Below are 72,089 nucleotides of genomic sequence, written 5' to 3'. Positions count from 1 at the left end.
TTTCCCTTTTCTTATTTTGATAGCAGGTAACAGATATGCAGAAATAAAGAGAAAGATAGAGGGACAAGGGGATAGAGAGGAGAGGCATCTGCAGCACTGCTTCACTACTTATGAAGTTTCCCCTTCAAGTGGGGACCAGGGGCTGTAACACTGAATTTTGTACACTCTTCTGGATGAGCCACCGTTCAGCTCCAGTTATACTTGCTTGTTAATCCAAGGATTTTTGGTATAATGTTTGTGATCTTCTATGTAGATACTGTTTTAACCCATGAAAACGACAGGTTTATGACTTTTTTTTTACCCAAATATGTTAAGCTTTTTTTTTTCTTATTGTACTACCCTAGAACTTCTAGTGTAATAAGTTTAGTTAAACAGGACTGGTGAGGTAGAGCGTAATTACTTTGTTCACAATTAGTTAGAAAATATCTAGTTTCTTGCTATTAAACATTATATTAGCTGTAGATTTCTTTTGTAGATGTTCTTTAGTTATCTGTCCTGAGACTTCAAAATTTTTTCTTTAAAATCCTGAATGGACGTTGAGGTTTATTCTATGTGTTTTCTTTATCTGTTAATATGAACATGTCATTTTTTTCTTTTTTTTAATCCTATGCATGTAATTGAGTTAAGTGATCTTTTCTCTGTAAGTGATTACTCCCCCATGTTTAAACAGCTTGGGATCAATTTCCACTTGGTTGCAATATATAACTTGTACATTGTTATATTCCCTTTGATAATATTTAACTGAATCTTTTTTCATAAGAAATTTTATTCTGTAGTTTTCCATTTTTTAGCTTTGCCACACTTTATTTATTTTTAATTAAAAATTATTTATAAAAAGGAAACACTGACAAAAACCATAGGAGAAGAGTGGTACAACTCCACACAATTCCCACCACCAGAACTCTGTATCCCATCCTTTTCTCTGATAGCTTTTCTATTCTTTATCCTCTGGGAGTATGGACCCAGGGTCATTATGCGGTGCAGGTGGAAGGTCTGGCTTCTGTAATTGCTTCCCACTGAACATAGGGGTTTAGGCAGGTCAATCCATACTCCCAGCCTGTCTCTCTCTTTCCCTAGTGGGTGGGGCTCTGGGGAAGCGCGGCTCCAGGACACATTGGTGGGGTCCTCTGTCAAAGGAAGTCTAGTTGACATCATGTTAGCATCTGGAACTTAGTGGATGAAAAAAGAGTTAACATATAGAGTCAAACAAATTGTTGACTAATCATGAACTTACAGGCTGGAATAGTTCAGATGAAGAGTTGGGGGGGTCTCCGTTTTGTAGGTAGTTAGTAGTCCTATTTTAGTTATATTCATAAGAGCCCATGACTATACTAGTTTTGGTATGAGGATTAATGCTGGCTTCATACAATGAAGTAGGGTGTGTTCTCTCTCTTTCTTTTTTTTAATTTAATTTTTTATTTATAAAAAGGAAACTGACAAAACCATAGGATAAGAGGGGTACAACTTCACACAATTCCCACCACCAGAACTCTGTATCCCCTCCCCTGACAGCTTTCCTATTCTTATTTATTTATTTATTTATTTATTTATTTATTTATTTATTCCTTTTGTTGCCCTTATTGTTTTATTGTTGTAGTTATTGTTGATGTCGTCATTGCTGGATAGGACAGAGGGAATTGGAGAGAGGAGGGGAAGACAGAGAGGAGGAGAGAAAGATAGACACCTGCAGACTTGCTTCACCTCTTGTGAAGTGACTCCCCTGCAGGTGGGGAGCCGGGGGCTCTAACCCCAATCCTTACGTGGGTCCTTGCACTTTGCACCACATCCGTTAAACCCGCTGTGCTACCATCCCACTCCCAGCTTTCCTGTTTAAAATTGTTTAGATTTATTTTCCCTTTTGTTGCCCTTGTTGTTTAGTGTTGTTGTTATTGCTGTCATTGTTGTTGGATAGGACAGAGAGAAATGGAGAAAGGAGGGGAAGACAGAGGGGGAGAAAAAGACAGACACCTGTAGATTAGCTTCACCACCTGTGAAGTGACTTCTCTGCAGGTGGGGAGCCCGGGCTTGAACCTGGATCCTTACGCTGGTCCTTGCGCTGTGCAGCCACCTGTGCTTAACCCGCTGCACTACGCTGGATTCCCAGCTTTCCTATTCTTTACTGTTGGATAGTATGCCAGCTCCCCCTGGCTTCTGCTTAACCATATACCTATATAGGGATAGATTTAATCCCATTCAACGATCTGGTCTATTTACATAAATCACTTTTACATTTACATAAAGCACTCCCTCCAGGGCATTGGTGGTTAAGTGATAGGATTCTCGCCTGCTCTGCCCCCTCCTTGTCACACTCTGATTTTCACCAGTCACTTTTCTCTCCACCCTCTATATCACATCCTGTTTCCACCCTACTTGGAGAGTATAAAAACAGCTGCTCTTATGATTAAAGACACTTGGAAATTGCTTTCCTGCTCCGAGAGTTCCAGAGTGTATCTCCTGCGAAGTTAGTGTGGCATGAGTTCCTGATCCCTCTCCCACGCAGCAGCCTAGATCGGCTCCAGTTGAGTTCTCTCCAACCCAGAGAGCACTAGCTCGGGAAGAAGTACCCTCAGGCTATCCCGGCACTTTACCCCTCTGGGAGTATGGGCCCAAGGTCATTGTGGGATGCAGAGGGTGGAAGGCTTCTGTAATTGCTTCCCCGCTGAACCTGGGCATTGACAGGTCGATCCATACTCTCAGCCTGTCTCTCTTTTTCCCTAGTGGGGAAGAGCTCTGGACTCATTGGTGGGGTTGTCTGTCCAGGGAAGTCTGGTTGGCATCCTTCTAGCATCTGGACCCTGGTGGTTGAAAAGAGAGTTAACATACAAAGCCAAACAAATTGTTGACCAATCATGGACCTAAAGGCTGGAATAGTGCAGATGAAGAGTTGGGGGGCCCTGCATTTTGTAGATAGCTAGTAGGCATATTTTAGTTATATTCCAAAGGGCCGGTGGCTATACTAGTGCTTTTTTTTTTTTTTTTGCCTGAGCCTGAAATATGATATGCAGCTGGATCCTAATTATTGTCTGGGGATATGATCTCATGGTTGGCAGAAGGACCAGAAAGCTGGATCAGGAAAGAGAAAAGCTCCCAAATATGGGAAAGGTGTATAAATATTGTTGACTGCAAACCCCATCTGATCTGGGGCCCATATTCAGCTTAGGAGCCTATGTGACCTGCATCCCTGTAGATCTGAGCTCACATTCTGTGGTCATTAATAGGAATGTTCCAAGCTGCCCCAGTATCAGGACCCATCTTCCTCAGGTGTACCATAGAGTATGTTGTCCAGCCTCCCTTCAGAGGATGGAACATTCTCTACCATTGTTGATACACATTGAGGGCGAGGTCCTATGGGGGTCCACAAAGGGGTCTATTGTGTTGTTCCTGATAGAGATGACCAGTAAGAAAGGAGAGAGGGTTTTATTCGAGGTCTAGGCCCATCATGTCTGTTTGGGAATCTCAGGACTCCCTGATTAGGGCCAATTTTTAGTATTGTATTATTCTTTTAATATCTATACAATCAATGATAACTACTTTGTTTTCATTTCAGATTTTGTAAATTCCTGCCTTCTCTTTTCGTTCTTGATATACCTGGCTGTGGATAACCTATTTTGTTGGAATTTTTAGAGAACTAATATTAATTGTATTGATTCTAGAATTATTTTTTTATTTAAAGGGCAGATTGAGAACTTAGAACTTCGTAAGGTAAATCAAAGGCTTTTGAACTTTTTCCCTTTTATATGAACTAGTGAGATTACTATGTTAAAGTACTTTGCATATGGAAATTATATGTTCACCTGGAAAATATTTTTATGTTAGACAACATATATCATTAAGAGATCAAGAAAGACAGTAAAAGACAGAATGGGTGGTTGATGGCAAGCAAAAGGGAGAGGAGTAAATGAAGTGATATATTCGTGGGGCAACCAGTAGCAATAGGCATAAAAGACAGAATCATGTCCATCCATTTCCAGTTATGTTTTCAACAATAGATGGTGTCTTTGCAGCTTTTTAAAATTTATTAAAAATTATTTATGAAATAAAAAATAGAAAATATCAACAAAACAATTGGATAAGAGGGATCAAATTCCACACATTTCCCTCCACCAGAGTTCTATATCCCATCCCCTCCACTGGAACCTCTCCTATTCTTTATCTCTTTGGGAGCATGGAACCAGGATCATTATGGGGTGCAGAAGGTGGGAAGTCTGGCTTTTGTAATTGCTTCTCCACTGAACATGGACATTGGCAGTCCGATCCATACTCCCAGCCTGTTTCTATCTTTCCCTAGTAGAGCAGAGCTCTGGAGAGGTGGGATTCCAGGGTACACTGATGAGGTCGTCTGCCTGGGGAAGTCAGGTTAGAATCATGGTAACATCTGAAACTTGGTGTATAAATAAGCATTAAGATACAAAGCAGAAAAAACTGTTTAATAATCTGGAACCTAAAGGCAAGAATATAGCAGATGAAATTTGGGGTCACCATTTTTTAAAAAGTTAGTAGGTCTATTTTAGTTATATTCCAAGGGGTCCAAGACTTTACTCATTTTCACTAATGTTAGCATGGCAGCTAACATGCAGATGGAGCAAAGGTATTTTCTGGATAGATGGTGTCAGGGTAGGAATTAGGACTAGAAAGCTGGATCAGGGCAGAGAGTATCTCTCAAATCTGGGAAAAGTATATAAATACTGATAACTGTAAACTCCAACGATTTGATCTGAGGCCTATATTTAGTGCAGGAGCCTGTGTAACCTCTGAATCCCTGTAATTCTGAGCTTACATTCTGTGGTCATAGCTAGGAATGTTCTAGGCTGCACCCATTAATGGCCAGACCCATCTTCATAGAATGGTAGAGGCTTTTGGCCCAATCTCCCTTTTGAGATGGTGACTTTGCAGTTTTTGGACTTCTCTTTCAAATTTTCTTGCAGGGTAGTGGTGTTGGTGGTGTGATTTTACTACATTTTTTTTTTCTGAGAATATAGTTCTTTCTTCTTCATCTGTGAAGGATACTTTTCAGAGGACACAGAATCGCTACAGAGCTGTAAGTTAGTCACTGTTCACCTTATGAACTAGACAAGTAAAGTGAGAATAAACACTTTAAAAATAAAGGAAATACTTGTGCAATAAATTTAAAAAAATACTTTTTCTTTCTTCAGGTTTGTCCAATATACCGACATTTATTTGTGAGTTCTGTCATTTTAATATTTTTAGAATTTTCATTGTTCTTCTTACATTAGTTATCTGCTTGCATGATGTTTAGTTTTCCAATTTAAGCTCTTATGTGTTAAACACTGTTATTTTAAAATTCTTACCAACATCTATAACTTATGTTGTTTTATTCTGATGCTTACTTTGTCTCTTTAGTCAGTGGTTTTTCTTGTCCTTGTGAGTCTTTATATATATGACAGCTGTGAATATCTATCTGGTAATAGGAAGTGAGGTAAGTAAGGACATAGTCCCATATGTTAATATGGCCTGGAGCTGGGTTTTGTTTAATGTTTACTGTAACTATAGATGCCCCAAGTTTTCATGCTTTCAAGTGTCTTGTTTGTGTCTCCCTACTTATGATAGTACTTCCTTAAACACTCTTGAGAGAGCAACTGTTTTTTGCAACTCTATCACCTATAAGCCACTGCTGCCCTATGGCATCTTTTGGGATGTGCAGTGTTAATATTGGAGCAGCAGGGAGTATTTTATAATCTTCTGACAAATTCTGTCTTATAATGAACTTGTACCTCTGGACTGTGACCTTTACAAGTATTTCTCCAATGATAGAGATATTTTCTTTCCTGACTCATTTCTATTGCTTGTAGTTGGGTCCCCAATTTATTTCCTCAAAATGCTGTCACTTGCTGATTATTTTTCTTGAATGAGAGACAGGAATGCTAGGTTTTCTGGAACATGGGGGTACTCCCTCCCCTTAGGTGGTAATCAGCATTTTGCCATGGCAAACTGAATCTTGAAAGCTGGCCCTTATTGTAGAGCAGGTTTTACATTTGTATTAGAATGATTACTCTTTATCCTCACTTCTAGAAATGGGAAGATTCTACTTGATTTTCATATCATGATCATGGGAATCCAATGGCATTTCTGAAGGTAAATTAAATTAAGCACTGGAACTCCACTAAGTCTGTGATGTCTATGAGTTTCTTACTCTTATACTAGCCCACACTCAACTTCAAAATAGTTTTTTTTAATTTTTTATTTATAAAATGGAAACATTGACAGAAACCATAGGATAAAAGGGGTACAACTCCACACAATTATGCAGATGAAGATCTGGGGGTCTCCATTTTACAGATAGTTAGTAGGTTTATTTTAGTTATGTTCCACAGGGTTCATGACTATACTCGTGTTTTTGTTTTCTTTTTGAGCCTGATATCTGATATGCAGGTAGATCCAAGTTATTGTTTGGAGAGATGATGTCATGGCTGGAAAAGGATCAGAAATCTGGATCAGGAAAGAGAAAAGCTCCCAAATATGGGAAAGGTGTATAAATATTGTTGACTGTAAACCCCATCGATTTGATCTGATCTGGAGCCCATATTCAGCTTAGGAGCCTATGTGGCTTCTGCATCCCTGTAGATCTGAGCTCACATTCTGTAGTCATGAGTAGGAATGTTCCAAGCGGCCCCAATATCAGGACCCATCTTCCTCAGGTGTAACATTGAGTATGTTGTCCAGCCTCCCTTTTGAGATAGAACATTCTCTACCATTGTTGATCCACACTGAGGTCAAGGTCCTATGGGGACCCACAAAGGTGTCTATTGTGTTGTTACTGGTAGAGATGACTAGTAACAATGGAGAGAAGGATTTATTTGAGGTCTAGGCCCATCATGTCTGCTTGAGACTCTCAGGATTCCCCAAATCGGGCCTCAGCTGACTGGAGTGGCCTGATAGTGACTAAAGAGTCATTAAAGTGTGCCAGTCTCTTACCCTTATTCAGCTTTTGTAGTCTTTACTTTGATAAGATTAACTTTGGAGTGACTGAGGAAAGTGTAATAAGAAGTGGGTGAGGAGGGTATCTAAGTCTAAGTAGAAACAATTTCATTAGGAACTTTATGGTGTCTTTTTAGGTCTTTCTATTTGCTTGCTGCATATATTTACTTACTGCAGACTATTGTGCATTTTTGTTTACAGGTATATATTTTGCCCTAATTTATGGATACATGTGCACATATGCCCTATCTCATGGGACCTGGTCTATATCTATGTTATGAAACTTTGTTAAGAAGTGAACCACCCAAAATGGAATTAGAGAATCTTATGAGAAAGGAAAGGTCTCACGTAAGTAATGAGGCTGAAAGATAGATATTCCATGCCTGAAGTTTCTGAACACAGTCTGAAGTGAAGCATGCTGAGGTGGTACTTCTTGTGTTGATTAGGTTGGCATCGGCGGATGGAATATCATTTGGTATGAACTGAAAGTTGCATGCAGAAAAGTGAGCCCAATCCTAGAGGTTCCAGGACTGGGGGTGGGGGTGGAATATAGGCTCTAAAAAGGAAGTGGGAAGTTCCTGCTGTCTTAGTGTTTAAGAAGACAATAGATACTTATTGCTATAATCATATTATTTGGCAATTGAGTTAACTTTGAAAATCCCATTGTTAGCATTTGCTGTATCATACATGACATCACCATAATTTATGTGTTTTGACATTATTTGTGTATAGCTGTGTCTTATAGAGTAATGCCAACGGTTGCTTCTGTCTAACCTTTTAGGAGAGTCAACATTTCAAAGACTCAGTCTGTGCATTAAAAAGTTTGAGACAGTCAATCAATTTTTCTCCTCTCATAATAATTAGTTATTTATATGACTACAAGTTAATAGGGGTGTACATAAACATCATTCCCACCACCAAAAGACTGTCCCATCCCATCCCTCCCACCAGTGATGCTGAACACCCACCCTTACCCTCCACCCAGAGATTCTTACTTTGGTGCCCTACTCCAAACTCAGATCCTGCTTTGAGTTTCCCTTTCTGTTCTTCTTTCCCAACTTCTGTTTACGAGTGGGATCATCCCATTTTCTTCTTTGTCTTTCTGACTTAACTCACTTAACATAATTTCTTCTAGCTCCATCCAAGATAGGTTCTAGAAGGTGGGTTCACTGTTCTTAATAGCTAAGTAGTGTTCCATTGTGTAAATATACCACAGCTTTCTCAGCCTTTCATCTGTTGTTGGGCACCTGGGTTGCTTCCAGGTTTTCACTATTATGAATTTTGCTGCTATGAATATAGGTGTACACATATCTTTTTGGTTGGGTGTTATGGAGTCCTTGGGGTATATCCCCAGGAGAAGAATTATTGGGCCATATGGAAGGTCCATGTCTAGCCTGTGAGAGTTCTCCAGACTGCTCTCCACAGAGGCTGAACCAATTTACATTCCCACTAGCAGTGCAGCAGGTTTCTTCTGTCCCCAGAGCCTCTTCAGCATTTGTTGCTGCTGTCCTTTTTGATGTATGCCATTCTCACAGGGGTGAGGTGGTCAGAACTGTTATTTAAATGTTCTTACTGCCTTCTGAATCCTGTGACTTCTGCCCTAGTTATGCAGATTTCAGCTGTTGTAACTTTTAAAATTATTTTTTAAACTTTTTATTTATTTATTTATTTTGCTTCCAGGGTTATCGCTGGGGCTCAGTGCCTACACTACAAATCCACTGCTCCTGGAGGCCATTTTCCCCATTATTGTTGCTCTATTGTTGTTATTGTTGGATAGAACAGAGAGAAATTGAGAGAGGAGAGCAAAACAGAGAGGGGGAGAGAAAGATAGACACATGCAGACCTGCGTCACCACCCGTGAAGCAACCTCCCCAGCAGGTGGGGAGCCAGGGGCTCAAACCAGGATCCTTAAGCAGGTCCTTTCACTTTGTGCCATTGTGCTTAATCTGATGCACTACTGCTCAGCTCCCTGTTGCAACTTTCAATGGGTCTGTCTCTTCAGCTTTTGGGATGGTAGTAGCCTATGGCCCCAGTTTTATAATGCGTCAAAGATTTGTTGATTTTAGTGTGCCCAGTCTTCCCCCTTGTTTTAAGTAATCTCTTTACATCTTGAAACTGTGCACCTTGTGTTTCACAATGAACTAGCATTTTCCTTTTCTTCTCTAAGTGCAACATCTGGATTTTCCAATACTATGCTGAATAAGAGTAATAGGAGATTCTTGCATTTCCCTCAATCTTTAAGGGTACCATGATTTAACATTATCTCTAGGTGTGTCTGTTTCCTATGCAATTAGCATTTGAGCTCACAGACTAGTAGATTGCTCTCTCCAATGCATTTGGGTAGCACTGAGTACCAGTGCAGAACAAAATGTGGAGGAAGGAGGAAGTCAATCCTGTTTCATTTCCTTCCTCACCGCCGAAATGGGCACATCATCTTATCTTCTTTTGCCCTCAGACTAGAATTCACATCATTGGCTTGACTTCCAGGCTTGTGATTTGGACTGAGCCATACTACTAGTTCTCCTGTGGTCTCTGCTTTGCAGAAAAAAGATCATGGAAATTCTCAGCTTCTCTAATAATGTGAGTCAATGTATTTATTTACATATTCATTCTCACAGGGGTAACGTGGTATCTCAGTGTTGTCTTTATTTGCATTTCTCTGACAATCAGTGACCTGGAGCAAATTTTCATGTGTTTGCTAGCCTTTTGGATCTCTTCTGTAGTGAATATTCTGTTCATATATTCTGCCCATTTTTGCTTTTTTGTTGCTAAGTTTGCTGAGCTCTTTATATATTTGGTTGTTTGTCTCTTGTCTGATGTATGGCATGTGAAGATCTTCTGCCATTCTGTGAAGGGCCTGTTTGTTTGTGTGATAGTTTCTTTGGCTGTGCAGAAGCTTTTCAATTTGATGCAGTACCATTGATTTGTTTTTGCTTTATTTTTTCTTGCAATTTGGTTTGAGTCATCAAAGATGTCCCTGAGGTTTAGGTGGGAAAGTGTTCCACCAATGTTTTCCTCTATGTATTTAATAGTTTCTGGTCTAACATCCAAGTCCTTCATCCATTTGGAGTTGGCTTTTGTTTCTGGTGAGATAAGGTGGTTCAGTTTCATTCTTCTGCATGTTTTGACCCAGTTTTCCCAGAACCATTTATTGAAAGAGCCTCCTTTCTCCATTTAATACTTTGGGCCCCCTTATCGAAGATTAGATGTTCATAGGTGTGTTCATTCTATTTCCGTGGAAACTTTGATTAATATATCAATGTAGACCTTTTATAGCTGTTTTTATTAAATTGAAGTAACTTCTTTGTATTCTTAATTTGTATAGAGATTTTATCATAAATAGGTGTTAGAGTTGGTCAAATGCTTTTTCCTCTTCTATTGACATGATCATATTATTTTGTCTTTTATTCCACTGGTATGATGTCCTTTTTTTTTTCCTCCAGGGTTATTTCTGGGGCTCAGTGCCTCCACTCAAATCCACTGCTCCTAGAGGCCATTTTTCCCTTTTGTTATCCTTGTTGTTTATTGTTGTTATTATTATTGTTATTCCTGTCATTGTTGTTGGATAGGACAGAGAGAAATTGAGAGAGGAAGAAAAGACAGAGATGGGGAGAGAAAGAGAGACACCTGCAGACCTGCTTCACTGCTTGTGAAGCGACAGCCCTGCAGGTGGGGAGCCAGGGACTTGAACCCGGATCCTTGTGCTGGTCATTGAACTTCATGTCCTGTGCACTTAACCCACGGTGCTACTGCCCAAGCTCCCTGATATGATGTCTTACATTGTTTCATTTATGAGTATTGAACTAGTTTATATACTTCGAGTAAATTGTACTTGGTTGCGATATGTAGGATTTTTTAAATACATTTATGTGATATTGGAGGCATATACTGTAGCAATGATGCAGGCATGTGTAAGAGGAAACAAAGGTTAAGGCAATAGTACCCCCAAATTAGTGACTGCTTTTCTACCAAGTGCCTCGCGACATGCGCTGGTGATTTATTAAATCCCCTAAACTGAGTGTTGGCTCATTTAAGGTATTTTTTGTAATTCAATGTGTTAGCACACTCATCAGGTATAAATATAGAATATTCTGTTTAGGTAATGACATAGGTACCTCTTTGACAGGCATTAAGAATGGCCAAGGCCATTCTATTTTGGACAGCATTTCTCATCAGAGATGTTTCAGCTTTCAGTAAGGACATACTTTGTTGATTATCATTTAAGCCTCATTGGATAAATTTAGTAAGTACTTCAATATATAAACAGAATGTACCCAACTTGGCCTTGAGGAGAGGTGATACATAATTTTTGGAACTTGACTTGAATGTACACACCATATATCTTGACTGTGGGTGGTGACATTTTTGGTTGTAGAGAGATAGAGTAGAGGTGGGTCACGCCAGCCTAGAGCCCCCATTTTCCTACTTTCCACGGTATTTTTTTTTTCTGTTTTAGACATAGTGCATTTTGACAGGAATGGCTTGCAGCAGGACAATACGTTCCCAGTGAATATGAGTAGTTTACCTGACCTACTGGTGAGAATTAGTTTGCCAATTTTTGTGGGGCATCTCATTGCAAATTCAGGTTGATGACATCTGTCCTAGGCCTGACTGAGTTTGGTAGTGTCCGTTGCATAGCATATTGATTTATAGTGAAAACTGAGGTAATGGCTGTTTCTTGTTATGTCTATGTTTTTGTGGCAATAGGTGTCCTAAAGCACCTATTGATTCATGAGGAAAATTGATTCATGGTTAGCTATTCACATGCATTAAAACTTGGGACAGTAGCAGAAAAAGCAATTAAAGAAGCCGTATCTTCCATCTTCTGCACCCTATAATGATCCCTGGTCCATATTCTCAGAGGGATAAAGAATAAGAAATATTCCATTGGAGTGGATGGAATAGGGAACTCTGGTGGTGGGAGTTGTGTGGAGTTGTACCCCTCTTATCCTACAGTCTTATCAGTCATTATTAAATCAATAAAATTAAATTAAGAAAAAAGGAAAAAAGAACTTGGGACAGTATTTTAGTCTGTGGTGGTTTTACCTGTTAGTAATTTAGTCTATAGTTTTAGTATTCTACTTTCCTGTCTGTCAATTGCATCCTTGTGAGTTATAGGAAAGCTAGAACTCCCATTAAATGCCATTTCTTTTTTCCAATCTAGCATCTTATGACCTTTGAGATGTGACCCCTGATCATTCTTTACTTGATGAGAGTATCTATGCTTGACACTCAATTTCTCTAACCCCCTTGTGGTAGTAGCATATTAATATTTTTATTTCTTTTTTAAAATTCATTTCTAAAATGGAAATATTGACAAGACCATAGGATAAAAGGGGCACAATTTCACACAATTCCCACCACCAGAGCTCCATATCCTATCCCCTTCCTTGAAAACTTTCCTATTCTTTATCCCTCTGGGAGCATGGACCTAGGATCATTATGGGGTGCAGAAGGTGGGAGGTCTGGCTTCTGTAATTGCTTCTCCACTGAACATGGACATTAGCAGGCTGATACTGATAATATCAGTATTAATAATAATACTGGTCCATACTTCCAACCTGTTTCTATCTTTCCCTAGTGGGACAGGGATTTGGAGAGGTGAGGTTCCAAGGTATATTGGTGAGGTCATCTGCTGGGGGAAATGAGATTGGCATCATGGTAGCATCTGCAACTTGGTGGCTGAAAAAGCATTAAGATATAAAGCTGAAAAAATTGTTCAATAATCAGTAACTTAAAAGCAAATGAGATTTAGGGTTTCCATTCCGGAAAAAACTAGTAGGTCTATTTTAGGTATATTCCAAGGGGCTCATGACTTTACTAATTTTTGCCTGAGCCCAGGTCTCATGACTGCTAATGTTTACCTGAGTCCAAGAGTTAACACGTATGTGGACCCAGGCTAGTATCTGAGGAGATGATGTTAGAGTTGGGAATAGGACTAGAAAACTGAATCAGGGCAGAGAGTTCACAAATATGGAAAAAGTATATAAATATTGTTAACTGTAGACCCCATTGATTAGGTCTGGGGCCCATATTCAGGGAAGGAGCCTGTGTAACCTTTGCATCCAGCAGACTGATTTGTGAGGTGACAGGAAAAGTTTTGTTTAGGCCAGTGAAGTGTCCACAAAAGTAGGGAATACTTAGAACCCTCACTTGGAAGATCAAGGCTAATACAGTCAACCGTTTACTTGTTAGAACTTTAGTGAATGCACACAAACCTTCTTAGTAGTTACCTTTTTTATTTTTTACAATATTTTTATTTATTTATTGTTGGGTAGAGACAGAGAGAAATTGAGAGGGGGAGGGGGAGATAGTGAGGGAAAGAGACAGAAAGACATCTGTATCCTTGCATCACCACTCAAGAAGCTTTCCCCCTGCAGGTGGAAGCAAGGGCTTAACCAGGTGTGTCACCACTTGACCCCTCTTTTTAAAACAGTATACAGGCTATGGTTGAGGAGGTGGCATATTGGATAAATCTTGTATTCTCAACCATGGGATGCTGAGTTTGCTTTCATAGCATCACATGTGATAGAGTGCTGCTCTGGCACTTTCCCCTTCTCTCACTGCTAAATAAACACATCTTTTTAAAAAAGCATGCAGGTTGTACTGTAATTGTATGAACTCTTTCACCTGGTCAATTATACATTCTGAAACATTGTATGCCTTACCTGAATATATTACACCTAAGAATAGTGTGAAGTTACTTGATCCCTGGATTTTCTGCAGTGTAGTGCTTGTAGTGTCCTGCAGTAAAGACAAGACTATGTGTGTTAACATTATGTCATCAATATAATGGATTCACTTACTACCAAAGAGGAAGACAGCCAACGATAGAATCCAGACTACCATCCCATGTCATATTGAGGGTCTATGCGGGAAGCTTTGAGGAAGCACTTGAAAGGCCCATCGTTTTTCCTATTATATGAAGGTAAACTGATTTGTTGTAAGAAATCTGTACTTCTCTGAGACTTTAACCTACAATGTGAAACACAGGAAATTATTGTGACAAAACATGATCTCTTTGCCCTCTAGGCAGATTATTTACAATGTAAAGAAATACTTTCATAATTTATTTTATTAAGAACAGATGAATAATCTAAGAGAAAGTTGTTCTTTTCCCCCATAATTTATTTTTAAATTAGTGATTTAATAATGATTGACAAGATTGTGGGATAAGAGAAGTACAATTCCATACAACTCCCACCATCAGTTTTGTATCCCATTTCCTCTATTGGAAGTTTCCCTATTCTTTACCTGTCTGGAAGTATGGACCAAAGATTTCTATGGGGTGTAGAAGGTGGGAGTTCTGGCTTCTGTAATTGCTTCTCTACTGGACATGGGCTGGTTGACAGGTTGATCCATACTCCCATCCTGTTTCTATCTTTCCTTTGTGGGGTAAGGCTCTGGGCAGATGGGATTCCAGGACACATAGGTGAGGTCATCTGCCCATGGAAGTCAGGTTGGCATCATGGTTTCATCTGCAATTTGCACACATTCCTGTTCTAAATATAAATAGACATGGACACTATGTGTGATCAATGAAGTTTACAGTTAATGGTATTTATATACTTTTCCCATATTTTGGAGCTACTGTCTACCCTGATCCAGCTTTCTAGTCCTATTCTCAACTCTGACACCATCTTCTCAGACAATACTTTTAGCCCACGTGCATATTAGCTGTGGGGCTCAGGTAAAAATTAGTAAAGTCATGGGTTCCTTGGAATATGCCTAAGATATGCTTCCTAGATTCTTCCAACATGAAGACCCCAAATTTCATCTGCTATATTCTTCAGTAACTTTAGGTTTCTGATTATTAAACAATTTGTTATGCTTTGCATATTAGAAGTTGTCCTTTTAGAAGACGAAATAAAATTAAGTTTCAGTTTTACATAAATACACTCTTTTTACACTTTGTTTTTAAAAATATTTTTATTACTTGTTTGAATAGTGTCAGATAATACTACTATGTAGAGTTCTACACCACTCCCATCACCAAAGTTCTGTACTCCCACGCCTTCAAGTGTAACCACCATAGTTCTCCCAAAATCTTAGTGATGGGTTTGCTACTTTTTGGTATTGTTGTTGCAAGTTCATGTGTTTAAGTTCTCTATATCCTACATATAAGTAAAACCATCAGGTTTACCTTTCACTTCCTTACTTAGTTCACTAAGAATAATCACCACCAGTCCCATTCATTTTTGTCCCAAATAAAACATTAGTGTCTTTTTAAATTGCAGAGTGATATGCCATGGAGTATATATCTGTAACTCCTTTTCCAAGTCATCTATTGATGGGTAATTAGGTTGTTCCTTCCTTCCTTCCTTTCCTCCCCTACCCACCCCTCCCCTCCCTTCCTTCCTGCCTTCCCTTCCTTCCTTCCCTTCTTTCCTTTCTACTTTCCTTCCTTCCTTCCTTTTTTCCTTCCTTCCTCCTTCCTTCCCTACCCTTCCTTCTTTTCTTCTTTCCTTCCTTCCTTCCTTCCTTCCTTCCTTCCTTCCTTCCTTCCTTCCTTCCTGCCTTTCCTTCCTTCCTGCCTTTCCTTCCTTCCTTCTTTCCTTCCTTCCTTCCTTCCTGCCTTTCCTTCCTTCCTTCTTTCCTTCCTTCCTTCCTTTCTTCCTTCCTGCCTTTGCTTCCTTCTTTCCTTCCTTCCTGCCTGCCTGCCTGCCTTTCCTTCCTTCCTTCTTTCCTTCCTGCCCTTCCTTCCTTCTTTCCTGCCTTTCTTTCCTTCTTTCTTTCTTGCCTTTCCTTCCTTCCTTCCTGCATTCCTTTCCTTCCTTCCTTCCTTCCTTCCTTCCTTCCTTCCTTCCTTCCTTCCTTCCTTCCTTCTTTCCTTCCTTCCTTCCTTCCTGCCCTTCCTTCCTTCCTGCCCTTCCTTCCTTCCTAACTTTCCTTCCTTCTTTCTTTATTGCCTTTCCTTCCTTCCTTCCTGCATTCCTTCCTTCCTTCCTCCCTCCCTCCCTCCCTTCCTTCCTTCCTTCCTTCCTTCCTTCTTTTTTGCCTACGTGCTTTCTTTTCTTTTCTTTTCTTTTCTTTTCTTTTCTTTTCTTTTCTTTTCTCTTCTTTCTTCCTTCTTTTGAAATCAGAGTACTGATCAGTTTGATGCTGGGGACTGAATCTGGGATTCCTGATACCTCAGGTATGAAAGTCTGTTGTATAAACTGCTGCACTATTTTCCTAGTCTTTAACTTATTTTGTATGAGTGTATGAATAAAATATAGATTAGATTCTGGCACTTTAAAACCCCTTTTTTTATAGAAAATATCAGCACTAAGAACATATGCTTTTAAAAATACAACTTCACACTTTTAATTCTCTGGCAAGACTTGATATTATACATACTGAGCTAACAACAGATCTTTTATCTTGTTTCATTTTTTATTTGTGATTAATAGTAGGTTACACGATTGTAAGGTTACAGTGTATAGTTCTGCATTACACCCACCATCAATGTTCAAAAACATATCTTTTAGTAACTATGCAATTACTTGAGGATTTGAATTCTGTACTAACACCTTAACTTCTTTTTTTGGCTTTGTTAATAAACCACTAAATATTGGGTAAACATCACCCCTGATGCTTCTTCTTTTCAAAATTCAGCAGGGTCTAAGTATAAGGTATTCAATTTATTCCTTTTTCTTTTTTATTACTATTATTATTATTATTATTTTTACCAGAACACTGCTCAGCTCTGGCTTATGGTGGTGCGAGGGGTTGAAGCTGGGACTTTGGAGCCTCAGGCATGAAAGTCCCTTTGCATATTATGCTATCTACCCCTGCCCTATATTCAATTTATTCTATCCTACCTTCTCTGTAAATCTCAGAGCTAGCTGGGTAGTAAACAAATTGTCTTTTTTTCTTTCTTTTTTATTGGGAGGTTAAAGGTTTATAGTACATTTGTTGGCACACAGGTACAGTTTCTCGTATCACTAAGATAGGTGTCTGCAAAACACTCTTACCCCAAATTAAGTCTATCATCTTGTACCAGGTCCTGAAAGCATGCCCTCTCCTCCAAACCCCAGCATCCTCTCTGCCATTCTTCCCCAGAGTTATTTGCTTTGGTGCAATGCAGCAAACCAATTCAAGTTTTAATTTGATTTCTCCCTTTCTGTTCTTGATTCTTAAGCTCAGCCCTTGAATGAGGTCATCACATATTCATTTTTCTCTTTTTAGCTTATCTCACTTATCATGATTCATGATTTCTTCAACCACCATCCAAGTTGAGGTGAAGAAGGTGACATCATCATTCTTAATAGCTGAGTAGTATTCTGTTGTGCATACACATACAAAATATAATATAGTGTATAATATATAAAATAATATAATATATAAATATATATATAAAATTTCTTAGACCCTCATCTGTTTTTAAACCTCTTTTTAAATTATCATTATTTGATAGAGACAGCCAGATATTAAGAGGGAGATAGAAAGGGAGAGAGACAGAGAGATACCTGCAGCATTGCTTCACCAATTGTGAAGACTTCCCCTTGCAGGTGGGGACTAATGCCTTAAACTTGTGTCCTTGCACATTGTAACATATGCATTCAACCAGATGCACCACCACCCGGCCCCAGGACTCATCTGTTGTTGGACTTCCAGGTTTTGTCTATTACAAATAGTGCTACTATGAACACATGCATATACAGATTTATTTGGATGGATATGTATGTTTCCTTAAAACATAGCCCCAGAAGAGGAATTGACAGGTCATAGGGTAGGTCCATTTCTAGCCTTCTCAGAATTGTCTGGATTGCTTTTCACAGACCAATTTACATTCCCACCAGCAGTGTAGGAGGGGTCCTTTTTTCCTGCAACTTCTCCAACATTTATTGTTACTGTTCTTTCTGATGTATGACATTCTCACAGGAGTGAAATCTTATTGTTTTTATTTGCATGTCTATGTTTATCAGTGACTTGGGACATTTTTTTTCAGATAAAGCTTGGCCCTTGGGTCTCTTCTTTGGTGAATATTGTGTACAGATCCTCTACCCAATTTTGGATGTTTTGTTGCTATCATTGTTAATGAATTTAATGAGCTCTGTGTATATTTTGGCTATTAACCTTTTGTTGGATGTATGGCATAAAAAAAAAATCTAGTATGTAAGGAGTCTCTCTATTTGGGTGGGAGTTTCTTTTCCTGTGCTGTTTCAATTCCATGCAGTTGCACGGGTCAATTTTTGTTTTTGTTTTCCTTGCAAATAAATGTATTTGAGTCAATAATGATAGCTATCAAAATTAGACTGACCAAAAAGAGCTTTATCAATGTTTTCCTCTAAATACTAGATGGTTTTTGGTTTAACATCCAAATCCTTGATCCATTTGGAGTTTACTTTTGTTCATGGTGAGATGAGGTGGTTCAGTTTTGATCTTCTGCATGTTTCAGTATGATTTTCCCAACACCATTTTTTGAAGAGACTCTACTTTTTATATTTTCTATTTGGGTCTCCTTGTCAAAAATTAGACCTTTATAGGTATAGGGGCTGATTTTTCAGCTCTCAATTCTATTTCACTGGTCACTGTGTCTATTTTTGTTCCAATATGAGGAAGTTTTTACTACAAAACTCTTTCTGAGACAGGTTTATGGGATCAGATAAAACAAACAGAAAGCACATTCCAAGAACAGAGTGAGGATCAAGGTGACTCCATCCACCAGAGTCTAGTTTACTTAGTTGGTGATCACATTGTCTGGAATGTTTTACCCCAACAACTTCTTAACAGTATTAACTCTTATGGCCATGAATAGAAAATACCTTCTTTTCCTTGGTTTCTTTAATCAAAATCGTAGAGTGTACAGATTTTTCATTTCCTTCTTTAAATTTCTTCCAAAATTCTTCATATTTTTTCATGGTTTCATTTTATTGAGAACAGCATCCTATTCATGCTCTTGTGAATAGTATTGCTTTTCTTTTTTTCATTTTGAATTATGTCTTCAGGAGTATATAGAAATGAGAGTAGTTTCTGTATGCTGACTTTCTACTCTGCTACTTTACTGAATTTATTGATTACTTTCAACAAATTTTTGGTGCAATCATGAGGATTTTCTTTAAATATTGTCATCTAAGTTGCAAATAAAGAAAATGTTCTTCTTATTTTCAAATTATGGATGTCTTTTATTTCTTTTTCTTGCCTGAATGCTCTAGGTAAGACTCCCAGTACTCTGCTGGATAAGAATAGAGTGATAACACATGTCTTTTTCCTCATCTTAGAGGCAAAATTTTCAACTTTCCACCATGGATCATGGAATTAGCTAATGGGTGGCTGGGCAGTGTGCACCCGATTCAGTACATGCTACCATGCACAAAGATCCAGGTTCAAGCACCTGGTCCTCGCCTGAGAAGGGGGAACCTCATAGGTGGTGATTTTTTTCCATTCAGTTTTTTTCATTTATAAAAAGGAAACATTGACTGAACCATAGGATAAGAGGGGTACAACTTCACACAATTCCCACCACCAGAACTCTGTAACCCTTCCCCTCCCCTGGTAGCTTTCCTATTCTTTAACCCTCTGGAAGTATGGGCCCAAGGTCATTGTGGGATGCAGAAGGTGGAAGGCTTCTGTAATCGCTTCTCCACTGAATATGGGCTTTGACAGGTCAATCCATATTCCCAGCCTGTCTTTCTCTTTCCCTAGTGGGGAAGGGCTCTGGAGAAGCAGAGCTCCAGGACACATTGGTGGGGTTGTCTGTCCAGGGAAGTCTGGTTGGCATCCTGCTAGCATCTGGAACCTGGAGGTTAAAAAGAGAGTTAATATACAAAGCCAAACAAATTGTTGACCAGTCATGGACCTAAAGGCTTGAATAGTGCAGATGAAGAGTTGGGGGGCCTGCATTTTGTACAGAGCTAGTAGGCATATTTTAGTTATATTCCAAAGGACTGGTGGCTATACTAGTGTTTTTTTGCCTGAGCCTGAAATCTGATATGCAGGTGGGTCCAAGTTATTATCTGGGAAGGTGATCTCATGGCTGGCAGAAGGACCAGAAAGCTGCATCAGGGAAGAGAGAGTAGCTCCCAAATATGGGAAAGGTGTATAAATATTGTTGACTGTTCCATTCAGTTTATATTTACATAGAAACATGGAAAGAGGGGAAAGAGTAGATATCATGGCGGTCCTGCTTCTCCACTCACAGAGCATCCCTGCTGTCCTCATTCTCTTATGTGGTGCAAGTGCTCAAGCCTAGGGTCTCATGAATGACATAGTATACATTCTACTGACTAAATTACCTCCCAGCTCCATGATTTACTTTTTTTTTGTTACACTGCCAAATTTATTCTTTTTTTAACTTCTCAGTTCCTTGGATTTTAATGTTTTGGAATAACAATTTAATAATAATTAATAATAATTTTAGTAACTCATGCAAGACAGCTCAATATTACTTTGATTGGGGTTGCCTTGGACATGTAAATCACTTTTGAAAACTTTAAATCACTAACAGGATCAATATTTATTTAGGGTTTTCTTTATTTTTCTGCTGCCAACATTATCTTCTTTAAAATATTAATTTATTGGATATAAACAGTCAGAAATCTAGAAGAAAGTGGTACGATAGGGACAGAGACAGAGAGATACCTGCAGCACTGCTTCACCACTTGCAAAGCTTCCCCCTACAGGTGGGGGACTTGAACCAGGGTCCTCTTGCATTGTAACACATATGTTCAACCAGGTGCACCACCACCCGGCTCCACATTATCTTTTTTTTTTTTTCACTTCAGTAATTTAGCAGTTCCTTTGTCATGTTGACCTGCATTTTGCAATTTTGGTGACATTGCAAGTGTTATTTCAAAATTTAGTTTCCTATTAATAGTATACCTAAATGAAATTAAATTTTATAAAATGAACATGCATATTATAAGTTATAATAGTTTGTTTCACAGATATAACTGGATTTTATTTTTCCTTTTGGTAATTATTTATTTATTGGCTAGAAAGAGAGAAATTGAGAGGGAATGGGATGATACAGAAAGGGAGAGAAAGAGAGTCATGTGCAGAACTGTTTCACCACTAGTGAAGATTTCCCCTTGCAGGTAGGGACCAGGGCTTGAACCTTGGTACTTGTGTAGTATAATATGTGCATTCTACTGGGTGGGTCTTGCCAATGGATTTTCTTTTCTTTTTTTTCTTTTAATTTTTATATTACAGAATTACATGTCAACAGGGGTTTGAATCCACACCATTCCCACTACCAGAGTTCTGAATCTTCACTGTCCCCATTGCAATCCACCACTGTTAGCTAAAGTTTTAGACATGGGCCAACCACCTTCTCTACAATTATCTGTCCACATTTATACATAGTTGCCCCTTCTTTTTCTAATTTACTCCTCTCTTTCCCTCTAAGCCACTTATAATATCATAACTACCTCCAGATGTCCCTCTCCTTTTTGTTCTCTCTCTCTCTGGGTGCTGATGGACCTGGAGTTCAGAGTCCTCTTACCTCCATCCTATCACTTCTCCCCCACTGGGTGTATGGATCAAGGTTGTTTATGGGGAGTAGAAGATAGGAGTTCTGGCTTCTGTAGCTGCTTCTCCACTGAGCATGGGTGTTGACATGTCAATCCATAACCCCATCCTGTTTCTATCTTTCCCTAGTACACCAGGGCTCTGGAGATGCCAGGGTCCAGGATAAACTGGTGAGGTCATCTGCCCAGAGAAGTTGGGATGAAGTCATGGTAGCATCTGTAACTTGGTGTCTGGGAGGTTGCATGACCTAAGCTGAGACAAGATGATTAATGAACAGGATCCTAAAACTAGGATCAGAGCAGATGAGATTAGGGATTTGAGGGTAGAAGATAGCTAGGAGAACCATTTTAGGAGTGTTCCTGGGGGCATACAACTATAGTAATTTTGTTTGAGTTTGGAAGCTAGCTTGAGGATGGATAAAAATATTGTCTAAGAGAATGGTATCAGAGTAGAGAAAAGGGCTAGAAAATTGGATTAGGGCAGGGAGTAGCTTCCATTCTTAAAAAAAATTATATGGATAAGATTAACTATCTGTATCGACCTGCTCCAGGGTCCATATATAAATACATGTTTATATTTAGCACCAGGTCCTGTATAACCTCTAAGTCCCTATTGATCTGAGCTTATACCTCATGGTCACATCTGAAGAACACTGCACTCTCACAGTTAGACAGATCAACAAAGCAGAGAACCAACAAAGATATAAGAGAATTGAATGAAGAGATTGACAGACTAGACCTCTTGGACATTTTCAGAGTCCTTCACCCCAAAAAACTGGAATACACCTTCTTTTCAAATCCACATAAAACATACTCAAGGATAGACCACATGTTAGGCCACAAAGACAGCATCAATAAATTCAAAAACATTGAAATCATCCCAAGTATCTTCTCAGACCACAGTGGAGTAAAACTAACATTTAACAACAGACAGACAATTATTAAAAGTCACAGAATTTGGAAACTAAACAACATACTCCTTAAGAACCACTGGGTCAGCGATTCACTCAAGCAGGAAATTCAAGTGTTCCTGGAAACAAATGAAAATGAAGACACAACCTATCAAAATATTTGGGACACAGCTAAAGCAGTACTGAGAGGGAAACTTACAGCCATACAATCACATATTAAACACCAAGAAGAAGCTCAAATGAATGACCTTAATGCACACCTCAAGGACTTAGAGGAAGAGGAACAAAGGAACCCTAAAGCATCCAGAAGGACAGAAATCACTAAAGTTCGAGCAGAAATAAACAACATCGAAAATAAAAGAACCATACAAAAGATTAGTGAAGGCAAATGTTGGTTCTTTGAAAGATTAAACAAATTGACAAACCCCTAGCCAGACTCACCAAACAAAAAAGAGAGAAGACTCAAATTAATAGAATTGTAAACGATGGAAGAGATATCACAACTGACACCACAGAAATCCAGAGAATCCTGCGAAACTTCTATAAAGAACTATACGCCACCAAGCTAGAGTATCTGGAAGAAATGGAACAATTTATAGAAGCATATGCCCTTCCAAAACTGAACCAAGAAGAACTACAAAATCTAAATGCACCAATCACAGACAAAGAAATTGAAACTGTTATTAAGAACCTCCCCAACAATGAAAGTCCTGGACCAGATGGATTCACAAATGAATTCTACAAAACTTTCAGGAAACAGTTAGTACCCATACTTCTTAAGCTATTCCATAAGATTGAAGAAACAGGAATACTTCCTTCCACCTTCTATGAAGCCAACATCACCCTGATAGCAAAAGCTGATAGGGACAGAACAAAAAAAGAAAACTACAGACCAATATCTCTGATGAACATAGATGCCAAAATATTAAACAAAATCTTGGCCAACCAGATACAGCAGCATATCAAAAAGATTGTCCATCATGACCAAGTGGGATTCATCCCAGGAATGCAAGGCTGGCTCAACATCCGTAAGTCAATCAATGTCATTCACCACATCAATAGAAGCATAGCCAAAAACCACATGATTATCTTAATAGATGCAGAGAAAGCCTTTGACAAAATCCAACACCCATCCATACTCAAAACTCTACAAAAAATGGAAATAGATGGGAAATTCCTCAAGATAGTCAGTCTATATATAGCAAACCTACAGCCAAAATCATACTCAATGGACAGAAGCTGAAAGCATTCCCCCTCAGATCGGGGACTAGACAGGGCTGTCCACTGTCATCGTTACTCTTCAACATAGTATTGGAAGTTCTTGCCATAGCAATCAGGCAAGAGAAAGAAATCAAAGGAATACAGATTGAAAGGGAAGAAGTCAAGCTCTCACTATTTGCAGATGATATGATAGTATACACAGAACAACCTAAAGAATCCATCAGAAAACTACTGGAAGTTATTAGGCAATATAGCAAGGTATCAGGCTACAAAATCAATGTACAAAAATCAGTGGCCTTTCTTTATGCAAACACTAAGTCTGAAGAAGACATCCAGAAATCACTCCCATTTACTGTTTCAGCAAAATCAATCAAATACCTAGGAATAAAGTTGACCAAAGAAGTGAAAGACTTGTATGCTGAAAGCTAAGAAATAGAAACTAAGGAAAATAGAAAACTAAGGAAATAGAAACTGATACCAAGAAATGGAAAGATATCCCATGCTCATGGATTGGAAGAATAAATATCATCAAAATGAATATTCTCCCCAGAGCCATATATAAATTTAATGCAATACCCATCAAAGTTCCACCAAGCTTCTTTAAGAGAATAGAAGAAATACTACAATCATTTATCTCGAAACTGAAAACACCTAGAATTGCCAAAACCATCTTGAGAAAAAGAAACAGAAATGGAGGCATCACACTCCCAGACCTTAAACTATATTATAGTTATATATTCTGCACATATATTCTGCACATATATATAGTTATATATTCTGCACATATATATTCTATATTCTGCACATCCAAAGAAACTATTAAACAAACAAAGAGACCCCTCACAGAATGGGAGAAGATCTTCACATGCCAGACATCAGACAAGAAACTAATCACCAAAATATATAAAGAGCTCAGCAAACTTAGCACCAAAAAGGCAAATGACCCCATCCAAAAATGGGCAGAGGATATGAACAAAACATTCACTACAGAGGAGATCCAAAAGGCTAACAAACATATGAAAAACTGCTCTAGGTCACTGATTGTCAGAGAAATGCAAATTAAGACAACACTAAGATACCACCTCACTCCTGTAATAATGGCATACATCAAAAAGGACAGCAGCAACAAATGCTGGAGAGGCTGTGGGGACAGAGGAACCCTTTTACATTGCTGGTGGGAATGTAAATTGGTACAGCCTCTGTGGAGAGCAGTCTGGAAAACTCTCAGAAGGCTAGAAATGGACCTTCCATATGATCCAGTAATTCCTCTTCTGGGGTTATACCCCAAGGACTCCATAACACCCAACTAAAAAGAGGTGTGTACTCCTATGTTCATAGCAGCACAATTCATAATAGCTAAAACCTGGAAGCAACCCAGGTGCCCCACACCAGATGAGTGGCTGAGAAAGTAGTGGTATATATAAACAATGGAATACTATGCAGCTATCAAGAACAATGAACCTACCTTCGCTGACCCATCTTGGACAGAGCTAGAAAGAATTATATTAAGTGAGCTAAGTCAGAAAGATAAAGATGAGTATGGGATGATCCCACCCATCAACAGAAGTTGAGTAAGAAGATCTGAAAGGGAAACTAAAAGCACGACCTGACCAAATTGTAAGTAGGGCACCAAAGTAAAAGCCCTGTGGTGAGGAGTAGACATGCAGTTTCCTGGGACAGTGGGGGGTGGGAGTGGGTGGGAGGGATGGGTCACAGTCTTTTGGTGGTGGGAATGGTGTTTATGTACACTCCTAGTAAAATGTAGTCATATAAATCACTAGTTAATTAATACGAGAGAGGGAAAATTAATTGTATGTCTCGAAGTTTTTCAAAACACAAACTGAATGTTTTAAATATATAGGCTGTGTAATTCATATGCAGACTCTCTCAAAAGCCTAGACTAAGTAGATCAGAAGCAACCAATAACAAAGCTATATACAAGATACTGGGTACTGTACAGCAAACCCTAACAAAAGGACTTTTCAAAGTTAACCCAATTTCAAAGTTAACCCAAACAATGTGATGATAACATTAACTATCTATTGTGTTTTTGAACCCTAAGACAGCAGGAACCTCACATCTCCACTATAGAGCCTCTACTGCCCCCAGTCCTGGAACCCTTGGATAGGGCCCACTTTCCCGTATGCCTCTCCCAATCCATATCAAATAATATTGCATCTGCCGATCAGAACCTAACCAACACGATTGCCACCTCAACATGCTTCACTTCAGACTGTGTCCAGAGACTTCACGTGTGTAAAGACAACCCTTCAACTTCATTACTTGGGTGAGACCTTTCCTGTCATAGTATACTCTAATTTCATCTCAGGTGGTTCACTTTCTAACAAAGTCCCAAAACCTAGATATACACCAGTTTCTGTGTGAGAGAGCATATGTTCAAACGTATCCATAAACTACTGCAAAATATATGCCTGAAAGCAGAAGTGCACTAGAGTTTTCAGTGAGCACCCCCCTAACACTTCCTCTCCACTATTCCAAGCTTTGGGTCCATGATTGCTCAACAATTTGTTTGGCTTCATATGTTAACTCTCTTTTCAGTCACCAGGTTCCAGATGTCATCAGGATGCTGGCCAGGCTTCCCTAGACTGAAGACCCCACCAATGTGTCCTGGAGCTCAGCTTCCCCAGAGACCCACCCTACTAGGGAAAGAAAGAGGCAGACTGGGAGTATGGACCGACCAATCAACGCCCATGTTCAGTGGGGAAGCAATTACAGAAGGTAGACCTTCTACCTTCTGCAACCCACAATGACCCTGGGTCCATGCTCCCAGAGGGATAAAGAATGTGAAAGCTATCAGGGGAGGGGGTGGGAAATGGAGATTAGGTAGTGGGAATTGTATGGAATTGTACCCCTCCTACCCTATGGTTTTGTTAATTAATCCTTTCTTAAATTAAAAAAAAAAAAAAGAACACTGCACGCTGCACTCATTTCAGGACCAGTCTTTTTCGAGTGGCAGGGCAGGATACCCCCAGCCTCCCTTCGCAGACTGGGGCTATCCCTACAGTCATTGCGTTATGGTAGAGCCAAGGCCCTGAAAGTGCCCACAAGACACTGTGCCTTATGGAAGCAACCAGTGGTAGTGGTGAGAGGGACCCTTTAGAGTTCAAGGCCCGTTGTATGTGTATGGGAATCCAAGGTTTCCATAAATAGGGCCCCAGATGATCGGGTGGTGTGATATTGACCAAAATAGTCCTAGAAGTCCTTGCCATAACAATCATACAAAAAGTGATATCAGCAGAATCTAAATAGGAAAGGATGAAGTCAAATTCTCATTATTCGCAGATGATAGGTTGGTATCCAGTAGTTTCCAAGAAACTACTGGATATCATCAATAAATTCAGTAAAGTAGCAGGCTACAAAATTAATACCCATAAGTCTGTGACATTTCTGTATGCAAAAGATAGGTCAGAAGAAACGAAACTGAAGGAAGAAATACCATTTACAATTGAATCCAAGAAGAACAAATACTTAGGAATAATCCTAACAAAGGATGTTGTCCTATGCTTTACATTGGTTTGTCCTAGCCCTCCCCCCGCCAAGAGAATTGGATCAGTCCAATTAATTTCGCGGGCCTGCTTGGCCCCGCCCGAAGGAACCCCAAGAGAGGGTTCCTGAGTCAGAGGGTTCCTGAGTTCGACAGTGACAGAGTTCCTGAGTTTCTGAGTTCGAGAGTTTTCAGGGTTTCAGAGTAAGAGAGAGTGCCAGAGAGACAGAGTTCCTGAGTTCGAGAGTTTCAGGGTTACAGAGTAAGAGAGAGGGCCAGAGAGACAGAGTTCCTGGGTTCTTCAGTTCCAGAGTAAGAGAGAGTTCCAGTGTGCCAGAGTTTTAGAGAGTTCCCGAGTTACAGAAAAGGAAAGAGTGCTTGCGCCGCCGCAAAGAGACAGCAGAGTTCTGTTTGGTGATTAGTTTGTCTTAGTTTATGAATCGTTGTTCCTGAATAAAGAAATACAGCTTCCCTGCCCAGCCGTTGTCTCTGCGTCTCTGATACCCGCCCGTGAAGCCAGCCCGGCCGGCTAGAGCCTCCGAAAATTTTAACAACAGGATGTAAAGGACCTTTTCAAGGAAAACTATAAGACATTGTTAAAAGAAATAGAGGATGACACAAAGAAATGGAAGAACATCCCAATTCATGGATTGGAAGAATAAATATCATTAAAATGTCAATTTTGTCAAAATTAATCTATAGATTCAATGCAATTCCTATTAAAATTCCAATGATATATTTCAAGGAAATTGAACAGATTATTCAAAAATTTGTGTGGTACTCTAAAAAACCACTAATAGCTAAAACACTCCTAAGGAAAAAGAAGAAAAATGGATACATCACAACACCTGACTTCAGGTTATACAACAAAGCAGTTGTAATCAAAACAGTTTGGTACTGGAATAAAGTGGTCATCTGTGTCCCATCCCACCCACCCACCCCCCACCAGACCAGGAAGCTGCATGTGTTGTTCCTAGTAGAGATGACTGGTAATATTGGGGAGATGTATTTATTTGAGGTCTAGGCCCATCTTGTCTATTTGGGAATCTCAGGACTCCCTGATTAGGGCCCCAGCTGATGGGGTGGCCTGACAGTGACTAAAGAGTCAACGTTAAAGTTTACCAGCCTCTTGCCCTTATTCAGCATTTGCAGTCCTTGCTTTGATACGTTTAGCTTTGGTGTGAGTGAGATAACTGTAATAGGAAGTAGGTGAGGAGGGTTTATAAGTCTAAGTAGATACTATTTCATTAGGAACTTTATACTCACTCACTGCAGACTATTGTTCACTTTTGCTTTCAGGTATATATTTTTCCCTGATTTATGGATACATGTGAATATATGCCCTATCTCATAGGACCTGGTCTATATCTAGGTTTTGGGTCTTTATTATGAAGTGAACCACCTGGAATGGAATTAGAGAATCCTATGAAAGGAAAGGTCTCACTTGAGTAATGAGGGTGAAGGGTTGACATTCCATGCCTGACTTCTCTGGACACAGTCTGAAGTGTAGCATGCTGAGGTAGTATTTGTTTCTTTGATTAGGTTGGGATTGGCTGATGCAATATCATTCAGTATGAATTGAGAGACGCATGCAGGAAAGTGAGCCTACCCTAGAGGTTCCAGGACTGGATGAAATATAGGTTCTATAGAGGAAATGGGAAGTTCTTGCTGTCTTAGGGTTTAAGAATGCAATAAAAAGTTATTGTTATAATCATATTATTTGGAAATTGGGTTAACTTTGAAAAATCCCTTTGTTAGATTTGTTATATTATAAACATTACCATAATTTATGTCATTTTATATTATTTGTATATAGCTGTGCCACCAGTTGCTTCTGTTCTTTCTGGTCTAAGCTTTTAAGAGAGTCAACATATCAAAGACATCCTATGGTCTGTGCATTACAAAGTTTGAGACATTCAATCAATTTTCCCCTCTCATATCAATTAAATAGTGATTTATATGACTTCAAATTAATAGGAGTCTACATAAACACCATTCCCACCACAAAAAGACTGTGTCTATCCTATCCTTCCCCCTCCCCAGTGAAGCTGAACATCCACCCTCACCCTCAACTCAGAGACTTTTATGTCATGAAAAGGACTCTAAAGAATAGGAAAACTATCAGGGGAGGGGATGGGATACAGAGTTCTGATGGTGGGGTGTTGGGCATTATGCCAGCTCCCCCCTGCTTCATTCTGCATTGCTTGATGCTATGGTCTATTTACATAATCATTGTTTTGCCCTATAAACTAATCTTGTGAAAATTAATCCACAACAAATCTGGTATCAATCTGACATTGTAAATGTTCAAAAAAAATTTGTCACTAACATGTGTTAACTCTCTAAGTAACCTGTTTGTTTAAGTCTAAGGTAAAAATTAGTTAAAAATCAATATATTTTAACTCAATCTGGTCTTAAAATCCTGTGCACACTTAGGGTGTGTCTCCATCTTAAATGGGTGTAACAAAAGGTAGAAAAGGTGCTACTGATATGTAAAGCTCTCATATACCTTCTCAATTAAAGAGGTAGAACCAGCCCGGATGAATGATAGATAGCACAATGGTTATGCTAATGATTCTCATGCCTGAGGCTTCTAACAATGGTTCTTCTGTTTACCTTCCCACATTTTATTGAGCTTAAACTGTTTAAACAATCTTAAAATCATACTAGAAAGGACTTCCAAAATTATAAAGGTACTTACACCAATTATAATCATCGAGTTATCAGTTATAGTAAACTTCTAATTTGTTACAAGTTTTTTCTTCACAAGTAAGTGATTACAGCTATGTCAAGCCTTCACATGAAGAAGCATCTGCTCATATGGAATCCCTGAAAATCCATTTGCACCCCTGTCTTCTCACATTACCTCCTGGAAACCCATGATGTGATCTGACACGATCTGAAGAATCTGATTCACAGAATCCAAGGACAGAACTTTTTAAAAAAAAATTTTATTTTATTTTATTTATTCCCTTTTGTTGCCCTTGTTGTTTTATTGTTGTAGTTATTATTATTGTTGTTGTCATCATTGTTGGATAGGACAGAGAGAAATGGAGAGAGGAGGGGAAGACAGAGAGGAGGAGAGAAAGACAGACACCTGCAGACCTGCTTCACCGCTTGTGAAGTGACTCCCCTGCAGGTGGGGAGCTGGGGCTCAAACCGGGATCCTTATGCCAGTCCTTGTGCTTTGTGCCACCTGTGCTTAACCAGCTGCGCTACAGCCCGACTCCCTAGGACAGAACTTTCTTACTGCCTTTCTCTCGCCCATCGCTGTCTGCCCTTCTTGTTTCTACTTCACCTGTCACGTTTTGGCATTTCCAGCTCACTCTCTACAGAAAAGGCAAATTCCAGTGGCTGACCTTCCCCATCAAGATAGATGTGCAGCATTTCATCCCCTGGCATTTCTTCCTCTGGTCATTGACATTGGACTGCTGCTTCTATCAGACTTACTGGTACACCTCTTAGACACTTTGCACAACTTTACAGCAGCTTCCCTTTACACTGCTGGGTTTCTCAAAGACTGACCCGTAGCAGTCCATGGACTTTGCAGCCAACTGTCTTGGGGACTCTTCAGCACTGAATAGCCCTTTTGCTTGACAGGCCACATCCCTCTGCCTGCAGGCCCTCCTCCCAGAGGCAGGAAATGCCCCCCTCGCCTACAGACCCTGCCCCCAGAGGCAGGAAATGCCCTTGAGGCAAGAAACGCCCCTTTTCACCCACCAGGCCTCCCCTTGAGATCACATTGGCTCTAGCTGCTCTCCTACTTGTCCCTCCCTGTTTTGTGCCAGTTCTTTTAAAAAGGCCTGCACGATATAGGTTTCTGTTCACTCCTACACTGCTCTTTCTCTGACAGAAATGGAGTCTTTTACAGACGTTCACCCATTTAAATATGGCCATTTAGAAAGAGGGAGATGTCGGGAAATTGTGAGGATGTGGTTGAGCTTGGCAGGGCTTGAACCTGAGGGATGCGCCCAATTCTGTTAGTCTGTCTCTACCGAGAAGTTGAGCAAGGAGGGACAGTAATACCCCAAAGGTGTGCCTCCTCCTGTCAGACTCCCTGCCTCACAAAGTGCCCCACATTCCTGATATTATGTCCATTAGATAAAAAGAAAGGGGGAGATGTTGGGGATTATGCCAGCTCCTCTCTGCTCCATGTTCTATTGCTTGATGCTGTGGTCTATTTACATAATCATTATTTTGCTTGAGACCTGCCCTGTTTTCAGGGTATTGTTTAATCCCACTGATTAGAACCTTCGCAACAGCTGCTATGGAAGCTTTTTACCTTCGTGCTCTTTTCTTTTCTCCACTCCCTCTCCTAGCCAATTTTTTTCCGACCTGCCACTTCTGTTTAAAAACATATTAAAGCATTATCTCTGATCAATAAAGGCATTGCATTGCATTCCTGCTCCACCATGAGTCCCTGGATCCTCTCTCCCACCTGTGAAGCTAGCCCGGCAGTGAGAATTGTGTGGAGTTGTACCCCTATTATCTTATGGTTTTGTCAATGTTTCCTTTCTATAAATAAAAAAGAAAAAAGAAAAAGAGGAAACACTGACAAAACCATAGGATAAGGGGTACAACTGCACATAATTCCCACCATCAGAACTCCATATCCCATCCCTTCCCAATAGCTTTCCTATTCTTTATTCCCCTGGTATGGACCCAGGGTCATTAAGGGATGTAGAAGTTGGGAGGTCTGGCTTCTGTAATTGCTTCCCCGCTGAACATGGGAGTTGACATGTCAATCCATACTCCCATCCTGTCCATTGTCCCAGCCAATCTATTAGCCTCATAGAATGCATTTCTTCTATTTTCTGGAAAAGTTTGAGGAGGATGGGTATTAGTCTTTCTGTGACTGTTTTGTAGAATTCTTTAGTATAGCCCTTAGGGCCTGGGCTTATGTTCTTAGATAGGCTTTTGATTGCTGTTTCAATTTCTTTACTAGTAATTGGCCTGTTAAGTTTATCTACTTCCTCTTGTTTCAAGGTTGATAGTGGGTATGACTCTAAGAATGTGTCCATTTCTTCTAAGTTGTCAAATTTGGTTCCATACATATGTCCATAATATTCTTGCGTAATCTTTTGAATATCTACCTCATCTTTTGTAATAACTCCTCTTTCATTTTTGAGTTATTTTACCATAGCATTCTTTTTCTTTTGGTGATTGTAGCTAGAGGCTTATTTATTTTATTTATCCTTTCAAAGAACCAGCTGTTGGTTTCATTAATCTTCCTAATGGTCTTCTTGTTTTCTATTTCATTTATTTCCTTTCTGATTTTGACTATTTTCTGTCTCCTGCTGACTGTTGGTTCTTTTTGTTGCTCCACTTCTAGTCAACTGAGGTGGGTTGTTAGATGGTTTACTAGTGATTTCTCCTGTTTATTAATGTGGGCCTGTATTGCTATGAACTTCCCTCTCAGCACTGCTTTTCTGCATCTCATGGGGTCTGGTAACTGGTTTCTTTATTTACATTGGTATCAAGATAATGCTTAATTTCTTTTTTGATCTCTTCAATGACCCATTTATTGTTCAGCAGCATATTGTGTAGTCTCCAGGCTTTGGGGAACTTTCATTTCCTTTTTTGGTTGATTTCTCGTTTCATGCCTTCATGGTCTGAGAGGATGCATTTAATTATTTTAATACATATTTGTTTAGACTGTCTTTGTGGCCCAGCATATGGTCAATCCTTGTAAATGTTCCATGTGTACTTGAGAAGAATATGTATCTATTACTTTTGGGATGAAAAGTTATATATATATATATATATATATATATATATATATATATATATATTAGGTCCATTTCATTTATGGTTTATTTTAAATTCACAATTTTTCTATTGATTTTTTGTCCAGATGTTCTGTCTCTTGCTGTGAATGGTTTGCTGAAATCTCCTACTATTATTGTACTATTAGTGTTGCTATCAATGTCTCCCTTGAATTTAATTAAGTGTTTGTTTTATATATTTGAGTACTCCCAAGTTGGGGGCATATATATTTATGATGGTTATATCTTTTTGTTGGATTGATCCTTTAACCATTATGTAATGTCCTTCATTATCTTTGATTATTTTATTTGCCTGAAAGTCTATTTTATCAGAGAATAAAATAGCTGTCCCTGCCCTCTTTTGTGAGTTATTAGTTTGGAACATCTTTCCCCAACCTCTTATGCCAGTCCCTGTTCAGGCACCATATGCAGGGCTAGTTTAGCTTCAAGGGCCTCAGAGAGACGACCGGGGACTCATGCCTGAGCTGGGAATGCAGTTCAATCTTTATTGATGAGCGGGGATGCAGTTCAACAATCTAATCTAATCTAATCTTTCTTCATTTGAAAGCCCTGTCTTTTATGTCTCCTGAGGAGGAAGTGTCAGGAAGAAGAAGTATGTAAGATGGGGGTGAGGCGAAGGAAAATAGTGAACCAGTGGGGATTAAACCATTGAAAACAATGATTATGTAAACAGATTACAGCGTCAAGCAATGCAACAGAATGGGTCTTAGAAGCAGAATTTAGAAGCATACCAACACTCTTATATTCAGTTTCCATTTATCTTTTCTTTTGATGTGTGTTTCCTGAAGACATAATGAATGGATCCTGTTCTGTAATCCATTTAGCTACTCTAAGTCTTTTGACAGGTGAATTTAGGCCATTAACATTTAAGGTGATTATTGATATATGTGGTTTATTTATGTCCATTCTGATTTTTGTTTTGAGTTTACTTTAAATCATTGAATTTTTGCCCATTTTTTTCTATCTGACCTATTGTGTGGATGAGTTTCTGTGGTGAATTCCTTACTGATTTTTCTTATGTTTTCTGTAAATCTCTTTTCCTTGTTTTGTTTTGTGGTTACCATGTGTCTAATAAGTAGCATTGTGTGTCTAGAAAAATATTTTTTTAAGTTTATCTTGATTAACAAACATTTGATAGGGCTTCATCTTTTAATTCCCTCCATTTGCTTGTTGTTCTTTCCTAGTTTATTCTGTTTTTGTTTCTAGTCTACTGTTGTTCACCTCACTGAGAACACATGTTCCTTTGCTTCCCCTTTTCCTGTAATACACCATTTAGTATTTCTTGTAAGGTGGTGTTGATTGTGGCAAATTCCTTTAGTTTTTGAATATTTGGGAATATCTTTATTTCTCCCTCATACTTGAAGGATAATTTTTCAGGATACAAAATTTGTGGCTGAAATTCCCTCTCTTTTAGTGCCTTGAATATGTCATTCCACTCTCCTCTTACCTCTAGGGTTTGTGAAGAAAAATCTGACGACTCCCTTTGTATGTAACACCTTTCCTTTCCCTAGAAGCCTGCAAAAATTTTTCACTGTTGTTGAGTTTTGATAATTTTACAATAATATGCCCTGTAGTTGGTCATTTTGGATTTGTGCACCTGGGTGATCGATCTGCCTCCAAAATAGGTATGCTGTGAGGATTGAGTAGGTGAGGTAAGTTTTCATCTAAAATTTCTCTGAAAATTACCTTTGGACCTTTGATACTGTCTATGCCCTCAGGTATCCCTATAACTTGTATATTTTACTTTTTTATGGAGTCTGTAATTTCACAGAGAGGAGCTTCATTCTTTCTAAACCTTTCCCCTCCTTCGTCTTTGAATTGAAAAAGTGGGATGCTTTTGTCTTCTATATTGGAAATTCTTTCTTCGGCATGTGTGAGTCTATTTCCTAAGCCTTCTACCTGAGTTTGAACTGTACTAAAAGTGTCTTTCAGTCCTTCCAGGTCTGTTTGAAAATTTTCTTTCATGCTGCTTAAGTGCTTAGTGAACTCAGTTGAAGATCTTCTTCCATGCTTTGTAGCTTCTTATCAAATCCCTCTTTTGTGTGTCTTAATTCCAAAGTAAAATGCTCTTTCAACTCTTGCTTAAATTCTTTTAGAGTTCTCATAAGCTGTCCTTAGTTTGTCTCTGAGAATCTCTCTGCATCTGGAACTTCTTGGATTTCATTTGATTTGCTTCTCTCTATTTGAGGCATATTATTTAGCTGTCTACCTCTTTGTTTTCGCATGTATGGTGTTGGCTATTGTTGGCCAGCAGGTGATGCTGTTGTGGTCTTTTCCGTCCACTTATTTGTATAATCTACAGAGCTGGGTGGGGGGGATGGGTGTTTTGGGCTCTCTTGTGGGCTGTTCTATGTGTTTGTCTTAAAGTCAGACTGAGAAAAAACAAAAGAACACACTAATAATAATAATAATAATAATAATAATAATAATAATAATAATAATAACCATGAGTCAAAGATTGAGAGGTTTTAAGCTCCAATTTATTTTCTTCTGGGAAGTCTGATAACTGTGTTACTGTCCAAGATGGCACAGGTTGATGCTGAAAGCCTTTTGCCCAGAGCTCTGGTTTCAGCTATCCTCCAAACCATTTCCCTGTTTCCCCAACCACAGGCGCCGGCACCCACCTGAAGCTGTGGATTTTTTTTTCATCTGTAGACTATGTATCCAATTCAATCTCTTGTTGTGTACAATAGTTATTTCAGGGAGAGTGAAGGTCTGGTCACAGCTACTCCATAAATCATGCCTCCCTGAAGTCCCCAATGGATTTTCTACATCTATGATTATGGTATCTGAATAGAATCATCTTCCTCCCTCTCTCTCTCCCTCCTTCCCTCCCTCCCTTCCTTCTTTCATTGCTTCTTTTCTTCCTTTTCCGCAGGGTTATTGCTGGTGTCTCAGTGCTGGCACTACAAATCCACGGCTCCTAGTGGCCATTATTTCCGTTTTTTTTTTTTTTTTTTTTTTTGCAGGTGGGAAGCAGGGGCTAGAACCCAGATTCTTAAGCATGGTTATATGTATGCACCACTGCCTGCCCACCAAATCATCTTAATTTCTCCCATCCAAGTACCAACCAGGCCCGACCTTGCTTAGCTTCCAAGATCAGAAGAGATCGGGCGTGTTCAGGGTGGTATGGCCATAGACTAAATCATCTTAATTTCTTTGGAGCCTGTATACCTCTTATTTTTCTTTTCTTATTGAAGCAAACTCCTGTACAACAAGATAAAGCAACACACATTTGTTTTAATTTTATTTAAAATATTTTTAAGTGAGAAAGATATGTATATGTGAGATATGTATATGTGTATATGTGAGATATGTATATATGTATATACATATATGTATATGTGTGCTAAACTCTGGTTTATGGTGGTGCTGAGGATTGAACCTGTGACCTCAGAGTCTTGTGTGTGAAAGTATTTTTGCATAACCATTGTTATCTTCCCCAGTTTGACCCCCTTTATTTTATTATTTATTCATTTATTTTAATAAAATAACTACAGAAATGCACACACACACACACACACTAAGAGAGAGAGAGAGAGGGAGAGAGGAGTGGGAGAGAGAGAGAGAGAAAACTGCTCTGCTAAGCTCTGGTTTATACTGATTCTGGGGATGTTACTTGGGACCTCGGACATGAAAGTGTTTTGCATAACCTTTATGCTATCTCTCCAGCACACCCCCAACAACACATATTATCTCAAAATATCTGTAAATCAGGAATCAGGGTATGACTTAGCTGAATCATATGTTTTGGATTACATAAAACTGTAATCAATGTATTGGCTGGACTATATATGAAGAATACATAAGGGAAGAATCTGTTTTCAGAATAACTAATTTTATTGAAGAATTCACTTATTTGCAATTAAATGGCTGAATATTTTTGTTTCTTATTGGTTAATAGCTGGATATATCCTCAGCTCCTGAAGGTTCTTGTTAGTTTTTTTTTTTTTTTTTTTTTTTTTTTTACCATGTGGTGATTTCTATAAGCTGCTCATAACAGTTTTTTTCAAGACAATCAGAAGTCTTCTAAGACAGAACCGTTTATTTTATTTTCTTTTATTTTTTGACAGGGCATTTTATAAAATAATGTAATGATGTCAGTGGCATTTCATCACATTTGTCTCATTCCATTAACCTTATCATATTTTATTGGCTAGAAGCGAGTCATATGTCCCACCCACACTCAAGGTTAGGAGATTATATAGTACATAAAACTAGAGAAAATGAGATCTTGGGAACTATATTTTCTACCACATAGTAAACAAATCTTAAAATAGTGTATAGCCATTTTATATCTGCTGACATTTATGCAAATGTAATATAATTAACATCTAATGAACAAAAGCCCAAGATACATTGCCATTGTTTTTGTTTAAAGAGTAAGCTTTTAGAAATTGAAAATTAATAAGAAATACATCATATATATTTACCCATTCAGTTACTGTTTCCAGTGATTTTTTTTCTTTACCAGAGCACTGCTCAGCTCTGGCTTATGGTAGTGTGAGGGATTAAACTTGGCACCTTGGAGCTTTAGGCATGAGAATCTCTTTTCATAACCATTATGCTATCTACCTCTGCCCTTATTTCCAGTGTTTCTCACTTCCTTGTGTGTACCTGTATTTGCCCACACATACACTTACACATGCAACACAGATATAGTTCAAGGCCTTCCTTTCCCATTGCTTTCATGTCATTCACATGGTTATAGGTTCTTTTACCTTTCTATATCCTTTATTCCATAATTATAAACTTCATTTATAATATGGTTGCCCTGAATTCAGTTTTGAAATTCAAATCAAGCTTGACTTTCTAGAAAAATTCCACCAATTCATTGAAATTATTCTTTTAAAATGTTTATTTATTTCAGATGAAAGAATTCCTCTCACAAAACATTCATGAGCAAAGTGAGAATGCCAGTCTGGTACATGAACCATATCTTCCTCAGAGGAAACTCAGTTCTGATCTCCCAATAGATTCAGTCAGGTCCACCCATATTTTTTTTTAAAAAATCTCCTTTACTTAAGTCAACTGATTATAGATGTATATCACATCTACAAAACACATCCATGGCAACATCTAGATTAGTGATTGATAACTGGGGACAGTAGCCTAACAAAGTGGATGTATAACCTCTATTATCATGTTGTTAATTTTTTTCAACTTAAATGCTTGTTGCTAAAATCAAATTGATTTTTGTATCTTTATTTGTTAAATTTTTGTCTCATTTTTGTCAACCTATTAGACAAATTTTTGTCTAATAGGTTGTAAATTCCTTGGACCCATTATGCTCCCAATCTTCTTGTCAGCAAATAATGAAAATTGTATTTTAACCTTTCTAATCTTTATGGCTTTACTTTCTTTTTTTGGTCTGTTTTCTTGTGCTGGTTTGAACTTATAGTACTAATTTTATTAGAAGTGATAGTAAAAATTATTCTTTTTGTTTTATACCAGTATGATAATATATTTAATTTTAAGCTTTGAATGTGTTGTTTGTTTAAAAAAATGAATGCAATTTTTAGAACGAGCAAGATCTCTTTTGTTCCTGTTTTGATATTTTTATTGATTTAATAATAATCAACAAGACCATAGGATAAAGAGGGTACAATTCCACACAATTCCCACCACCAGAGTACCCTCATCTTAACTTCTCCATTGGAAGCTTTCCTATTCTTTATTCCTCTGGAAGCAGGGATTTAGGGTCATTATGGGGTGTAAAAGGTGGAAGGTCTGGCTTCTGTAATTGCTTCTCCACTATGCCTGGGCATCAGCAGGTCAATCCATACTCCCAGCATGTTTCTATCTTTCCCTAGTAGGACAGGGCTCTGGAGAGGTGGGGTTCCTGAGTATATTGGTGAGGTCATATGTCCAGTGAAGTAAGGCTGGTGTCATAGTAGCCTCAGCAACTTGGTGGCTGAAAAAGCCTTAAGATAGGGAGTTGGGTGGTAGCACAGTAGGTTAAGCACACGTGGCACGAAGTGCAAGAACTGGCATAAGGATCCTGGTTCGAGCCCCCGGCTCCCCACCTGCAGGGGAGTCAGTTCACTAGTGGTGAAGAAGGTCTGCAGGTGTCTTTCTCTCCCCTTCTCTGTCTTCCCCTCCTCTCTCCATTTCTCTCTGTCCTATCCAACAACAGTGATATTAATAATAACTATAACAATAAAACAACAAGGGCAACAAAAGGGTATAAATAAATAGTTTTTAAAAAACATTAATATATAAAGCAGAGAAATTTATTTAATAATGAGGGATCTAAAAGTAGTAATATAGCAGATGAAGTTTGGTCTCCATTTTGGAAAAGGCTAGTAGATCTATTTTAGGTATATTCCAAGGGGCCCATGACTTTACTTATTTTTGCCTGAACCCTACAGCTAACATGCAGGTAGGCTAAAGATATGTTTTTACCATGATCAGGTTTAGAATTTTGTCAAATACCATTTCTGTATTTGTTAATACTGTATTGATTTTCCTCTTTTTAATCTTGTTAATATGATTAATTGTACTGAATAATTTTTAATTTAATCAACCCCTGCATAGCCTGATGACTATCAACTATTAGTGATATTACTTATTGTTTTATTTACTGCTAGATTTGAAACATTAAATTTTTGGTAAGGACTTTTTTTATTTATATTAATGAGCAGCTTCTGCAATTCGTTTTTCTTTCAGTGTCCTTGTCTGTTTTGGAATCCCAATTATGCTGACTTATAAAAAAGAGTTGGGATGTCTTTATTGTTTAAATCAGTATATAAACTTTATAAATGATTATCTTTTTCTTAAATATGGAGTCTAGAGTTTTATTTATGGGAAGACTTTATATAACAGAGTAAATGTTTAATAAGTATTGAACTATTCATTTGATCTATACATTATTCTTTCAGGTTTGGTAAATCATACTTTCAAGCAATTTGTTTTTATCCTTCAAAATTTCAAACTTATTTGCTCATACTTTGCTTATTTGATTTCTGCTTTCTGCTTTTTTTGATCAGTCTTTCTAGACAAGTATACATTTTATTCAGTTCTTCAAAGTAAAAAGCTTTTCTCCTTTTGCATTTTCTATTTTGTATTATACTGGTTTACAGTTTTATACAAAGTTATTAAACTTTGCTATTTCCTTTCTTATAATATACTTGTGTTATGCTTTATAGTTTTCTACCTTTCTAAAATGTAAAGTTAAAATTTATTTTCAATCCTTTTTCAAATTTAACATGAGGGATATATATATATATATTAGATTAATGTATATGTTATTTATATAATAATAACATTTTCTAAAATGCATGGGCTTGCTCTGGGGACCCTCCTCCCTGGTCTGCTGTGGTGAGGGTCAGAGTGGCCCCCTGGGAGTCCTGGAGTAGCTCCACATGTCAACGGCAAAGTGTGCAGAGAGACAGGGCAGTCAGATCTGGGAAAGCCTCAGTGGGACAATTCATTTATTGAAAGAAAAAGCAGATAAATGTATCCATAACTTGGGGGGAAGGTTGAGGTAACCATTAACCATAACACAGAGCAACACAGTGCCAATGGTGGGCATGGTGGCAGGGCAGTGGTGCAGTGGTGGCTTTTGTTTTAAGGGGAGAGGAGAGGCATGTGCAGAAAGGTAGCCCTCATTCCAGAGATGCCATCCATCATTAGTTCAGAAGGTCAGGGGAACCTGCCCTTGCCTCAACTGGAAGGGAGAGTTGGGGGTCAACCCACTTGGATCTCATGGAAACAACGGCCTGGACTTTCCGGGACAGTGGGTCCCACTCTCCAACAAAAATGAGTCCATCATTGAGGGAAATGTTGCTTTACAAGATTATTTGTTTTATTCAAATCATTTCCTTCCTCTTCAAAATGTGTGTTGCTGCATCATAGTTACCACTGAGATGTCAGTCTCCCCCTTCCACCCAGTCCACTGAATCCTCCCTTTTCTATACTCCCAATCCCTCTGTTTGCAAATAAATTTTGTTTCAGAATTTTGAAGAAGAACGCGTTTGGCAAAGGACAGCCCCTCAACATTAAGTTGGAGGACTCGAAGAGCAGGACCAACAGCTTGAAAGCTGGCAGGAGCTGCTTGTTGCTGGCTTTGAAAGTGACTGGGATCCATGTGGATTCAGTCGGCTAGGAAGGATCGTCAGTTTCCCCAATGAATGGGTACTCACGGGATGCACCACGGGAAGGTCGATCCATAACCGCTGCACTACCTCCCGACCCCTTAATTTTTTTTTTTTGCCTTCAGGGTTATTGCACTAGGAATCCACTGCTCACGGAAGCTATGTTTTCTTTTTTGTTGCCTTTGTTGTTTATCACTGCTGTTATTATTACTGTCGTTGTTGTTTGATAGGACAGAAAGAAATGGAAATAGGAAGGTAAGACAGAGGAGGGAGAAAGACACCTGCAGACCTGCTTCCCCGCCTGTGAAGCGATCCCTCTGCAGGTGGGGAGCTGGGGGCTGGAACTGGCATCCTTTGCTGGGTCCTTGTGCTTTGTGGCCTTATGACTTAACCCGCTGAGCCACCACCCAGCCCCACCCCCACACCAAAATTTATTCCAGGTTTTGGCTATTACAAATTGTGCTACCATTAACATAGGTATGCACAGATCTTTTTGGATGGGTGTATTTGGGTCCTTAGGATATATCCCAGGAGAGGAACTGACAAAAAACATAGGATAAGAAGAGTACAATTCCACACAATTCCCACCATCAGATCTCCGTGTCCCATCCTCTCCCCTGATAGCTTTCCTATTCTGTAACCCTTTGGGAATATGGACCCAGGGTCATTATGGGGTTCAGAAAGTGGAAGGCCAGGCTTCTTTAATTGCTTCCAAGCAGAACATGGGCACTGGCAGGTCAATCCTAGTGGGGCAGAGCTCTAGGGAAGCAGGCCTCCAGGACACATTGGTGGGGTCATCTGTCCAGGGAAGTCCGGTTGACATCATGGTAGCATCTGGAAACTGGTGGCTGAAAAAAGAGAACATATAGAGCCAAACAAATTGTTGACTAATCATGAACCTACAGGCTAGAATATTGCAGATGAAGGTTTGGGGTCTCTGTTTTGGAAATAGGTAGTATGCCTATCTTAGTAATATTCCAAAGGACCCATGACTATACAAGTTTTTTCCTGAGCCTGACCTCTGATATGCAGGTGGACCTAAGTTGTTATCTGGGGAGATGATGTCATGGATGGGTCTTACTTTTCAAAAGTTTTTTTTTTAACTTTCAAACATGTAAATAAAAGAAGATAATCATACATTCTCATTATTCACTTTCAGCAATTATTGACTTTATCCATTTTGTTTCAAGTCACTCATTCTCCCTTTTTGCTCTGTTTTGAAGCAGATACCATATCCCATCATTGTATCCATTAGTACTTCAGTATTTATATCTAACAAATAGCCACTAGTTCTGGCATCGATCTTATTATGATACTTAATACAATCATAAAATTTCTTTTTTATTGTATTGTGAATATATACTATAATTTTTTTATTTATTTATAAAAGGTATTGACAAGGCCATAACATAAGAGGGGCACAATTAAAATTTTCTTTTTTTATTAGTGATTTAATAATGAATAACAGGACTGTAAGAAAACAGTGGTGTATTCTATAAAGTCTCTACCACCAGAGTTCCATGTTACCTCCTCTCTATTGGAAACTTCCCTATTCTTTATCCCTTTGGGAGTATGGCCCAAAATTACTTTTGGGGTACAGAAGATGGGAGTTTTGGCTTCTGTAACTGTTTATCCACTGGACTTGGGTGGGAGCATTTTGATCCCTAACTCCAGCCTGTTCCTATCTTGCTCTAGTGGGGTAGGACTCTGAAAAGGTGAAACTTTGGGATGCATTGGTGAGGTCATCTCCCCAGGGAAATCAGAATGAAATAAAAGTAGCATCTGCAACTTGGTGGCTGCAAGTCATAATAAAATGTTTTACTTATTTCTAATACCCAATGACTTTGTCCTTCTCCATTCATGTTGTGATTAAAGGCAAAATCAAATGTTTTCTTACAGCTAAATAATATTCCACTGTGTGTGTATATATCAGATAATTTTTATTATTAGTCTGTCTGCAAATATGGGTAGTTTCCATATTTTGGCTTTTGTATACAGTGCAGCAGTGAACAGAGACGTGTATATAATTCTTCAGATAAGTGTTTTGTGTGCTTTAGACAGATGTCTAGAAAAGAAATGACCAGATCATATGGTAAGTCTATTTAAATATTTTGAGGAGTGTTTCTTTTTCACCACATACTTATTTCATTAATGCTTATTTCTGTTCTTATTGATGTAGGTAATTCTCACAAGAGTGAAATGGTGTATCATTGTTTCTTGATTTTCATTTCTCTGATAATCAAAGATAATGAACTCTTATACATGATGGTGATGTGTGTGTGTGTGTGTGTGTGTGTGCATGTACGTGCATGCGTGCACAGAGTGCAGATATTTTCAGTAGGTTATTTTATTGGGAAAAAGTGATTTGCAAGTCTATTCATGTTGTCAAGTGTCAGCATATCACACTCTACACTAACTTGTCTTCTTCCACCACTGACAGTGTGCTCTTTTAATCCTTTTAACTCCCTTTTGCCTACCACCTTTAGAGTCCTTGGGTAAGTCATAATATACCACCGTTAGCTAAGTTTCACCCTGTATTTCTTTTTATTTGTTTCTTCAACCCCACCTATGAATGAGGTCATCTAATATTTGTCCTTCTTATTTTGGCTTATTTAACTTAATCTGATTCCTTCAAGTTCTATCCAAGTTATAGAAAAAGAGATAAACCTCATCACTTCTTCCAGATAAGTAGAATTCATATGTATTTGTGTGTGTGTGTGTGTGTGTGTGTGAGAGAGAGAGAGAGAGAGAGAGAGAGAGAGACCACAACTTCCTTAACCACTTATCTGTCATTAGGCATATTTGTGTTTCTTCAAAATATAAGCTATTACAAATGGTATACAATCACAGTCAATAATACACTTGGGTGTGCATAGATATCTTCAAGTATTTGCTTTGTATTCATTGGGCTTTTACCTAGGTGAGGAATTTCCAGATCCTATGGTAGGCTCTTTTTTCATATTTTTATATTTATTAATTTGTTTTGCATAGAGACAGAGAAACTAAGATGGGAAGGTGCCGGGATAGCCTGAGGGTACTTCTTCCCGAGCTAGTGCTCTCTGGGTTGGAGAGAACTCAACTGGAGCTGATCTAGGCTGCTGTGTGGGAGAGGGATCAGGAACTCATGCTGCACCAACTTCCGCAGGAGATACACTCTGGAACTCTCGGAGCCGGAAAGCAATTTCCAAGTGTCTTTAATCAGAAGAGCAGCTGTTTTTATACTCTCCAAGTAGGGTGGAAACAGGATGTGATATAGAGAGGGTGGAGAGAAAAGTGACTGGTGAAAATCAGAGTGTGACAAAGAAAGGATCAGTGTGTGACAAGAAGGGGGTGGAGCAGGAGAGAATCCTATCATAGAACCACCAATGCCCTGGAGTGCTTTATGTAAAAGTGATTTATGTAAATAGACCAAAGCTTTGGATCAGTAAAATCCCTATATAGGCATATGGTTAAGCAGAAGCCAGGGGGAGATGGCAACTACCCAACATCTCCCCCTTTCTTTTTAACTTTTTGCCATAGTATCAGGAGTGCGGGGCACTTTGTGAGGCAGGGAGACTGATAAGAGGCAAACCTTTTTTGGGGTTCTACTGTCCCTCCTTGCTCAACCTCTCCGTGGAGAGAGAGACTAACAGGATTGACACACCCCTCAGGCTCAAGCCCTTCCAAGCTCAACCATATCCTCACAATTCCCCAACATCTTCCTCTTACTTAATGGCCATATATAACTGGGTCAATGTCTGTAAAAGGCTTCATCTCTGTCAGGGGAATAGCAGTGTAGGGGTGAACGGAAACCTGTTGGGAAGAAAGCAGAATGATAGTATGTAAGTGTCTTCAAAAATAACTAGCACAAGACAGGGAGGGATAAGTAAGAGTAGCAAGAGACAGAGTGAGCCTGATGGGTGGAGGAGTGGGGGCCTGATAAGCCGAGGGGCTAGAGGGGTGATCTGGCATTGCAAAATCCCGAGTCAGCTGGCGGTAAGTTCTATGAACTGCTACAGTCATTCTTCAAGAAGTCCAGCAGTATAAAAGGAGTGTCCAGCAAGTTCTATAGAAGCATCAGTCCAATGTCAACGGCCAGGAAATAAATGCCACACGTCTATCTTGATGGAGGAGGACGGCCACCGGAACTTTTCTTCTCTGTAGAGAGTGACCTGGAACCGCCAAAACATGATGGGCGAAACAGAAGCAGGAAGAGCAGACACCGATGGTTGAGAGAAAGGCAGTAGGAAAGTCTTGTCCTTTGGAGTCTGTGAATCAGGTTCTCCAGATCGTGTCAGGTCACATCATGGGTTTCTGGGGATGGCTGTAATTGTGGGTGATGTCAGAGGTCAGGGGTCCAAGATGGATTTCTGGGGATTCTATATGAGCAGATGCTTCTTTATGCGAAGGCTTGTCATAGCTGTAGTCAATTACTTATGAAAAAACTTTGTAACAAATTAGAAGTTTACTACAATTGATAACTCAATGATTATAACTGGTTTAGGTATCTTTATAATTTTGTGTAAAGGTCATCTTACGTGACCTCATGTAGCAGTCTTTATATAGCAAAGTTTTCATACCGAGTTTAAGTTACATATATTGATTCTTGACTATTTTTACATTGGGTTTTTAAGCAAACTCAGGTTACTAGAGTTAACACATTTTAGTGACAATTTTTTTTTGGTACATTTACAATATCAGATTGATGCCAAATTTGTTGTGGATTAATTTCCACAAGATAGCTTACAGGACATTTTTGGGGGCCCTCCAAAAATGTCCTGTATAGAGAATCTGTATTTTAACTTAGGAGATGATGAATTGTCACATTGAATATTTAGAGTTTTACCTTAAACACTCAGTTACTTAAATGAATTGATTTTACCTCTTCTAGTAAAAATGTAACTTCGAAGTTACAATTTAACTGTTAAGTTAATGTTTACCAAACTTGAAACACGCATATTAAACATATAGTTTATAACACACAGGAGGAGAAAAACTTGTAAATAAGATATATCATTTCAAATGTGAATTTAGAACTACTGTCATAGTTGAACCATCTTTACTCACACAGTTTAAGACTAAACATTTCATATTGATATCAAGACTTAAAAAAGAAATCAAAAGGGGGAATGAACAATTTTTGGACTGTTTCTGGACGTCTCCAGAAACCATGGCTGCGTCCAGCCATTTGATATAAAGTCAGTTAACTTTCAGAGTACTCTGAGCACAATGGGTCATACAAAAATTTTGGTCACTCAACTCACTCAATTTTTTTTTTCACTCACTCACAAAACACAACTGGCCAGTCATAGCATAAGACATTCATTCGGGGGGGGGAGAGTTCTGTGAATCAGATTTTTTTTTTGATTCTGCCATGCTGTATTATGGATCCTGGGGTGCATCCTGTAGCCAGTCCTCTTGCAGCCAGTCTTCTTGCAGTGTTTCTTGTTCTTCAGGGATATCAGCGCCATCATGTGGGTATTGCCGGACATGGCGGGCAGGAACCCAAACAGGCTTGGAGTAATTTTGTGGAAAAATACATGCGAAACCCCTCCCCATAGTCAACAGGGGGTCAGGTCCTTTCCAAATTTTATCAAGTGGGTCTTTCCATTTGACTTTAATAGCTGGGAGGGTGGGTGGTGTTTGCCAATGAAGAATTATAGGAGGTTGGTCTGAGTTTTTGTAAATATTAAAGAGATTTAATGTAGTTAAGGCTTTTGCCAGCTGGATATTAGGGGGGTACATTTCCCCTTTTTCTTTATTTAATTGAGCCTTAAGAGTTTGATGGGCCCTCTCAACAATGCCTTGTCCCTGTGGATTATACGGAATGCCTGTAGTATGAGTAATGTTCCAGAGGGAACAAAAATCTTTAAATTGTTTGCTGGTAAAAGCAGGTCCGTTTTAAGTTGAAGAGGTAAGCCCATTACAGCAAAACAGGAGAGCATATGGCTTATAAGCTTTTTTGAGTTTTCTCCAGTTTGAGCTGTAGCCCACATAAACTTAGAGAAGGTATCAATTGAGACGAACACATATTTTTGTTTGCCAAAGTTAGGTATGTGGGTAACATCAATTTGCCAAAGAGCGTTGGCTTTTAAACCTCGAGGATTAACCCCCAGAGTCTGAATAGCAGGTGTTTTGATTAGACCTGCACAGGAGGAACATGTAGCAAGAATACGTTTTAACTGTGGCAGAGGAATATCAGGAAATCGAGCTCGAAGCCCTTTAAGATTAACATGGGTTAGGGAATGAAAGTCAGCAGGATTAGAGACAGAGGCTAGGAGAATTCCTGTGGAGGCAAGGCGGTCAGCTGCAGCATTCCCTTCGGACAGGGGACCAGGAAGAGGGCTGTGGGAACGTAGGTGCTGAACATACAGTGGATGGGTTCGAGAACAGAGCATAGAGGCAATTTGAATTAAAAGAGGAGAAAGTGGGTTGTCATCAATTCTTACATAAGATCGAGCAAGCCATGGAAGTAAGTTAACAGTATACACACTGTCAGAAAAAAGGTTGAAGGATTCTGGTACAGCTTTTAATGCAAGGAAAACAGCATAAAGTTCTTTGTACTGAGGGGAATTATCAGGAAGTTCAGTAAAGAGAGGTTTGGGGTATTGCTGGTCTGGATAATATATAAGGGCAGCAGCTCCCTTTTTTCCACCATCAGTGAACACTGTAGGAGCAGAGGGGATGGGATCTCGAGAGAAAAGTTTAGGTACTAGTAGAGGCAACAGAGGTAAAGAAGCTATCAAATTATTGGAGGGAAAATGATTATCTAATTGTCCTGGAAAACCCATTAAACTTATGGCAAAATGAGAATGGTGGCATATGAGCCATTCTGTATCAGTGAGAGAAAAGGGAAGAATGATTGAATCTGGTTCCCTTCCTAAGACCTGAACCGATCTGTTTCTTCCTTGGCGAACCATAAATGCTAAGGCATCAATCTCGGTAAGGAGTCTTGGAGCTCCACCTACTGGCGTATGAAGCCATTCGAGAACGCCATGTTTCTGCCACAATGCCCCCACTACCGTGGGGGTGGAGTTAAGGATTAGAAGATTTACTGGAGAGGAGGGGGAGAATCGAACGAGGTGCATGTCCTGGAGAGCCTGGTTAACTTTTTCCAGAGCCAAGGATGCTTCGGGGGTTAACATATGCTTTGAGGAGGGCTGTTTGTTTCCTTTTAACAGATCGAACAGTGGTTGCAGGCAGCTCGTAGGCAGATAAAGATACTGCCTAAGCCAATTCAAATTTCCAAGAAAACTTTGTAAAGAAGCAAGAGTGAGATTAGAAGGAAAAGTAACACAAGGTTTTAAAGGACGAATCTGCGTTAGGGAAATCTCTGAGCCTAAGAAAGATATTGGAGGGATTAGCTGTATCTTCTCAGGAGCTACATTAAGTCCACTTCTCTTTAAGGCAGGGATTAGAAAATCACGTAGGGCGGAGAGATCTGTATCTAATTCTCCCCATATTAACACATCATCCATATAATGAAAAACCTTAAGGCCCTGTTCGGGCGCCAGATGCCGGGATAGCCTGATGGTACTTCTTCCCGAGCTAGTGCTCTCTGGGTTGGAGAGAACTCAACTGGAGCTGATCTAGGCTGCTGTGTGGGAGAGGGATCAGGAACTCATGCTGCACCAACTTCCGCAGGAGATACACTCTGGAACTCTTGGAGCCGGAAAGCAATTTCCAAGTGTCTTTAATCAGAAGAGCAGCTGTTTTTATACTCTCCAAGTAGGGTGGAAACAGGATGTGATATAGAGAGGGTGGAGAGAAAAGTGACTGGTGAAAATCAGAGTGTGACAAAGAAGGGATCAGTGTGTGACAAGGAGGGGGTGGAGCAGGAGAGAATCCTATCATAGAACCACCAATGCCCTGGAGTGCTTTATGTAAAAGTGATTTATGTAAATAGACCAAAGCTTTGGATCAGTAAAATCCCTATATAGGCATATGGTTAAGCAGAAGCCAGGGGGAGATGGCAACTACCCAACAGGAAGGAGAGCTAGAGATGGAGAGAAAGAGAAACCTCCAGTGCTGTTTCACAGCTTATGACAATAAGCTGGGACACTGAACCTCGGTCTTCGTACACTATAATGTGTACGATCAACTAGGTTTCCTGCCCTGTACTATTAGTGTTTTGAGGACTCTCCAGACTCTTGTACACAGAGGTCGAACTAATTTGCATTCTTATCAATAATGTAGCCGTGTTCTTTTTTTTTTCTTTTTCTTACCATTCCTTGACAGCACTTGTTTCTGCCCAACTACTTTATCCCATTTAGTATGGTATGCGTTCTTTAAAGAATGGTTTATTTCTCTATAAAGAAACTTTTCAGTGTGACATAATCCCATTTTGTTGTGACCCCAACAGGAGTTTGGGACTATTAGCATACAAATGACCTCACCCTGAGGAGGTGCTTCAGAGAAGGGAATGTATAAAAGCAAGGGACTTTGAGCAGATTGTTCTCTTTGGCTGCTGCAACTTCTCCTGGTTAGAAGCATCTTGGCTGAGGTGCGCCAGGTATCTCCCATGGCTACTCCTCCTGGGAACTGAACACATGTGACTCTGCTAGCTGGTAAACTTTTAGACCCCTCTACAGCCATGAGCAACCTTTACCAGAGCTGACAATTGTTTATCTTATGGGACTAAACTTTTGATAACTATACTCAGACATTATGGACCTAACGTACTCTTAACCCTTGATGATAAGTGCTTATTTTACCTTTTACCTGTTTTACCCTAATAAACCTTGTATTGTTTAAACCAGTTCCCAACTCCCCACTTTTTGAAGGATTTTTGAATCCTTTAATTCACAGAAGCCCCCAACCAACCCCTTTTACAACACCATTTGTTTATTTTAACATATATCTCAACCAGAGTTATAGTTGTGGTTCTGTGCTTGCACAAGGAAATCACTGCTCCCATCAGCCATTTTTTTTGATAGAGATAGAAATTGAGAAGCAAAGGGAAGATAGGAAGGAAGAGAGACACCAATAGTACTACCTTTCCACTGATGAGGTTTCCCCCAATGTGGGTAGGGATTGGGGGGTTGAACTCTGGTCCTCATGCATGGTAGTGTGTGTACTCTACTAGGTGCAGCATAACCTGCTCCCCATTTGCCTATTTTTGCTTTTGTTTTCATTACCACTTGACTCAAGAACTGGCAGTCATCTCTGAGACCAACATAGTGGTGTATCCTACTAATATTTTCTTTTGTATTTTATTGACTCCAGTTTAATATCCAGGTCTTTACATTTTGAGATATTCTACTTTTATCTGAGACTTGATCTTTGATCCACTGTTTATCTAACATCATGTTGTATACTATTTTTTATCATTTTGATATTGCTTTTCAGTTTACATCTTCTAAAGTACTATGAATAATCTCCGTCTTTGTAAACTTGCTGAGGCCTTCTGTGCTGTCAATAATTTGATTTTTAAAAAAAATATCCCCATTAGATGTGAAAAGAAAATCAATACTGCCATTTTAGTTTGAGTGTTCTATGTATAACTATGGGATCATACTGCTCCATTAGATTAGTCGTGTGTGTGTGTGTGTGTGTGTGTGTGTGTGTGTGTGTGTGTGTGTGTGGTACGTTTTTGGGGATAAGAATGATTATTCATTCTGACTATGAAGCAGAAGTCCCTCCATTACCTGTACTCAGATATCATCTACACATTGTCAAGTAGTAACTAAAGCTCTAGACCAGAACTTTACGGTCAAGGTCATTTACCGAAATGTCTGCTAAGTATCTTCACATCTCAAACATTTCACATTCATATTAAAAGTGAAATCATGATCTTTTATTCCAAACATTATTTGTATTCTAACCTTCACAACTTAATGAAAGGAGTGCCATTAATTAAGTCATTCAAGTAGAAAAAAGAGTATTACCCTTAGAGTTTATTCTTTAGATATATTAGTTTATTGTGTGTGTGTGTGTGTGTGTGTGTGTGTGAGAGAGAGAGAGAGAGAGAGAGAGAGAGAGAGAGGAGCACTGCTCAGCTCCAGTGTAAGTGCTTCTGGAGATCAAAGCTTTCCCTCCACCAGATCACTTTACTGGGGGAATAATGGTTTACATTATAGTTGTTGACACAGAGGTGCATTTTTTAAAATTTCTATGTGATAAGTGTCTGCAAAACACTTCCATTCCAAAATTAAGTTCTTTTCCACCATTTTGTACTGGAACCTCAATGCCCTTTCCACCTTCTCTTATCTTCTCCTTTATCGAAGATTTTGCCTTGATGCAATACTCAATCCAAGCCTTGTCTTGAAATTTCCTTTCCTTTCCTTTCCTTTCCTTTCCTTTCCTTTCCTTTCCTTTCCTTTCCTTTCCTTTCCTTTCCTTTCCTTTCCTTTCCTTTCCTTTCCTTTCCTTTCCTTTCCTTTCCTTTCCTTTCCTTTCCTTTCCTTTCCTTCCCTTCCCTTCCCTTCCCTTCCCTTCCCTTCCCTTTCCTTTCCTTTTCTTTTCTTTTCTTTTCTTTTCTTTTCTTTTCTTTTCTTTTCTTTTCTTTTCTTTTTCTTTTCTTGTTTCTTAAGTTCTGTTACTATTCAATACAGTCGTTGAAGTCCTAGCCAAATAAGTTTGGCAAGAGAAAAGAATAAAAAGGGTACATATTAGAAGAAAAGAAATAAAACTGCCACCACTTACAGATGATATGATATTTTATATATAGACAATCCAAAATAGTTCAGTAGAAAACTTCTGGAAGCCATTCAACAATCAATGTGTATAGTTCTCTATATCTTGATAACAATGTCATTTTTCATTCTAGTACTTTTTAATCTTCCTTACAATTTTTTGCTCATTCTTACTGTATATAATATCTTAAGATTCTTTAATTTGGTGATTGTGTTAACATATTTTTATTTCTACTATATATATAGTAGAAATAAAAATATGTTAATATATGTTGCCAAATAACCTGACAAATAACCTGAATTTCTCTGAAAGACAACTAATGTGGGAGTCGGGCAGGAGTGCAGCGGGTTAAGTGCACATGTCATGAAGCACAAGGACCAGCTTAAGGATCCCGGTTAGAGCCTCCAGCTCCCCACCTGCAGGGGAGTCACTTCATGGGCAGTGAAGCAGGACTGCAGATGTCTATCTTTCTCTCCCCCTCTCTGTCTTCCCCTCCTTGCTCCATTTCTCTCTGTCCTATCCAACAATGATGACATCAATAACAACAATAATAACTAAAACAACAAGGACAACAAAAGGGAAAATAAATAAAAATTTAAAAAAAGAAAGACACCTAATGTATAGTTTCACTCATATGTGAAATATAAAGAATTGAAATGTATGAGCTTATTTTAAAAAGAACATCAAACTATAGCTAAGACTTTTTGAAAACTATGGTAGTTATCCTTAGGAGGAATATGGGAAAGCACAGAACTGTGTTGGTAGGTGAGGTATGAAACTACACTTTTATAATCTTATAATATTGTAGATTATTGTTAAATAATTAATAGAATAAATAAAAAATAAAATTCTTAAGTTGAATTTAATTACCCCTAAGATGCAATTCAAACATCTAAGTTTTTGCAATAGTGTTCTTTCCCCCTGAATTACTATTCTTATATTTCAGTTTAACCTTTTGTCTACTTGTAAAAGATATTTTGAACAAACTGGGAAGATTGCATAATGGTTATGCAAATGGCCTTTCATCCATGAGGCACCAATGGTCCCAGGCTTAATCTCCAGCTCCACCATAAGAACACTAGAACAGTGTTCTAGTAAAAAAAAAAAGGGTGGTGATGGTGGCAATGGCACACCCAGTTAAATGCATACATTAGAGTGTGCAAGGCCCTGTGTTCAAGTCCCTGGTCCACACCTGTAAGAGGAAAGCTTCATGAGTGATGAAACAGTGCTACAGGTATCTCTCTTTCTCTCCCCCTTTCCTTCTCAATTTCTTTCTGTCTCTATCCAATAAATAAGTAAATAAATAAATAAAAATATAAATGCATACTTTTGAGTTCAAGTATCAAGTTTTTCTACCACTCACTACTAGAATAGGATACTCACACTATTTCCCTTTTACTATGTGGAATGTTTTCATCTATCTTAAGCCTGTAAAACTTCATTTCATTTATTCTTTCATATCTGTGATATCCCTTAATGACTTTCAAGAACTCAATATAGAGAAATTTGGCTTGTTTTTGCTGAACTTGACATTTGATGGACAGATAATAAGTATTGGTTGATGGAGTAGGTTTTAAAATTTTATTGATTTAATTATGATCAACAAGTACACTGAATAAGAGGGGTACAGTTCCACACAGTTCCCACTACTAGAACTCTGTACCCCACCCCCTCCATTGGAAGCTTTCTTATTCTTTATCCTTTTGGGAGAAGGGATCCAGGATCATTATGGGGTGCAGAAGATAGAAGGTCTGGCTTCTGTAATTGCCTCTCTGCTGGACACACAATGTGCTATAATTTTCCTTCTTTAATTGTAAAAGTTTATAAATATTAACCACTTTAAAGAATTAGTCTAGGTATATATTATATTTAATCAAAAACAACCTTATTCTGTGAATAAGGCTACTCTGTCTGTGAAGTATTCACTGCTCTAGGCTATGTCTGGTATTTCAGTTAATCAATTAAGCTACCACAGGGATAGATGAGAGGATAAACAATGTAGACAGAATCTTTAAAGTGACATCCCTCATGAGAACAGCTTCTTTCATTTGCCCATGTAGCAGAGCAAACAGAGAAATAAGAGATATGCAGTGTGACTGTGAGAATAACTGTCTTTAGAAATCCCACAGGTTAATGTCATCGTCTTTCTACAACCCACTCCCCTTTCTGTTGTCTGTCAGAAGGAGTGACATCATTATCCAAGTAGCTGAAAAATCAGATGCTTTGGAGACATTTAAAAACTGTTCTTTTTCCTTCAACACACATCTTCCAATCAATAAATATGCCCCCAATGTATCTCAACTCTGTTTATTTCTTTTCATTTTCATTGTCACCACCTTCACCTAAGATATCACCAACTATAGCATACGTAATTCCATATTGTAAAGTTTACTGTGTATTTCATTCTTTATTTCTCACTATGATCATAAGCTTCCTGTAAGTGGTAAGTATTCTGATATTTTAATCCTCCCAGGAACACATTACCATAAGATATGGGAGTGGATACCAGTAGTCAATGTATTACATTTTTTCCAAGTATCCTATTTATATTTTAACAGTGACATTCCAAAAACGATGCTTTCAAACAATTTTTACCAAATGGTGAGTCCTGTAACACTATGTTAGGAATTCCAGGTTAAATGAGTAAGAAAACTATAAAGGGTTTGAAGCATATAGCAATAAAATACACAGTCTGTGTATAGAAGCATTTTCCACACTTTCATAACACATCTATTAATGTACTAATGAATAGTGTGTTTGGGGACACAGTCTATATAATAAATGACCAAACTTATATATTATTTTTTCAATGTAGGACAATTACTGAGGGTAGGAGGCAGTTGGGTTGGTCCTGACATTATCCTAAAGTGCTGCTAATGTCTCTCAAATTACCTTAATAAATTTATTTTGTTTCTTTTTTTGAATATATCCTTGGCTTTAATTGTCCTGGGATGAATTTTCTCAGATAGAAAGATGGATACAGGGAAGGACAGAGGAAGAGAGGGTAAGAGAGAGAGAGCAACAGAGAAAGAGACCACATCACAGAAGCATCCTTCATCATGGTGCAGTCTGGGCTTGAACCTAGGTCACACACATGGCAAAGCAGCATACAATCCAAGTGAGCTATTTGATGACCTGACCTTAATAAGCCTTTAAAACTTTGGTATAATTATATCACCCAAAGACCAACTGTTTAGTGTAACTTGTTCAGTACATTTGTTATTCCATGTCCAGAGTATCTGAGTACCCTTGCTGAGTTAATATGATGATATATCTTTAAAATCCAAAATCTCCATATTGTTTTTATCCCACACACTGAATTTCTTTCAAATTGTCGGTCCCACTGTAGTTCTATTTGATTATTTTCACCTGAAAAGAATGAGTAGGATTTTGAGTAGCTCTAAATAATTGCTTTTTCTTCAAGCTTGCTATAAATAATCTGCAGGGAATAACATTTCTTTCCATCATAAGAGGCTTCTGGTATTCAAGTTCTGTGTGTGTGTGTGTAAGATGGGGAGGGAAATTGTAGATAATGATTTATAGTTATAGCTTCTTTGATAACAATAGTTTAACAAGAAGACAAGTAGTGTCCTTGGCCCATGGTAAATTATGAAAGTCATGCTTGTATTTCAATGGTTATTCTATGTAAAGCATTCTACCATTGACCAAGATCATGCATATGTTGCCTCACTATCTTCAAGTCCTCAATTGTATTTTATATATATATATAAAACCTTACAGGGAAAACAATGGTTCAGAGTATAGTTGTTGACACATGCAAACAAAGACAATGAAACTTTCTCAATCTTATCACTATCCTCTGTATTCCCTAGGAAGGCTGCAGGTATGTCTCTCTTCATAGTGCGATTCTGCCTATAACTTTATCACCTTTATGTTTGTTTCTCCTCCCAAAAAAGGGCTGTAACCCTCCTTTTAAGACTAGCTCCTACCATGAAAGTCTCATTTATTCCAGTTATAGAAACGCTTTGTTTCTATACTTTTCCTTTATTCCTGTTTACACTCACAAATAGTATTTAAACAATTCCTATGTCCTGAGCATTCTCCATGTGTTGAGCTGTGCCATGGAGAAGAGAGAGAGGAGATCCGGAGCGAAGAGGGAACACAAATCTTTATTTGTGCTGGCACCTCAGAGTTGGGTGAGAGAGGAGCAGCTTGGGCCACATGGAGGTAGCAAAAATGGCCGCTTCACACAGCAACCTTCCCTGCGTCTAATCACCGAAGTGAAGGGCGGGCAAGAGAGAAAGGTGCAGAAAAATAAGGGCTTTTATGGGAGTAGCTCTCATGAGAATGGGAAGGGGGAGGAGTAACCATAGCACTCCAGGGTAGGATAATAACTCTCGTGAGAATGGGAAGGGGGAGGAGTAACCAAAGCATTTCAACTATTACGGGGAATCAACAGTGCTCTAGGGCACAACATGGCAGATGACTGCATCTGCACAATTTCCCAGCATCTCCCCCTTTCCTTATATCTAATGGACACAGTATAGGAAACTTAGAGTGGAGCAGGCTTAAATGTTTTTAAGGAATGCCATGCTCAGGTGGGAAGATGTAGGATGTTTTTGTGGGGGAGGGAAAACTTACATGGCTGCCAACCTTGTGAGATTCGTGTCCCCCCCTGTGCTCAACCCCTCTGTAGAGAGAGAGACTTACCTGGAGGGACTCATCTCATAGGTTAACCTCTGCCAGGCTCCACCATCTCCTCACAATTTTTCTACATCTTTCCCTATCTTTCTATCAAGTCATCACATTAAGATGGGTCAATGTCTGTAAAAGACTCCATCTGTGACCAAGGAATAGTGGTGTAGGGGTGAGAAGAAACCTTTTGGGTATAAACATAAATGATATAACAAAACAGGAAGGGACAGTAGGGGAGCAGTAAAAGCCAGTGTGATGTCAAGGGAAGGCTTGGTGCGCAAAGGAACATGCCCTGTCTATGGGGGGGGGCAAGGGTTCATAATAAGGGGGCATTTCCTGCCTCAAAGGGCAGGACCTGTAGGCGGGAGGGCATGGCCCGCCAAGCGGAGGGACTGTTTGGCATTGTATAGTCCTCAAGGCAACAGTCTGCAAAGTCTATGAACTACTCAGAGTCAGTCTTTGAAAAGCTAGCAGTGTGAAGGGAAGGAAGCTGCTGTAAAATTGGGTAAAGTGTCCAAAGGGTTAACCAGCAAGTCTAGTGTGTGTGTGTGTGTGTGTGTAAGGTGGGGAGGGAAATTGTAGATAATGATTTATAGTTATAGCTTCTTTGATAACAATAGTTTAACAAGGAGACAAGTAGTGTCCTTGGCCCATGGTAAATTGAAAGTCGTGCTTGTATTTCAATGGTTATTCTATGTAAAACATTCTACCATTGACCAAGATCATGCATATGATGCCACACTATCTTCAAGTTCTCAATTGTATTTTTTACATAAAAAAAAACCTTACAGGGAAAACAATGGTTCAGAGTATAGTTGTTGACACATGCAAACAAAGACAATGAAACTTTCTCAATCTTATCACTATCCTCTGTATTCCCTAGGAAGGCTGCAGGTATATCTCTCTTCATAGTGGGATTCTGCCTATAACTTTACCGTTATGTTTGCTTCTCCTCCCAAAAACGGGCTGTAACCCTCCTTTTAAGACTAGCTCCTACCATGAAAGTCTCATTTATTCCAGTTATAGAAATCCTTTGCTTCTATACTTTTCATTTATTCCTGTTTACACTCACAAATAGTATTGAAATAATTCCTATGTCCTGAGCATTCTCCATGGTACTGAGCTTTGCAATTGGAAATTAAACAATAACCATTCCTAACTTCACCCAGTTCAGTTCTGTTGGTCATTACACCAGGCCCCCTGCATTGCTTAACTCTGTGATCTATTTACATAATCATTGTTTTGCCTGAGACCTGCCCTGCCTGCAGGGTATTGGTTTAATCCCCACTGGTTAGATGGAAGCTTGCTAAATTTGATCTCTTTTCTTCTCTCCATCCCCTATCCTACCCATTTCCTTTTCCGACCTGCCACTTCTGCTTCAGAAGATATAAAGGCATTTTTTCTCTGATCAATAAAAGCACTGCGAAAAATTTGGTCCGGTTCCCGGAAGATGGAGGACTGAGAAGCTGCTAGTGGCTTGAGCTCTGATCACATCTTCTGGAAACGGTAGGATTTTCTGCTTTTAGTAGGCCAGTCAATAAGGGGTCCTAGTGGTGACACCAAGGAGGTGACTATAACTTAATTTGGGCTAAGAATTAGAGTAGAAAAAAAGGGAACAAAATTTTTTTCCTTTTAATTATTAAGCACACCACCTCCCCCACAACACCCCGCCCCTAACCAGTCCCTGGGGATCAGCTCCTAGCAGAATCCCCTGCTGAGCTTCTGTCTTTACCAAATTCCTGTCCCACCAGGGAGTATCATTCATTCTAAGTCTATACCCTTCTGAAACCTCTGGCCTTTTTTCTTTCCAAGTATCCAGCCCCCACAACCTCACCCCACATAGCTAATTAAATAATTAAAAATAAATAAATAAATTAAAAAACTCTTTCCTTTCACCGCTCTTTTATGACTGTTCTTTGTCTTCTCTTTTTATTTTTTCTCTCTTTTTTTATACTTTATCTCACTCTTGTCATCCTTTCTTCCTTCATCCTACAGCTCCCAAAGCCACAGGCCCCAGCCCCCACTCCACCAAACAGTGTGCTTTTTTGAATTCACTGATACACATTTGGGAATTATTTTGGGGAAGAATTCTGACTAAGAGTGGACTCTCTATGTGTGTATCTCTGCTCTAGTTCCCTTTCCCTTCTTGTTACCCCTAGAATATACAGTGGATAGTAAACTTGCATAACTGTCTATTCTTGCTAACCCTTCTTCTTCTTCTTTTTTTCTGTTTCTTCTTCACTGGGATTTGGTTACTATTCTTTCACGGACTGGAGAAATTGTTAGGCTAAATGGTAGTGGTTAAACTGCTTCAATACTTGCTTCAGTTGCTACTGTAATTCCTGAGGTTGGTGAGTGTAATTGTCATAAAGGTATTTAGTACAGTGTTGTTTGTACTCAAGACACAACAACTGAGGAACAACAGAGCATAAAAAAAGAAAAACATAAATAAAAAAAATGGGTAGATCAAAAACAAATAAAACTGCTACTCCAATGAATGAAGACAAGAGCCCAGAATAAACTACAAATCAGCCAGAAGTAACCACAGATAAGAAAAGTATGCAAGCAATAATAAACTTATTAATCACAGAAATGAAAACAACATTGGAGGAAAGGAATGGCAGTATTAGGGAAACAACAGTTGAGACCCCCAAAGAAAATACTGATTATCTTGAGGCAATTAGAGAACTGAAAGCTGAAATAGCTGTAATGAAGAAAGAAGCTGAGGCAAGGGAAAGCAGACTAACAGAAGCAGAAAACAGAATTAGTCAGACAGAGGACGAGTTAGAGAAAACAAAGAAAGAGGGGAAAGAGCTTAAAAAGAGATTGAGAGACGCTGAAAACAACAACAGAGACATATGGGATGATCTCAAAACAAGTAACATTCGTATAATTGGCCTGCCAGAGGAAGAAAGAGAGGAAGGGGAAGCAAACATTCTAGAGGAAATAAAACAAGAGAACTTCCCAGACCTGAATAACAGAAAGAACGTCAAGATTCAAGAGGCCCAGAGAGTACCAAACAGAATCAACCAAGACCTAAAGACACCAAGACACATCATAGTCACAATGAGAAGAAGTAAGGATAAAGAAAGGATCCTAAAGGCTGCAAGAGAGAAACAAAAAGTCACATACAAGGGAAAACCCATAAGATTATCTGCAGACTTCTCCACTCAAACTCTAAAAGCCAGAAGGGAATGGCAAGATATCTATGCAGCCCTGAATGAAAAAGGGTTTCAACCAAGGATAATATATCCTGCTAGACTTTCATTCAAACTAGATGGAGGGATCAAAACCTTCTCAGACAAACAACAGTTAAAGGAGGCAACCATCACTAAACCGGCCCTGAAAGAGGTTCTAAAAACCTCTTATAAACAAGAACATCACTACAATACTGGAAATATATGAGAGCAAACAAAAAAAATTTTTTTTGAACAATGGCACTACAATACATTAAATCCATAATATCAATAAATGTCAATGGCTTAAACTCACCCATCAAAAGGCAAAGAGTTGGGGGATGGATCAGAAAACATAACCCAACCATATGCTGCTTGCAAGAATCCCATCTGTCACAACAAGATAAACACAGACTTAAAGTGAAAGGATGGAAAACTATCATACAGGCTAACGGACCACAAAAAAGGGCAAGAACAGCCATTCTCATCTCAGACATGATAGATTTTAAGTTAAATAAAGTAATAAAAAATAGGCAAGGACATTACATAATGATTAGAGGATAAATCAGCCAAGAAGACTTAACAATCATTAACATCTATGCACCCAATGAGGGACCATGTAAATACTTCAAGAACTTACTGAAAGAATTTCAAAATTACATCAATAGTAATACAATAATAGTGGGAGACTTCAATACCCCACTCTCACACTTAGACAGATCAACAAAGCAGAGAACCAACAAAGATACAAGAGAATTGAATGAAGAGATTGACAGACTAGACCTCTTGGACATTTTCAGAGTCCTTCACCCCAAAAAACTAGAATACACCTTCTTTTCAAATCCACATAACACATACTCAAGTATAGACCACATGTTAGGACACAAAGACAGCATCAATAAATTCAAGAACATTGAAATCATGCCTAGTATCTTCTCAGACCACAGTGGAGTAAAAATAACATTTAACAACAGACAATTATTAAAAGTCACAGAATTTGGAAACTAAACAACATATTCCTTAAGAACCACTGGATCAGAGATTCACTCAAGCAGGAAATTCAAATGTTCCTGGAAACAAATGAAAATGAAGACACAACCTATCAAAATATTTGGGACACAGCTAAAACAGTACTGAGAGGGAAACTTATAGCCATACAATCACATATTAAACACCAAGAAGAAGCTCAAATGAACGACCTTACTGCACACCTCAAGAACTTAGAGGAAGAGGAACAAAGGAACCCTAAAGCATCCAGAAGGACAGAAATCACTAAAGTTCGAGCAGAAATAAACAACATCGAAAATAAAAGAACCATACAAAAGATCAATGAAGCCAAATGTTGGTTCTTTGAAAGATTAAACAAAATTGACAAACCCCTAGCCAGACTCACAAAACAAAAAAGATAGAAGACTCAAATTAATATAATTGTGGACGATGGAGGAGATATCACAACTGACACCACAGAAATCCAGAGAATCCTGTTAAACTTCTATAAAGAACTATACGCCACCAATCTAGAGAATCTGGAAGAAATGGAATAATTCCTAGAAGCATATGCCCTTCCAAAACTGAACCAAGAAGAACTACAAAATCTAAATGCACAAATCACAGACAAAGAAATTGAAACCATTATCAAGAACCTCCCCAACAACGAAAGTCCGGGACCAGATGGATTCACAAATGAATTCTACAAAACTTTCAGGAAACAATTAGTACCCATACTTCTTAAGCTATTCCATAAGATTGAAGAAACAGGAATACTCCCTTCCACCTTCTATGAATCCAACATCACCCTGATACCAAAAGCTGATAGGGAAAGAACAAAAAAGGAAAACTACAGACCAATATCTCTGATGAACATAGATGCCAAAATATTAAACAATATCTTGGCCAGCCAGATACAGCAACATATCAAAAAGATTGTTCATCACGACCTAGTGGGATTCATCCCAGGAATGCAAGGCTGGTTCAACATCTGTAAGTCAATCAATGTCATTCACCACATCAATAAAAGCATAGCCAAAAACCACATGATTATCTCAATAGATGCAGAGAAAGCCTTTGACAAAATCCAACACCCATTCATGCTCAAAACTCTACAAAAAATGGGATAGATGGGAAATTCCTCAAGATAGTGGAGTCTATATATAGCAAACCTACAGCCAACATCATACTCAATGGACAGAAGCTGAAAGCATTCCCCCTCAGATCGGGGACTAGACAGGCTGTCCACTGTCACCGTTACTCTTCAACATAGTATTGGAAGTTCTTGCCATAGCAATCAGGCAAGAGAAAGGAATCAAAGGAATACAGATTGAAAGGGAAGAAGTCAAGCTCTCACTATTTGCAGATGATATGATAGTATACATAGAAAGACCTAAAGAATCCAGCAGAAAACTACTGGAAGTTATTAGGCAATATAGCAATGTATCAGGCTACAAAATCAATGTACAACAATCAGTGGCATTTCTTTATGCAAACACTAAACCTGAAGAAGAAGACATCCAGAAATCACTCCCATTTACTGTTTCAGCAAAATCATTCAAATACCTAGGAATAAAGTTGACCAAAGAAGTGAAAGATTTATATGCTGAAAACTATGAGTCGCTACTCAAGGAAATAGAAACTGATACCAAGAAATGGAAAGATATCCCATGCTTATGGATTGGAAGAATAAATATCATCAAAATGAATATTCTCCCCAGAGCCATATACAACTTTAATGCAATACTCCTCAAAGTTCCACCAAGCTTCTTTAAGAGAATAGAACAAACACTACAATCATTTATCTGGAACCTGAAAACACCTAGAATTGCCAAAACCATCTTGAGGAAAAGAAACAGAAATGGAGGCATCACACTCCCAGACCTTAAACTATATTATAAAGCCATCATCATCAAAACAGCATGGTACTGGAACAAAAATAGGCACACAGACCAGTGGAACAGAATTGAAAGCCCAGAAATAAATGCCCACACCTACGGACATATAAAATTTGATAAGGGGGCCCAAAGCATTAAATGGAAGAAGGAAGCTCTCTTCAATAAATGATGCTGGGAAAACTGGGTTGTAACATGCAGAAGAATGAAATTGAACCACTTTATCTCACCAGAAACAAAAATCAACTCCAAATGGATCAAAGACCTGGATGTCAGACCAGAAACAATCAAATACTTAGAGGAAAACATTGGTAAAACACTTTCCCACCTACACCTCAAGGACATCTTTGATGAATCAAACCCAATTGCAAGGAAGACTAAAGCAGAATCAAACCAATGGGACTACATGAAATTGAAAAGATTCTGCGCATCCAAAGAAACTATTAAACAAACAAAGAGACCCCTCACAGAATGGGAGAAGATCTTTACATGCCAGACATCAGACAAGAAACTAATCACCAAAATATATAAAGAGCTCAGCAAACTTAGCACCAAAAAAGCAAATGACCCCATCCAAAAATTGTTAGAGGAAATGAACAAAACATTCACCACAGAGGAGATCCAAAAGGCTAACAAACATATGAAAAACTGCTCTAGGTCACTGATTGTCAGAGAAATGCAAATTAAGACAACACTAAGATACCACCTCACTCCTGTAAGAATGGCATACATCAAAAAGGACAGCAGCAACAAATGCTGGAGAGGCTGTGGGGACAGAGGAACCCTTTTACATTGCTGGTGGGAATGTAAATTGGTACAGCCTCTGTGGAGAGCAGTCTGGAAAACTCTCAGAAGGCTAGACATGGACCTTCCATATGATGCAGTAATTCCTCTCCTGGGGTTATACCCCAAGGACTCCATAACACCCAACCAAAAAGAGGTGTGTACTCCTATGTTCATAGCAGCACAATTCATAATAGCTAAAACCTGGAAGCAACCCAGGTGCCCAACAACAGATGAGTGGCTGAGAAAGCTGTGGTATATATACACAATGGAATACTATGCAGCTATCAAGAACAATGGACCCACCTTCTCTGACCCATATTGGACGGAGCTAGAAGGTATTATGTTAAGTGAGCTAAGTCAGAAAGATAAAGATGAGTATGGGATGATCCCACTCATCAACAGAAGTTGAATAAGAAGATCTGAAAGGGAAACTAAAAGCAGGACCTGACCAAATTGTAATTAGGGCACCAAAGTAATAACTCTGAGGTGAGGGTTAGACATGCAGCTTCCTGGGACAGTGGGGGGTGGGAGTGGGTGGGAGGGATGGGTCACAGTCTTTTGGTGGTGGGAATGGTGTTTATGTACACTCCTAGTAAAATGTAGTCATATACATCACTAGTTAATTAATACAAGAGGGGGAAAATTAATTGTATGTCTCGAAGTTTTTCAAAACACAAACTGAATCTTTTCTCAATATATGCTGTGTAATTGATATGCAGACTCTCTCAAAAGCCTAGACCAAGTAGTTCAGAAGCAACCAATCGCACAGCTATATACAAGATACTGGGTACTGTACAACAAACCATAACAAAAGGACTTTTCAAAGTTAACCCAATTACGAAATAATGTGATGATAACCTTAACTATCGATTGTCTTTTGGAACCCTAAGACAGCAGGAGCCTCACATCTCCACTATAGAGCCTCTGCTTCCCCCATCCTGGAACCATTGGATAGGGTCCACTTTCCCATATGCCTCTCCCAATCCATATCAAATAATATTGCATTTGCCGATCACAACCTAACCACCACATCGATTGCCACCTCAACATGCTTCACTTCAGACTGTGTCCAGAGACTACAAGTGTGGAATTACAACCCTTCAGCTTCATTACTCGAGTGAGACCTTTCCTTTCACAAGTATACTCTAATTCCATCTCAGGTGGTTCACTTTCTAACAAAGTCCCAAAACCTAGATATACACCAGTTTCTGTGAGAGAGAGCATATGTTCACTCGTATCTGTAAACTAATGCAATATATATACCTGAAAGCAGAAGTACACTAGAGTTTGCAGTGAGTACCCCCCTAAGACTTCCTCTCCACTATTCCAAGCTTTGGGTCCATGATTGCTCAACAACTTGTTTGGCTTTGTAGGTTAACTGTCTTTTCAGTCACCAGGTTCCAGATGTCATCGGGATGCCGGCCAGGCTTCCCTAGACTGAAGACCCCACCAATGTGTCCTGGAGGTCAGCTTCCCCAGAGACCCACCCTACTAGGGAAAGAGAGAGGCAGACTGGGAGTATGGACCAACCAGTCAACGCCCATGTTCAGCGGGGAAGCAATTACAGAAGCCAGACCTTCTACCTTCTGCAACCCACAATGACCCTGGGTCCATGCTTCCAGAGGGATAGAGAATGGGAAAGCTATCAGGGCAGGGGGTGGGATATGGAGAATGGGTGGTGGGAATTGTGTGGAATTGTACCCCTCCTATCCTATGATTTTGTTAAATAATACTTTCTTAAAAAAAAAAAACACTGCATTGCGTTCCTACTCAGCCATGAGAGTTCCTGGTTCCTCTCCCGCATAGCTGAGTAAGAAACAGCCTAGTTTGGCTCTTGTTGAGTTCTTTCCAACCCAGAGGGCACGTGCTCAGGAAGAAACACCCTTAGGCCAGCCCGGCACAGTTCTTGAATGTTTCCTTCTTCATTGTCTTCAGTCCCCTCCAGCTTTCAACATTGGGGGTGAGAATGTTTTGCAGACACTTGACATGACGAGATAAGAAATTTTATCCTATTTTTTATTTATAAAACGAAAACACTGACAAAATCATAGGATAATAGGGGTACAACTCCACACAATTGACACTACCAGAACTCTATATCCCATCCCCTCCCTTGATAGTTTTCCTGTTCTTTAATGCTCTGGGAGTATGGACCCAAGGCCATTGTCGGATGCAAAAGGTGGAAGGTCTGGCTTCTGTAATTGCTTCCCACTGAACATGGGCATTGGCAGGTCGATCTATACTCCCAGATTGCCTCTCTCTTTCCTTAGTGGGGCAGGGTTCTGGGGAATCGGAGCTCCAAGACACAATGGTGGGGTTGTCTGTCTAGGGAAGTCTGGTTGGCATTATGCTAGCATCTGGAACCTGGTGACTAAAAAAAAAAAAAAAAAACAGTTAACATATAGAGCCAAACAAACTGTTGACTAATCATGAACCTAAAGGCTGGAATAGTGCAGATGAAGAGTATGGGGGAGGGTCTCCATTTTGTAGATACCTAGTAGGCATATTTTAGTTATATTCCAAAGGGCCTGTGCCTGTACTAGTTTTTTTTCTTCCCTGAGCAGGTGGATCCTAGTTATTATTTGAAGAGGTGATGTCATGGCTGGGAAAAAGACCAGAAAGCTGTGTCAGGGAAGAGAATAGCTCCCAAATATAGGAAAGGCTTATAAATATTGCTGACTGTAAACTCCATCAATTTGATCTGATCTGAGGCCCATATTCAGTTTAGGAGCCTATGTGACCTCTGCATCCCTGTAGATCTGAGCTCACATTCTATTGTCATAAGTAGGAACGTTCCAAGCTGCCCCAATTCATTTTCCTCAGGTGTAGCATAGAGTATGTTGTCCAGCCTCCCTTCAGAGGATGGAACATTCTTATCATTGTTGATCCATGTTGAGGGCAAGGTCCTATGGGGGTCCATAAAGGGGTCTGTTTTGTTGTTCCTGACATAGATGTCCAGTAACAATGGAGAGAGGGATTTATTCGAGGTCTAGGCCCATCAGGTCTGTTTGGGAATCTCAGGACTCCTCAACTAGGGCCCAGCTGATGAAATGGCCTGATAGTGACTAAAGAGTCATTGTTAAAGTATGCCAGTCTCTTGCCCTTATTCAGCTTTTACAGTCCTTGCTTTGATAAGGATAGCTTTGGAGTGAGTGAGGGAAGTAAAATAGGAAATAATTGAGGAGGTTATCTAAGTAGACACTATTTCATTATGAACTACAAACTGACTCACTACAGACTATTGTGTACTTTTGCTTACAGGTACATATTTTGCCCTAATTTATGGATACATGTGAACATATGCCCTATTTCATGGAACTGAGTCTATATTTAGGTTTTGAGAATTTGTTGGGAAGTGAACCACCTGGAATGGCATTAGAGAGTCCTATGAAAGGAAAGATCTCACCCAAGCAATGAGGCTGAATGGTAGATATTCCATGCCTGATATCTCTTGACACAGTCTGAAGTGAAGCATTCTGAGGTGGTACTCCTTGTGTTGATTAGGTTAGGATCAGCAGATGCGATATCATTTGGTATGTATTAAGAGAAACATGCAGAAAAGTGAGCCCCATTCCAGAGGTTCCAGGCCTGGGGAAATGTAGGCTCTATAGAGGAAGCAGGAGGCTCCTGCTATCTTAGGGTTTAAGAAGGCAATAGATAGTTATTGCTATAATCATATTATTTTGCAATTGGGTTAACTTTGAAAAATCCCTTTGTTAGGGTTTGCTGTATCATACACAACATCACCATAATTTATGTCCTTTGACATTATTTGTATACAAGCTGTGCCACCATATTTAAATTTATTTATTTTGCTAAGGCAAAGAGAAATTGAGAGTGAAGGGCATTAGAGAGGGTAGGAGAGAGACACCCGAAGCTTTTACCCTGCAAGTTGGGGACTGTGCATTTGAACCCACATCCTTGTGCACGACAATGTGTACCACTATCCAGCCGCAAGATGGGAAATTTTACCCATGTACCAACACTGTATTATATATAGACCATCAACCCCATCCAATATTTGTTGTTTTTTTTATTTTTCTGTGTAAAGCTTTTTACCTTTTTTTTTTAGAGACAGATAGGTAGAGAGACAAAGTAAGAGTCCACAGCTCTGAAGCTTCCTTTAATATAGAGGCTGAACTCTAATCTGGGTCATGCACATGACAAAGCAGAGTGCTAGCCAAGTGAATATTTCGCTAACTCATAGTGCAAAGCTTTATAGTTTGATATAGCTCTGTTTGTTTTTGCTTTTGTTGTTTGTAGTTTGGTGTCATATCTAAAAGATTTATTGCTAAGACTTATGTTGAGGAGTTCTTGCCCCTGTATTTTCTCTCAGGGGCTTTATAGTTTCAGATATTGTGTTTAAGTTTTTAGTATATCTCAAATACTACTTTACCTTATATGCGGAGGTTTATTTCTAGACTTACTCTATTCCATTGATCTCTGTGTCTGTTTTTATGGCAGTGACATATCGCTTTGATTACTATATCTTTGAATATAATTTGAAATCAGGAAGTGTGATGTTTTCATGTTTGTTCTTTTTTTTTTTCTGAATTGCTTGAGTACTCTGGGTCTTTTATAGTTCCGTGAGAATTTTAGGATTGTTCTAGCTACTTCTGTGAAAAGTGCTAGATTGGCACTTTGATAAGGAGTGCATTAAATACAGAGATGAATTTTGGTAGTGAACACTTGAACAGCATTAAATCTTCTGATCCATGAACCTGAGATATCTTTTCTAAGTATCTCCTTCAACTTCTTTCATCAAAGTTTAGTAGCTTCTAGTATATAATTTTCCATTGTTTCATGAAATTTATTCCTGTTTTTGATGTTATAGCATATAAGGTTGCTTTAGCCTTCAATCTTTTTAAATTTTATTTTGAATTTATTTTTATTATTTAATAATTGTTTGCAAAATTGTAAGACTGTAGGGATATAGTTCCACACTATACTGGTCACCTCAGTTCTGCATCCCCCTTCCAGGATAACAACCACAGTTTTCAAAAAGTCTTAGTTAAAGTTTAGACACTTTTTCCCTCTACAAGTTTGTGTGTTTTAATTTTTTATATTTTACGTATGAGTAGAATCATCCTATAGTTGTCTTATTTTGTTGTTCTCTTTAAAAATCTCAGAATGACAATTTATTAAGCTTTTTTAAAATTTGTACTTATAAAATGGAAATATAAATTGACAAGACTATAGGAAAAGAGGGGTCCATGTCTGTTGGGAATACTGTGAGAACCAGGTGGAGCCTGGTGAGGCTTTTCCCATTGAAAAATGGGGAACTGAGGAAATGAATCACCTTGTCAGACTCCCTCTTACTAAGGTTGAGCTGGGGAGAAGTATGTGCCTCAGTTTTTGCTTCCCTGTAAGCTACTCCCTGTCTCTAGAAACCCTGCATTTTTTTGCCTCCAGGGTCTCAGCATTCCTTAAAACATTAAGCCAGTTCTGCATTCCTTGATACAATGGCCTGCTCTCTTATTATCTACATATCAATGTTCTGCTTTGTCTAACAAATGACTTAAGGTCTCCTCCCTTTTTCCCCACCCACTCTGCTCATTTGATATATTCTTTTCCTACCCTCAAGACCCTTCATGCCTGCAGGGTATTATTAGTCCTACCAGTTAAACCCCTCACAACAGTTGCTAAGAAAGTTCCTACCTTTCTCCTCCCCTTTCCTAACCATGTATGGTATTGTCAAGCAACTTCTGTTTCCGACTTGGGACTTCAGTTTTCCGGCCTCCAAGAGCGCACTTGCACTGACCAGGATCCTTATGCTGGCCCTTGTGTTTTGCGCCATGTGTGCTTAACCGGCTGCGCTACTGCCGGACTCTGGGACACTCAGATGAATAAAGATTTGAACGGTCTAGCCACCAGGAGCTCGGTTCCTGGGTCATCATGTTATCATCTGAAACCTGGTGTCTAAAAAAGAGTTAAAATATAAAGTAGAAAAAATTGTTGACTAATCATGAACCTAAAGGCTGCAATATTATAGATGAAGATTTGGGGTCTCCAATTTGGAAAAAGCTAGTAGGTTTATTTTAGGTATATTCCAAGGGTCCATGACTTTACTAGTTTTTGCCTGAGCCTGACAGCTAATATGCTGGTGGACCCAGGTTATTACCTGGGGAGATAGTGTCATAGTTGGAAAAGCTATAGTTGTCTTTCGTGAAAATATAGATAATTTGATAACAGAGATAAACTATAGTAATAAGATCCTTGAATATAAAAAGTGGGAGGACAAAACTCCTTGACTTCCCACAACATTTTCGTTTTAAATGTAGAGCTGAGGGTGGGGTGGGATGGGTGGTAGTACAATAGTTGTGCAAAAGCCTTTCATGCTTGAAGTTCCAAAGTTTCAGGTTCAGTACCAGGCACCACCATAAACTAGAGCTGAAAAATGCTTTGGTGAAAATAAGCTAAACAAAAAGAAAAGAAACAAGAAAGAATGAAAGAAAAACAAGAGTTAGGATAAACTCAAAATTTTGTGTGTGGTGTAGGATGTTTCTGAGCTGTCACGTAGACCTGTTTTCTTTTCTTTTTTTTCCATATTTAGTAAGAAAGGGGAAAAGAAGGAGAGAGAGAGAGAGAGAGGGCAGTAGATATACAACAACACCACTCCACCACCATCCGTGGAGTTCCCCTGTTGTTTTCCATGGTGTTCCCTTGTAGCACCAGGGCTCAAACTCAGGACTTTACACATGGCAAAGCAAATGCTCTATTTGGGGGGAGGGGCTTTCTCTCATCCCTAGGTCATTCTTTATTATTATTATTGATTATTATCCATCCTTGTTATTGTCATTATTATTATTACTATTATTTACACCAGAGAACTGCTCAGCTCTTACTTGTGGTGGTGTGAGGACTAAACCTTGGACCTTGGAGCCTCAGGCATTAGAGCTGCTTGCATAATCATTATACGATCTCCTCCACCCTCTCAGGTCATTTTTACAATAGTTTGTCCTGGAAATCTCATCTCATAGAAATGTAAATAATATGAAAGTTGAATATATAACTCTCAGGCAAGATACAATGAGGTATATGAATAGTAGCAATATTGTCCAATATATTAAGAAGATAAGAAATCTTTTAGAAAAAGATTTTGCAGAGTGGGTGAAATACAATACAAAGTATTGTAAAATGAATTTTAACTTACATAAAAAGAAACATGGCAAACAAAAATATTCACGCTAAAGGGAGAAATAGGCAGATATATGGAGATGTTTGTTAGTCCAAAGGAATCATAAGAACTCAAGGTGTTATATTTGATATGGAGGATGGTAAAAACAAACAGGGAACGAGTAGGAAAAATTAAAAAGTACTAGAGAGAACATTATATGATTTAAAGAGACATAGAGGAGGGCCAGGCCAGGGAAATAGCATAGTGGCTGTATAAAGGATATTCATGCCTTTGGCTCCAAAGTCCCAGGTTCAATTTACTTACCACCAGAAAGTCAGAGTTAAACAGTGCTCTAGGTACAAACAAACAAACAACAACAAAAACCTAGAGGACTCTATACATGCATATAAATGTGTTGTATATAAAAGTATTATATATAATTTATATATAAATGTATTACATATAAATATACCTAAGATAATATTTTTGTTACCTGTTTTATTTCCACAAATGTAAATTTCATCATAATTCAAGCAAAGTGCAAACATAGTAATCATCAAAACAAGGTACCTGAAATTTTGGGGGGGACTAATGATTTACAATAAATACAGTTGTTGGTACATGTGTAAAATTTCTCAGTTTTCTGCAAAGCACCCTCATGTCCAGCCTAGGTCCTCCTCCACCATCATGCACCTGGACCTGAAAACAACCCCCCTCCCCAGACTCTTTTATTTGGGTGCAATACACCAAACCCAGTCCAAGTTCTGCTTTGTATTTCCCCTTTCTGTTCTTATTCCCCAACTTATTTCTGAGTGAGATCATCCTATATTCATCCTTCTAAGAGAATATTTTTAACATTTTTCTTATCTCACCATTCTTTGCTGAAATAACATCTATCAATTTCCCCTCCTTTCATACTTTAAAGCTATAGGATTATTTTCACAATTTTTTTGTTATTTAATTATTAATCCTCACATAGTTTGTTTTTTGAGAGAGAGAGAGAGAGAGAGAGAGAGAGAGAGAGAGAGAGAGAGAGAGGGAGAAGCACCAGAACACTGTACAGCTCTGGCTTATTGTGGTGCGGGGGATTGAGCTCTGAAGCCCCAGGCAGAAGAGTCACTTTACCTAACCATTATGCTATCTATCCTGCCCCACATAGTTGTTGATATAAACAGAATTGATTTCTGTATGTCAGTTTTATGTCCTGTTATTTTATTGAACTTAATCAGTTCCAATCTATTTTTAAATTAATTTATTGCATGAAAAATAATTTGAAATATAATCAACAGCTTTATATCGACACATTTAGGAAGTTCTCTATATAAGAAGATATCATCTGAAAATAAAGATATTTTTATTTCTTCTTTCTGAACCTGGATGTCTTTTTATTCTTTATTTTGCCTGATCAGTAGAACCAGAACTTCCAGTAATCTGTTGAATAAGAATGATGAGAGCAGGGAGTCGGAAGGTAGTGCAGCGGGTTAAGCACAGGTAACAAAGCACAAGGATCCCAGCTCTAGCCCCTGGCTCCCCACCTCCAGGGGAGTCGCTTCACAGGAGGTGAAGCAGGTCTGCAGGTGTCTTTCTCTCCTCCTCTCTGTCTTCCCCTCTTCTCTCCATTTCTTTCTGTGCTATCCAACAATGACGGCATCAGTAACAACAACAATAATAACTACAATACAACAAGGACAACAAAAGGGAATAAATAAATATTTTTTAAAAAGAATGATGAGAGTGAAGCAGGCAAAATAAGCGCACATGGCTCAAATCGCAAGGACCAGCATAAGGATCCAAGTTAGAGCCCCGGCTCCCTACTTGGGGGGGGGGCACTTCACAAGCTGTGAGGCACGTCTACAGATGTATATCTTTCTCTCCTCCTCTCTGTCTTTCCCTCCCCTCTGATTTCTCTCTGTCCTATCAAACAGCAATGAAAACAATAACAACAACAAT

Source organism: Erinaceus europaeus, chromosome X (genome assembly GCF_950295315.1).
Source record: "Erinaceus europaeus chromosome X, mEriEur2.1, whole genome shotgun sequence".
NCBI lineage: Eukaryota > Metazoa > Chordata > Mammalia > Eulipotyphla > Erinaceidae > Erinaceus > Erinaceus europaeus.
Note: the sequence above shows the minus strand (reverse complement) of the source record.